Source organism: Ptychodera flava, chromosome 4 (genome assembly GCF_041260155.1).
Source record: "Ptychodera flava strain L36383 chromosome 4, AS_Pfla_20210202, whole genome shotgun sequence".
Lineage (NCBI taxonomy): Eukaryota > Metazoa > Hemichordata > Enteropneusta > Ptychoderidae > Ptychodera > Ptychodera flava.
In genome coordinates this window covers 2,321,445-2,393,533 of record NC_091931.1, presented here as the reverse complement: position 1 = coordinate 2,393,533, position 72,089 = coordinate 2,321,445, and the positions used below count along the sequence as shown (strand labels likewise).

The window sequence follows — 72,089 nt, the reverse complement described above, 5'->3', positions numbered from 1 at the left end:
ATAGCGTCAAGTTTTTGGCTTAAATTAATTTTTATCATTAATACCAAAATTGAGGTTTTTTATCCCAAATATACACCCACTTCATCCTTTGACTAAACTTCTGCTACCATACTAAACTTTAGAGTCGCTGCTGTTTGAAAATATATAGTATGAGGGGGTTTCCTTGTCATCTTTGATGAGAAATATTGCTTTGAAAAAACTGTTTTGGCAACATGCAGCTCCACCTTAAAATAGTTAAACTCTTTAAAACCTTGAACCAAAGTTGAATAAGCCCTACATTCTACTCCTGGATTGTGAGCACCTTGAAATAAAACTGAGGTCGTACAAAAGAATGCTAAGAAATAAGGTCACGCGGGGCAAGCAAATTACTCTGTACAATGGATAACATATCTTACTTTTTAATAATTACAATATTATTCAAGATGAATCTTTTCAAGTTTGCTACAGCAAAGACATTATTGCTGAAATTATGTAGGTCACTATGAAGATGAAACAGAGCTGTTCTGAAAAATCTTGCCGTCGTTACATTTATGTAACTCATCAAAATTCCCTCCCAGCTTTCCAACTTCATATATGAGTGTTGCACATTTAGATGACGAACGGTGTGACATGACCATTTAAAACAAAATTTTAACAACCTGAGCGTATTTGTCTCACAATGTTGTCCGCCTCACATTATTTGCCGCCCGGTTCACATGAGTCACGGTTATTACTCACAAACGGTCAATGATACAGCCGATGATAGTAGTGGTGACTATGTAGCGATGAAGTGATGCTTATTCAATTGCATAATTATGATCGTCAGTCATGAAATTACGCCTACATATTTTCCATCGGATGACACGAGACAAATGAAAGAAGATTTTCAGTCCCATTCATTGTGGCAGCCGTAACATATAATTTGCATGAAGTTAGAAAATTGACGCCCTTCACTGTTCTCTGAAATTTTCAACGCTTCCACCCCTGTATTTTGTGGTCTTCCTGTTCGCTGTTTGTTTCCTCGAAAGAAATACATGTTATATCCACATACGGTATAGCGAAAAAGAATGCACACGACCCTTCTATACGAATTCAAATATTACTTGCTTAAATACTTGTCAAATTCACAAGATATTCAAGAAAATAGTTTTCATAAAAACGTTCGAAGACGAAATGTGTCTATTAAACGTGCCTGTGGAACAACGTTAGTTACGTTCCAGTAGCGATCTTTCACTAAACGAACGTGGAAGACGGACGAGAACGTCGTGTTTCCACGCATGCCATTGGTCCGCTTTCGTCACATTTGCATGTCTCGTCGCAAATTCTGCAACCCGGTTGGACAGTAGCCTAATTAATTAGTAGCCGAAGAGAATTCGTCCGTTCCTTTCGTCGTCTCTCGTCTCATTATAATATTCAGACGCTGCTCTGTGTTGCCGCCACGGTAGCGCTTGATTCATGCCTTCCAATCAGAGAATAGCTTCGCGTATGACAGATGGATGGCAGGACTGTGAGTGAGTGTCCATATAAATGCACACCTGTCAATCGTGTTCCTGTAATTCTAGGGATTTGTCACTATGAAAGCATGTGGGTGTTACAAGTATTGTAGGCTGCGCAACCAGTTTAACTCGAGTCGTCCCTTGATACATTCACGGCGCCTTTAGTCTTGGAAAATTACGTTGCATATCTATCACTTGTTTTAAATCAAATTTAAAAAAGAAATAAGATGTATTTCTTCATTACATTGTTCTGGATGCAAACTGGCGAAACTGAGGAGTCTTTGAATCAGATTGTCACCGATCTGTATCCAAGGTTAAACTGTTCTGAGCGTCGAGCGATGACACCAAGAAATCGAATCTTCCTGGTACTGATCTGGTTAAGAGAGTACCTAACTGAAGATGCACTGGCATCATGGTTTCAAGTTAGCATATCAACCGTTTCCAGAGAAATTACCCATTTGGTACCCTTGTTGTGGCACTATTTCAGAGGAATGGTGAGATGGCCTTCAAGGGAGGATATTGAACTCTCCGAGCACACTGGGAATTTTTTCCAAACGCAATATATACCATCGAGGGTACGTTGCACGTAATATATCGTCCAACAACGGAACCAATTGCGGACATTCTCGTGTCATGCGATGAGCACCCAATTAATTTGTGACAACAGGGGGATAATAATATATGTACAGTCTGGATTTTGGGGCCATTGAAATGACAACGGACAATTTCAGTTGCTGCCTGGCATCGGCTCTGAATTGGAATTGGATATTCCGAATGATACATATTTATTAGCTGATCATGGATACATGAACAAGTATCCTCTTCTGACAGTTTCCAGCGAGTCAGCTTGTTGGCGAGAATCGAATGGATCGCATAATATTCAATATTGAATTTATCGGTGTCGCATTAACGTGGAGCACGTGATTGCATATTTCAAGACCTATAAAGGCAACAAAATATCTGTACCGCCAACCTTGTTGGTTCATGCCTGTAGTTGCCGATGTGTATGCCTTTCTCCCCAAGCGCTACACTAACTTAGTGCGAAGACTTCGCTAGGGAAAATCCCGCAACATTGTCAATTGTCTATTTGGTTCTTTTTGCCTGGTCTAATAGCCTGGTTACTAATATATAAGTGAATTAAAACCATCGCTACCATCACCGTATATTGTGCGTGTAATAGGTATTTTTATCTTAGCAAAAATGAATTGTTTACCTCCTGGCCTGTGGAAGTCGTGCTACTCACGATGTGAACCCTATCATCTAAAAATCTCACCGTCAATCCAAGGTTCCAAATATATAACCCTAACATGACAATTTATCCCCTCCTGTCGACCGCATCAGTGAACGGATCCTTTTTGCAACTATTTCTGTCAATTGTCTTGTCCGTGACACAAAGCAGTGCCCGAATATTATAATGAGACGAGAGACGACGAAAGGAACGGACGAGTCCTCGTCGGCTACTAATTAATTAGGCTACTGTCCAACCGGGTTGCAGAATTTGCGACGAGACATGCAAATGAGACGAAAGCGGACCAATGGCATGCTTGGAAACACGACGTTCTCGTCCGTTTTCCACGTTCGTTTACCGAACAAAAATTGGTAGTGAGATCACCAGTGAGATCACCTCCTTCGGATGCAACAAACAGTCCTGTGAGTTGCCGAACAGTGATTCAGGGCGTTGCGTTGATTGGTGTAGTATGATTTACACGGTATATCTTTGAGCATCTTTCATAAGTTTTACCTCCATACTTTGAGTAACACCCCATAGCAACGGCTGCATGGACATAGATTACTTTCCCGGCCACAAGGCTCACAGTCATGCAGCTATCAGTGCTCTATGAGTCTAACTGATGACCAGTTGTGACACCGTTTACGTGACAGTATATGCTGCAAACGGTATGCAAAGCATCAAGTGTGACTGAAGACATTATCGTGAGCAGAAACTGATGCAGCGAAGCGAGTCATAAGCTTACTGTCATAGCCTAGAACATATTCGCGCAGGCAAAATATCACATGAATTTGTTACCGTACTGCCATAAATGTTTATATTTATACACAGACAACCGAATTGCAAGGGACTCTCTAAAAGTACTGCACGGAAACTTTAAAATTAAACGGAACCTACAGGTAAAATATTACCTGCTTTATAGAATTGAACCCAATAACCCGACTTCGCTAGGAGTCGGCAAGCATGCAGGGTCTTGCAAACACTGGAAAGATAAATATCTCGCCCTGCCTATCTTTATAGTCAAAACATATGTCCCTTTCGCTATTCAATCTCGATTTTCCTACTTAATGCGGAGGGACCTTTGCATAAAACCACCGTCTTTGCCAAAAAGAACAAGTAGACTTGCTCCAAGTCCATGGGCATATAAATATTAAAATAGTCTAAGAGTACATTGCAAATCGAATGAATAAACTTAAGCAGAGTAGACTGCGCGTCATTGATAGACTGTTGCGCATATATATATATATATATATATATATATATATATATATATATATATATATATATATATATATAAAAGTTTAGCAGTACTTCTATATGTGTGTATGTGTCTGTGTGTCAGTGTGTATCGTGGGGTGAACGCGATGGCCCACAGCCAGCCAGTCAGCATCTATTGCCGAGAAAAGCCAAGTGTCTGGGGGTAAGTCTAAAAAGCAAGATAAACCATTTCCATAATATTTTAATTCGTTAGTGCAGCCATGCTGCCTCTCATTATAGTAACAAGACATGGGCAGAACCTAGTTTAGGGTTTGGGCAATTCCAGCCCCCCCCCCCCTGCTACGCCTTACTCATACCACAATTTCCACGGTAACCGCTAATTTTTATTCTTGATTTTGAAAGAGAATCATTGAACGTTTACCTGAGACAAGGTTGAGCAAAAGTTTATGCCCTTCAGTTTAAGGGCGCATACTAGTTGAAATGAACAAGCGATGCACACGTACATAGTGCATTTTTTGCTCACATGTTTACACACGTGAGCATATGTCGCAGCGATGTCTGTCTGTCTGTCTGTCTGTCTGTCTGTCTGTCTGTCCGTCTGTGTGTCTGTGTGTCTGTGTGTCTGTCTGTGTGTTGGTCCAATATCTCAAAAACGGCTTATCAGATCAAAATCAAATCTGGTACATATATTCAGTTAGCAAACGGCAACAACTGATTAGTTTTTGGTGGGTGTGGCTTACATACCTTTTGCTCATTTGCATAATTAATGATTTTAGAAAAAAGGATATATATTAAAAACGACTACACACAATTTGATGAGATTTGCTACAAATGTTGATCACATGAAGATATATCAGCAGTGGGAACCATTAAGGGGTGACATAATTTGCATATGCAATGAACTTTCCTAACTAGGGATATATGTCTGATTTGACTTGATCAAAATGTATATTAAAGATACTATGATTTAACATTATTGAAAGTCATTAAGCGTTTTAACTTTAGCCAATTCCTAATTTGCACATTTCATGAACTTTGTTAATTAGGAATATATATTTGAAATGACTGGACCAAAGTTGATGAAATTTGCTACATGTATTGAAGCCACTATGATACAACATTTTTGAAAGTCATTAAGCATTTTCACTTCAGCCAATTCCTAATTTGCATATTTAATGATCTTTCCTAATTAGAGATATATGTCTGTAGTGACTTGACCAAAGTTGACAAAATTTGCTACACATATTGCAGATACCATGATACAACATTATTGACAATCATTAAGCATTTTTACTTAAGCCAATTCCTAATTTACATATTTAATGAACTTTGCTTATTAGGGATATATACCGGGATTTACTTGATCAAAGTTTGAAAAACATGTTATGTACATTGATGATTATACCAGGTACTAGGTCAAAACAATATCGAAAGTCATTTCACATTTTCATGTCAACTAATTTATAATTTGCATAACTAATGAGCTTTCACAGCTCGGCATATATGGCTTGAAGGACTTGGACAACGGTAATTACACTTGTTAGATAAAGTGGTGATACAATAAGAGCAGTCAAATAACTTAATATTTTTATTTCAGCTAATGACATATTTGTATACTTCATGACCTTTTAGAATTAATCGGCGGTGATTATTGTTCATTATGTTGATCATAATAATTTCAATGAAGTTGCAAACATGTGGCAAAGGTTCAAATTTACACATAACTTTAATATATAATGAAACACGTGAGCATTTTCAGTTCATATCTGGTATCTGACAATGTGATTTGTATGAGTAAATGCGAGTGTGTCGTCCAGTAGTATGTTACTGAGATAGTCCAGCCATATCTTCCCAAGTTCAAGGCAATGTCACTTTCAAGTATTGGATTAAAATGTATTCACAAAATTAGCGATGACAACTACTGAAAGAATATTTTTAAAAATTGTACGAAAATATATGTACGATTGAATGGTCTTCAGAACAGCAAACACGGCGTAGAGAGTAACAAAATTCCTTTGTACGGGAAGGAGGGCAGTGGATGGCTATTGACACACACACAGTTGAGTGGGATGACGATAAAAGTGAAATCTAGATATTCTGTCAATCATACTTATCAAAATATGTTGCAAGAGCGCCACCCTACTCCCGGGCGATCTAATAATACAAACACACTCGTCAAAACTGGAGACAATTGATAGATTAGACGCCTGTTATTGTCTTGTGGCCGGCGATTTTAATGCAGACCCGGATAGAGGTCAGAACGAATATGTTTTCCTAGACAGCTTTATCAATGATAATAATCTCGTCCTTGCTGATGTTGAGCGTTTACCTTCTAACACATTTACATACTTAAGTGATTCCTGCATGGCCGTAGCTGGCTGGATCACATAATTTGTACAAAGCCAGTGAATAATATCTTGCAGTCAGTCTGAGTTCATTATGACATCATTGCATCTGACCATTTCCCTGTTCTATTTTCGCTCAAGATTGCCATGTTACCAGACTTAAATAACACGAAACAAACGCGTTGTCAAAAAACATGTTGGAGCAAAGCGTCCAGTACTCAGGTAACAAATTATGAGGTACTTTGTGATAAACTTTTGTCCCGTATCAATATTCCGATAACGGCCTTAGCATGTAAAGATCCATACTGTTGTATTCATAATGACCTCATTGACACTTTCTATAATGATATCACATGTGCACTTTTAGAAGCTGCTGACAAGACAATCCCCAAAAGTTTCGGAGCAACCAAACACATTGTTACAGGGTGGAATGAGCTCGTACAGATTTTATTTTATGGAAGGATAATGGATCCCCAAAATATGGTCCCTTTTTCGACTTGATGCGCAAATCAAGAGCACAATTTAAACGGAAGCTTGCATATCGCAAACGAATGGAGAATGAGCTTCGTGCAAATGCTTTAGCTCAAAGTTTGGACAACAACTCAACAGCCTACTGGAAAGAAATAGCCAAACTTAAAGGTAAACCACCTGCACCGTCATCTGTTGATGGTTGTCATGGTGATGATGAGGTTGTAAAAATGTGGAAGCACCACTACGAGACTATTCTGACAAATACTGGTACAGATTGTACACCTGCCTTCCCCAATATTCAGTTCTCTGAAGACATGATTGTGCATCACAGTGAAATTTCTGAATTAATTAGTGATCTTAAAACAGGTGCCTCCTCTGGTATGGATGGAATTACAGCGGAACACCTGAAGTATGCATCTTCAAAGATTTGCATCTTATCAGCACTTTGCTTCTCCATGTTTATTCATGGTATCGTTCCGAAACATCTCATGACCACTGTCACAGACAAATATAGACACAGACTCGCAACCGGTATTGTTTAAGGCGTGAAGCGGTTACGTAACCCATCCATGTTCGCCCCGCCTCAGGTTGCTCTCGCCTCTCTTTTCCGAAGAGTGCCGACCATGCATCCTTCGGTAATTTTCGGATTTTCGCCAATTGTTAAGCGAAAGTATGTTCGGCAAAGTTTGTGTTGTTGTCGTGTGGTGCTGAGCGGAATTGGCGTGCTGGCGAAAACGGAAGTGTTTTGAGCTTCAGGAAAGTGAGTTTTACCGTTTTAAAAATTCCTGTCATATTTTTATGAATATATAATGAGTGTGTTTGAACCAAATTTACAGTCTTTTATCGATACTGTCTAGTTTTACTCAATGGTTTACGGTCAGTCATACCGTCTTTTACACGTTCGTCAAGGAAGAACATGTTTATGAAACTGCTGGCGTGTTATGTTTTGATTAGCGTGAAGCAGTGTTTCTGCCCTGAGAGTTCACAAAGTAACTATGGTTGCTACGCGACTGGCAGCACGATGCCATCTCGTCGTATTTTTCGCATAATCTCGTGCAATTATCAACCACAAACAAAGTCTCCAAAAAGTTTAACAAGGCAATAGTCTACCGAGACGACCATGAAACAAAAGGCATGCAGCGTTTCTAGTCTGTGTCTATATTTGTCTGTGCCACTGTTTTGGTTCCGATCCCTAAAGACAGGGGAGGTGACATTTGTGATAAGTCAAATTATCGACCCATTGCTGTTGCGACAACTTTATCTAAAATTGTTGAAAGATTTTGGCTTCACCGCTGTACGGATTCTCTCGTAACCACCGACAATCAGTGCGGTTTCAAGCCTAATCATAGTACAGACATGTCAATTTTTATCTTGAAAGAGACTCTCAACTATTACAAAAAAAAAAAATACCCCTGTGTTTGTTACTTTCATGGACGCCTCTAAAGCCTTTGATTACGTTAGACATGACATTTTATTTGAAAAACTATCAACTAGAGGCGTACACCCATATCTGATTAGAATACTGTCATACCTTTATAGATATCAGGACTTTGTTATCAGATGAAATTGATGCCTTTCTGAACCATTCCATTCAATAAACGGGGTTAAACAGGGAGGGATTACATTGCCCATACTTTTCACTGTTTATTTAGATAATCTTAGCAAATCACTTGCTTCTCTACCGTATGGTTGTCTTATTGGTGACTTTAAGATCAATCATCTGATATACGCAGATGACCTTGTTATATTTTCCACCGGTTCTTACGGGCAGCAAATGTTAGTAAACGCTTGTGGTCATTATGGCAACGAATGCTCAATAAGCTTACTCTTTAATGAGAAAAAACTGTATGTATGTTAATACAACCGAATGTAAGGAAGCTGCGACAAGCTCCGATATATTTGAATAATAGAATGTTTAACTATGTTTATGTGTATAAGTACCTTGGACACGTTATAACTTCTGACCTGAAAGATGACGATGACATTCAAACTCAGAGATGCCTGTTTTATGCGAGAGGCAATGCTCTTATTCGAGATTTTAAATTTGCATCGCTTTCAGTTAAAAACCACCTGTTTACTGTTTTCTGTGATGTCCCTTATTGTACGTATCTTTGGTCTTTTTCTGTGAATGTTTTTAAGACAATGAGAAAAGCTTTTTATCAGGTTTATCGTAAATTGACAGGTTTCACATACAATCATGTGCAAAGTAACAGCCTTTTGTTTGTTAACTTATCGCTTTTAACATTTGACGAACTGTTTAGAAAAAAGTCAGTGGGTTTTCTCAGTAGACTGCATATCTCTGATAACACCCTTATTTCAGCAGTTCTGAATTTTTCCATTTTCACATATACTATGGAAAAACTGCTGTAATTGGATTTTTTAACTTCTTTTCTGTCATTTACTTTTTATTTATCTGTTTTTGTATATGGATAATTATATCTGAAATAAACAACAACAACAACAACAACAACAATAATAATAATAATAATAACAAGGCAGTATTGCTGAAGGCAATGAGTACTTGGGCCGTGATAGAGTAATTTTGAGGACAATATATACTACTATTCATATATGGTCTTGAATTTCCTCCTGTCAATTAGGCATTTGATTAACTGGTTATTAAACGAAGCAATGGCATGACAACGGCAAAATATGTCTAGCAACTTTTGTGGAGTTTGAGGCAGGGGTTCTTTATTTATAGTGAAAATTGCTTTAAACTCCTTAAATATTCAAATTACAGCAAATTTCTTTTGTTCTCGATGGTAGATGTCTAATATTTAGATGGGCATATTTAGATTTCTACCCTATAGTTATCCCTATATACCAAAAATCGGACATCTAGCTCTATTTGCTTGCTCAGAATTAGATATGCGCATAATTAATGAGGTACAATATGTGGTGTCATAAGGTGTCCCATCATACCAAATATGAAGGGTGTAGCACTTGTGGTTACTGAGTTGTGGACAAATATATCTATTTGAGGTCAAAGGTCATTGAGGTCACGTGACATTTTGTCAAAATAATTGTATTGCTAAGTTATTCCTATATACCAAAAATCAGACCTCTAGCTCTATTGGCTCGCTCGCTCTAAAACAATCTCATAAACCTGGCCATATGGGCAACTATGTATGGGCAGCTGGATGCTTGACTTCCCGGAGAAGGCGAGCTGTCACGTTCAAGCTCAGGATTATTTGTCGATCAAATTTCAGTAAATTTACCTTACCTAGATGAAATTTTGTCTATAGGCTGAAATTTCGCCGAATTTTGACGAAATTGCATCGATTTTTCAGGTTCATATCCGACATTTTGAGTTTTGAGTGCAGACAGAAATAAGTTTTGAGGCAACATGGCTGCGACCCCATGTTGACCCCGGTATCTGCTAAAGTGCGGATTGCGGGCTGCGGGTTTTTAGAATTATGGCTAGATTTCTAATATATGTAATATGGCATTTAGTATATAAGAAATAAAACCTTTAGAATGTGTCTATTATCAATGATGATGATGGCTGCCTGGCCATTACAAATAATTAGGGATCTGAATCACTTTTCTTTCTTGCCATGGATGTGAGTGAGAAATATACTAATACCAGACTGACAAAAAAAAATCGCGCCTCGGAAATGTCGCCACTTATCGCGGAATGAAAATTGTTACATTTCTAGTATCAGGCCATAGGAAGTAAATTCTTTGTAATGCATCCATTCACAATTCGGTTCCAGGGCAACTCATACAGAAAATTAAACAATGCCTAGTTAAATGCAATGCATAAGGAAAGATTTGACTTAAAAAAGCGTAGAAGTGATGTGTATTGTAAATGCCGTGTATTTTTCATGAAATCTTTAAAAAGAAAAAGACGTACAACAAAGGACTTAGTTTACTTTGCCGTTTCGGTTCAAGCGAGGTCGCGACCTCAGAGAACGACATTCTGCTAACATTTTAGTTTGTGTTCTGCAGCTCCGACTCTCAATAATTTATCTCCTAATATCATGAACGTATGACTTGCACCTGCAGTATGATAGTCCCTCCATGCCGGTATGCCCCCTTCAAGCATTTGATCCAGCGTGACTTTGAAAAGTTTCCTGGGACTATAATCGTGTTCACCACAATAAAATTATTTGAAACGGCGTTGAAAACGATTTTGAAAATTGTGCTTTTATCGGCGGTTGAACTAATCTGAAGTGTGAGAAGGGCGAAAATGATATCAAAAAACACACATTTTTTCATGCCCGCAGCCCGCAACCCGCAAAATAGCGCATCCGGTTGACCCCTAGCCCTGCGTACGATGCTATGTGCTACAGCTAACACACAGCATCTTACGCAGGGCTAGCGAGAGAGTTGCCGACATCGACGGTTATTTACGAGAAGTCAATAAAAGACTGTCATTTTTGGAAGCGATCGAGTAGCTGAGGTAGGCTGGGATACGACTTGGCCCAAGAACGCTGAATTTCGGCAGTAATTTGGCTTTTTACGTGAAGTCCCAAAATGGATTTGAAGTCACCGACCCTACGTACGGGTCTTTGCAGGGTTGTGGTGAGCGGGGGCGATTAGCTGTAGCGGAACACACAGCATCGTACGCAGGGCTAGTTGACCCCAAGTGAAAATGTGTTCGCGATCAAATCTTCCTATATTTTTTTCAGAATTTTCGACAAAATCATTGCTTCTTAAATCTTTTGTAAAATATAAAATACTAAAATAAAAATGCGATGTGCCATGTCTCCAGATTTCTAAAACATCGTTCGTTGACCGTTCGACGGAATACTCATTTCGCAAACTTGTGACGCAGTTGAAATTCAATACTGACCGACAAATAATCTTAATGAGACGAGATCATTCTAGACCCGGTTCTAGACATCCTCCAAATTATCCAACCATTCGCGTTAGAGTTCAGCTCGCTTAGAGTGTCATAACATTCTTCGGCCTTCGTTTAGATCGACCCTAATCTCTCCCATTTAGGAAATAAATACACAGCTACCTCGACAAAACTTCGTGCACCATCCAGGACCAAACGCACTACAAATCTGTCTTGACGTCATCATCTCCTTACATGGTAATCGGCATACCGTATTTTTTAGCAAAGGAGACACAGAATACGTCGGAGTATTCAGTTTCAAAACGTATTACATTGTGTGATGTTGTCAAAAAAAAGGTAATGTTACTGCAGTGGTATAAATTACAAAACACAAAAGTTCAAATCAGTTTATTTTGGACTGGCTTTACCCAACATTTCATATTGTTTCTTATGCCAGATTTGACCACGTGCTTACTGGCGACCCCTTTACATGCAAATTTTCTGTCAAATGGTGTGTTCTCCTGGAAAAACAAACGTACGATTTCTATATGAAGGAGGCGAAATTTGCCCTCAAAACTCGAAACCACCCCTTTATGGGGTGTACCTAGCTATTTTGAACGAGCTTCTCGAATCTGCAGCTCTATTTCGAAATGATGGTCTGGTTTTCTCAGCTCAAGGATAAGTGTTCTCCATCGCTGTGGGCATTACTATTCTCAACTGGGGGTACAGTTTCCAGTCGTAATGTTTTTCATTGTGTCCGGGATATAAAACCTTTCCTTTTCAAACTTTCACTTTGATTAACACTAGTCCACATCTTGTCAGTGATTAAACACGTTTCAAGTTTAAATGTTAAATTCTGGTCTCGAGCCCTCCTGTTCGACCAAACTGAAATTACCCCTCCCACTTTGGCTCGTCCAGTGGGTGTAGCAAGGGTCGTGCCATCGCTTAGGAAACGGAGGGTGCATTAATTGTTGCATTTCGATGCACATTTTGATAATATTCAGAAGATTTTGTGGCAAAAACTCAGATAGAGAAGCATTAATATTCACATCTCACTTATTCAAGACTGGCTGAGAGCAGCACTTCCATTCAGTTAACATCATTACGCCATTTATTATGCCAAGAAAGATGAAGCCAAGACATTTTGCCCTCCCTGGTCTCAGCCAGAAATGGTTATACCTTACAGAGTTTTTTCCCACGGAATGAAAACAAATGTACTTGGGCTGAGGCCCAAGTACAATAATAATAATAACCATACATAAGGTTACTAGTTTCTACACTGTGACTGTCCGACATCGTCTGATCCTTCAACTTTTTACGCTCTGCAACCTTGCAACCATGGTAATTTATTGCTGAACCGTTGTGGAGCGTCATAACTGATGTCAATATGCAGACTTGTATTTTCCTCTCTCACTAGTCACTGTCATTTTAATCCCATCCCTTTACAAAGTTCAAACAAAGACACAACCTTCTCCCGCGTTGAAATTAAACATCCCGCATTTAATTAAACAATTTGATATAGGAATCAAGGTTCACAGTGTTGCGAGACACTACCTATTTGTAAAGAAAATATCAGAGTCTGACATTTAGAACGATCAAGGTTTGTGCACAGAGTGGGTTGAGAGGGACTGTGATTTGTACGTCATGGGCACAATCATGGATTTGTGTGGACATTCTAAGTGCATGTATTTGTATGGAGAGATCCTTTATTAAAATCAAATATTTCTGTATCGGCTTATCAAAGACTATAGCCAGGAGGAATACATCCCAACACTTTTGATGAATGAGGCGAGTAGAGAAGCAATTGAAATTATTTATATAAACACTCTCAATAGTTCAGGAAAAATTGTTCTTTTCGAACTTTTTGACTATAATTGTAGAAAAGCGTGTCAATGGTCCGTCTTACTTTGTCCTATGCATTTTGTTGACAACGATATTCTTCTTACAAAGTTGACCAATGTACAGATTAGTAGTAAGGTTGAAATCATATATGCGCGTGTACGATAACAGATCTTAAACTACATTGAGTAAACTCCCAGATGTACCAATAGATATCATTCAAGTCCACTTTATGGCTTATATGTAACCCGTTGCTTTTTCCAGTTTTCATTAATACTTTATTTTATCCGCTAATACATGTTTACAAATTTATTTTAAGCTGACTGTTCCCGTCTTTGAATATTTGCCTATGATGTTTGTATATCTTGTCAATGCTAAAACTCTTCGATCACTGTCCAAATCTAAATACCATAGCAGCACTGATGTGTAGGTAAGAGAATTTATCCATGAATTGTAAAGTAGTGTGGATCAAGTACAACAAAATACTGAAGTCATACATCCTTAGTTTTTTTATTAAATTTGAATAATTTATAAGTTCTAGAAATCCATCTAAATCACGGATACACGCCACTTATTGTCTTTAAAATGCAGGGTGTATTGATAGTTGAATGAAATGAGAGAGAGAGAGAGAGTGATGTTTGTCCATTCCCATCAGAACCATCCTTAATTCGATGTAGATTTCCATAATCGCTTATGGATAAATCGTTTCCCATTCCACGAGAAAAGTGTAATGAACGGTATATCAGCGTAACGGAAACCATGGTGATAAGAGGTCAAAAGATGATCTCCGCCGTCTTGCATGGCTACATACACAAATCACTCTTCAAAACTTTAAAAACACCGTAGGAAATGCTCGGAACATTCTTTGTAATATACGCAGACACAGTCAAGATTTCCGTTCAAGTGCGAAAATTATAACAAATGATATATTGCTGAACTATGGATGGATTAGCTCACATGGCGTTAGCTCAGTTTAAAAGCGAACTCAGGCGTGTCTTGTTCTTCGAACAAGCACACTTTCGTCACTGATTATTAACTTATTAACAGTTTCCTTTCAGTAGTTTTTAAAATCTTAAAATTAGAAAAAATCTAGATGACTTTATATGCAGTTTCACAAGCTTTTACGAAGAGAAACCTGGATATACGCCTAACGCCAACATGCAATGAATCACTGGCATGTCATACTTTCATTTCATGTATTTTAAGTCAGATACACCAACGAAAATGTTGGATATTTTATTATTATATTATGTTACAATTTAATGTAATCAGAAGGTGTAATTTCTGGAGGGAAAATAGAGGGCTTGATTATCCTTGATTCGCACATCGATCTACCATCAATCATTCTGTGAATAAGAAGGAAAAAAGTGACAGAATCAATCGACGAATCATTGATGAACGCTGACAAGATATCTTACAAATGTGATCTATTGCTTGTTGTAAAATGACAGAATCAGTTCAAGTAATCCAATAGCAAGCTGTAAAATTTAATCTGGAAATGAACAATATGAGAATAAAATATTCTCTTCTCGAGGGAACCGTCCTTATTGCAGATTATGAATTAAATTCAGGTAAATTTCTGATATCAGCTTTTTCATTTTCCGTACTCCCATGATGCAAAGTAAACGTAGAGGGAACCAGTGTCCCTCTGTCAAAACCATTGTCGGAAGCCCAAGAGCGTTCGTTTGCAATCGTTGAACATGGGCCATCCATGTCATAGACATGTCGAGAAAAAAAACATTGTTTTCAACCCACAGTTTCAATTCTGTGAGGTTAAGAATTCAGGAAAGAGAATCTTGTCCACATACAAAGCATTTCACAAAGCAAAGCACAATTTACAATATGGAGTACCCGTATTGCCCGGCAATACGCACCTCTACTTACTGTAGATTGATTTGAAAAGTATACAAATGTTTGTGAAATTAACCTTCGTCAAACTAGGAGCCAGAAAAAGTGTGTCTTTACTGATAAAACTCAGCCAAACTTAATGTTCGGCAAGTAATCACGTTAAGTATAGTTATACAAGTAATTAATGTTCGCAGGTGTGTTTGCAGCGTATGGACTCTTTACGGAGAAAAGCCAATACACATGGGGACAACTCAATTTCCATGTATCGTGTCATTACAATTAGTCGATGAATTTTTCTACGGGAAAAAAGTACAATAAGAATGTCTTTGGAGACATTTGTAAAAGGAACTCATAAAATACGATAAACAGAATCCCGATATATAATTGTATGACATATTACTCTATGTTCGTTTCTTGTCATACTTGTCTAATAATACATACAATTTGAAGTTTGTTGTAATTCATTCAAATATATATAAGGCATACCTTGCTTTGGCCACAGAGAAACATAGACCGAGTCGCAACGCTTGCATGCCTTTTGTTCCATGGTCGTCTCGGTAGACTATTGGCTTTTCATATTAAAATGAGCTTCAAAGGTGTTAAACTTTTTGGAGGCTTTGTTGGTGGTTGATAATTACACGAGATTATGCGAAAATTACGACGAGATGGCATCGTACTGCCAGTCGCGTAGCAACCATAGTTACTTTGTGAGCTCTCAGGCCAGAAACACTGCTTCACGCCAATCAAAACATTACACGCTAGCAGTTTCATAAACATGTCCTTCCTTGACGCACGTGTAAAAGACGGTATGACTGACCGTAAACCATTGAGTAAAACCAGACAGTATCGATAAAAGACTTTCAAATTTTGTTCAAACATACTCATTATATATTCATAAAAATGTGAGAGGAATTTTTAAAACGGTAAAACTCACTTTCCTGGAGCTCAAAACACTTCCGTTTTCGCCAGCACGTCAATTCCGCTCAGCACCACACGACAACAACAACACAAACTTTGCCGAACATACTTTCGCTTAACAATTGGCGAAAATCCGAAAATTACCGAAGGATGCATGGGCGGCACTCTTCGGAAAAGAGAGGCGAGAGTAACCTTAGGCGAGGCGAACATGGATGGGTTACGTAACCGCTTCAAGCCTTAAACAATACGCGTTGCGACTCTGTCCACGTTTCTCTGTGCTTTGGCACACAACACCACTGTTTTCGTGTTTCAACAAAGGTAAACAGCGATTCACAAATAAACAAACAAAGTGGATAGTTGAATATTTTGGATAAGGACAGCCAGTGTTATTCACAAACAAATTGGAGATGAGAATATTTTGGGTAAGGACGCACATGTTTGTCATTCACAAACAAATTGGAGATGAGAATATTTTGGGTAAGGAATGCCATGTTTTCACCTTTCCTAATTTCCATATGCATCCTCATTAGTCAGTATAGCTATCTTCGTATCTTATAACAATATAAGTCAAAGTTCACTGAAAGTAATTTTTGGCCAAATAATTTCAGACCCTTCTTGATGAATCGTGACGTCATAAAGTTTCAGCTCAACACGGTAAAAATTACCCCTGTAGTCCTCTTATCCCTTCAACCACTGTTTGTGAACGCAGAAGTTGCCATTGACTTAAAAGATATGTAAAATTCACACAATCTGGCAAGAAAGCGTTACAGAACTGCAGATTATTCATATAATATCATATAATATATTATATAGTTTTTGTTGCAGTAGCATTGGCTTCTTTAAAGCGAGTAACGTAGATTTCCATTAAAACAGTGGAAACTTTCTAACATCTTTCAACGGAAGATACGAATAGGACGATGGATTGATGTCTGTTTATCTGTCAACCACGCGATTTTTATAAAGTAACGTTTGAGGCATCTAGCCGTTTCGATCATGGTTCGAATATTCTAACATTTATTACATAACTTTCAGCTTGAAATGATCAGCATGCACAGGTTTTACGCAAATCTTACTCTCGTGTCTAGTCCGGGATTGATTGTGTATTTCTTATTTACTAGTTATTCTGCAAAACTTATTTACTAGTTATTCTGCAAAACCATTCACTAATTCAGGATGGTAATACATCAGACACCTAACCTTCATTGCAGGTTGAATGTTTATCCTAATAGGAGACCTGCACCTGGGCCAGAAAAGGAACTCGACTACGTGTGTTGGCTGACTCGTTGTAATAAATCGGATGAAAATCACAGATGAGCTTCTAGTTTTATCATTGTCTTTGTTCAAAGACTGTCTATGATTTGTATTTAAGTAATAAAATCAGAAGTGAGCTCTTTACAATCGACAATCTGTCTCTCCTATTTCAATATCGCTGTGAGTATCGCTATAAGATAAAATAAACGTCGAACCCAAAGTCTCTTTCATTAGTTTTTCTATCTATGGGAGATGAGTCTTATGAATTCACCAACAAGTATACCGCAAGAACTAAATAGTAACAGAAATGAATCAAAGTATATCACTATATTCATGGTTTGAAAGTACAAACGTAAAAAAGAATTATTCATATTTATAACAATATGACAGCTAGAAGATCTCTGGTAAGATTTAGCGAAATGATGTCACTGTGTGTATCAATGTCCATATCTTTATAAATATAACTAGAAACATGTTTGTAATATGACAGGTTCCCCAGTGTTATGTAGCGTGGAAATATGTATAGTAGAAGCTAATAAGAAAAATCATACAACTACACCTGATTGTCTCCACACTGCAAATTCTTGGGGCTTGAAAAATGACCCATGTAGGATATATATATATATATATATATATATATATATATATATATATATATATATATATATATATATATATATATATATATATATATATATATATACGTATGTGTAAATTTTACGAAGTAATATCTATTTCATGCATTTTCGCATTAGTCAGACAGACAATCAGAATTATTATCTGAATACGTTTTAAGTTTCAAATCAAAAGATGAGCCATTCAACCCATTCTATACAGAACAAGTAGCATTTCAGACACCTCTAACATTTTGTTTTAGTTGATGATTGAACCTGCCCAAGTTTATAAACCCGGGCAAATTATATCTGCCTCAGCCTACCAATTACTGTTATACACGGGTCTGAGGCCAGAGGGTGGATGTACATATGCCACACGTTAACGCCAACGATCTCCTGGTGCGATGGCTGCAAAGCCATGTATTCATTCAATGGTGTGTTTATTACTGGTACGTGTACTCTGCCACCGTACATTGTCGGATTTTTACAGCAAAAAATGGCAACGTTATCTCTGACTCCAAGTCTACAAACGTGACTGAGGTTTATCGTCGGAAACTGGAACTGAAAGACGTTTGGTAACTGACGAACGCCACTATGATCGAAGACTAACTGCCGACTACACGGTTGACTGATATCCGAAACGATATCGCCGATGAAGCTGACAATTTTACGCGGGATCATCTAGATGCCAATATTGCTTAATTCCACTGCACAAGATGTCTGATGATCGCGATGCATACAGCCGAAGGTCAAGGAAAAGAAAAAAGTAAATACCTTTATTTGTCTGACATAATAATGGTTCCAGCTAATGTTTTCATGGCACTTGGTAATCCGTACGAGGCTCATAAGACTGAGTAATTTCAAAGATGGAACTTCTCAGTTCAAAGCATTGACTGAACGTCTTGATCGAGGCGTGTGATGAAGACACCGATAACAGTCGGTTACTCTTCGACATAGAACTCCACCTAAAAGAACTCAGTGTTGGCGATACAAGAATGTTTTACTCGAAGTGAAAAGTGTAGGATATCAGTATATGTATACGTATCGTTGTCGACTTCTGACTGTGACATATGGAAAGAGTAAAGACCACCACAAGGAAACGATAGTGGATAAGATGTCGAAAAAAGTCCTGTCAGTTTCTTCATGTCTCGTCATATTGACAGTTGGCTAAATTCAGAAACTGCAAGAAATCACCAAAACTTTAAATGAAACTACAGGCAATATCGTTATGTAGGTGTTATAAAAGTTGACCTTTTCAGTTGCGACACTTGAACACGCCCCCGCCCTAACCAGCTTCTGAGAAAACAATTTTGTTTAATCGCAATTTACAATGGCTTTTTTTGCCAAAATAATTAGCTCTCTAATTTTTCACATATGTTAATTTGCGCATGGATGGTATCATGGGAACATATTGATCACTCATGCATCTGATGCAACATGTAAGGTTTCAAACCACTACGTGTATTACAATATTAATTTCACGCACTGCAAGTTGCCGGATGAAATTAAACGAAGATGAGCCGAAAAGACGTTTTATCCCCCACGTTAATAACGTGGGCAGTTAATGAGTTAACATTCAAATAGTTGCCACACGTGATTATTTGATCTTTGCATGTACATAAAACCGGGCAAGTTCTGTAATTACTGGCATTGGAGCAATGTGGACGCCGATTGCAATCATCGATACATGCCTACTTATTGATCTGTGAATTATTCCTAGGCGCTTAGAACTTGGCAAGAATCGTCTACAAATCCCTGCATCTATTTCTTATTACTTTCCTTTTACATCGTTGCGGTCTTTTATTAGAAAGTCAACAAAATACGTTGTAACTTTGTAGGCTTCCTTGCCAGCGTCTAGACCTATATAGGCTTACTGAGAAACTACTACTCGGAACTTTCCTGTTCCTTGCTGGTGGCGAGCTATGTCTCCTAGAATGAAGTTGGACTCTTTCATATTGTTGTTGTTAACGACTTCTTCTCTCAAATCATGCATTGCAGAAGATGGCTGGCACAAGGTAAGTTGAGCTCAACGTCATATTTATTTTGAAACACAAAACAAAATTAATGAAAACAAAATAAAAAAGGCATGGGAATTCTTAGCCTTTTCACCCATGCAGCCTTGAAATGAATTGTGATATTTTTTGATAGAGTGAAACATTAAAGTTCAAATTTCTACGTTTTGAATTCTTTTTAACGTTGTTTTAATAGGCTATCAGTAACGTCTAGAATGTATGTTTTATTTACGTCACATACATGGATTGTGAAAAAGTATCGACAAAATACCGAAAAAATGAAGTTTGCTGACAGAATCAGGAAATTGAAATTATAGAGTGCCAGCAATGTTGAGCATTTATTGGTACGCAGCTATGGCGCCGGCTATCTTTGAACTTCAACGAAAACATCTCTTTTATTAAAATTTGTCGACGAAATACTCTCAAAACATGTAGACATTTTCGAACCTGTCGTCCGTAAAAATTGCATTGTCCTCAAAATGGATATGATTTCTTCATGATAGCTGACATTAAAAACTGATCAAGCTACTTTAATACTGATGCAAATTTCCATCCTCCCCTTAATTTGATACACCAGCTTTAACAATGTTGATAGTCAGACGAGCATCAAATGGGCAGTCATAGTCAGTTATAGTGCAACAACTTGCGAATGTACTCTAAACATGTGAACATCCTCTATGACAAGCACAAAATCAAATTTCTTCCCTGCACAATTCACATGAATATTTATTAACAATACGACCTGAGTTAAGGAAGCTTCAAAACTAAACTTATCTTTCTCACACAGTCCGAATATGCACGATATGGTCAGAAATAGTGCACGGTATCGTCAGAAATATTTCATGGTATCGTCAGAAATATTGCACGGTATGGTCAGAAATATTGCATGGTATCGTCAGAAATATTGCATGGTATCGTCAGAAATTGTGTTCAGTGTGAAATAAAGAGCGAAAGTAGAATCAAAGCGTTTAATTTTATTCGTTTAATTCAATTTAATTGAAAACTAAACGAAAAAATCGTCATGGTGCCCTTGAGTTGTAGTGTCTGCACATTGTCAAAACAAAAACAATGTTTGCTGGCCTATCACGTAATTGAATTTGTTAAGTCCCCGATATAGTCTGTGAGCGATCTGAACGATTTTGATGGTAATTCACAGGTTCATTCGATGGATGATTCGAGGTATGTGAGAACTAGCAGACCTGTCTTTCTTGGCCTTCCCGTGATTAAACGCCGCGATGTAAATCCAGTCCTTTACGGACGACCAGAAGGTGAAACACAACTTTGGGAACTTCCATTTTTCGGTGGCGATGAAGACAATCAGCAGAGTAGATGTTTCTGCAAACAACTAGACACCGCTAGGGACAGCTACGTATCCGAACAGGGAGAAAATGAAAGAGACGCTGGGACGAGAACTCAAGGTCAGCTTTACTACGCCAGCCATTCTAATCAAACAAGTCCGAGCCTAAAGTCGCAACCAATGAGGCGCATTTTCCTGGGTATGCCAATCTTTAGTCGTCGAAGGAGAGACGTTGTTGACCAAGAGGAACAAAATGAGCGTCGTGAAGCAAATGAAAATATTGTGCTCGTTGGAGAATCTGAGGCACAAGATTTTCAAGAAACGGAATCCAACGACCAATCATTACAAGCAGAGCGAAATGATAATGGTGAGTATGAAACAGGTCAGATGTTCAGAATACTCGACGAAACCACTGAAGATAATCAAGCACAAGTTGTGAACAGATCTCCGGATCCTGGCAAAGGGGTTTTTATCGGTTTACCGTCACTTACCGGCAGACGTGTCAGGGGAAATAATGGCAGGCGAGTCCAGGGAAATAGCGGCAGACGAGTCCATGGAAACAGTCAATCTTCAACCTCTGGAAAAGACGTTTTCATGGGTCTGCCAACATTTGGCACGAAAAAGTCAGACGGCAAAGCTCGTTCTCCAAGTCCCGGCAAAGGGGTTTTTATAGGTCTACCATCATATAGTGGCAAAAGGTCAGACGACGAAATTCGTTCCCCAAGTCCCGGCAAAGGGGTTTTCATGGGTCTACCTTCATTTAGCGGGAAAAAGTCAGACGACGAAATTCGTTCCCCAAGTCCCGGCAAAGGGGTTTTCATGGGTCTACCTTCATTTAGCGGGAAAAAGTCAGATGACGAAATTCGTTCCCCAAGTCCCGGCAAAGGGGTTTTCATGGGTCTACCGTCATTTAGCGGGAAAAAGTCAGACGACGAAATTCGTTCCCCAAGTCCCGGCAAAGGGGTTTTCATGGGTCTACCTTCATTTAGCGGGAAAAAGTCAGACGACGAAATTCGTTCCCCAAGTCCCGGTAAAGGGGTTTTCATGGGTCTACCTTCATTTAGCGGGAAAAAGTCAGACGACGAAATTCGTTCCCCAAGTCCCGGTAAAGGGGTTTTCATGGGTCTACCGTCATTTAGCGGGAAAAAGTCAGACGACGAAATTCGTTCCCCGAGTTCGGGCAAAGGGGTTTTCATGGGTCTACCTTCATTTGGCGGGAAAAAGTCAGACGACGAAATTCGTTCTCCAAGTCCGGGCAAAGGAGTTTTCATGGGTCTACCTTCATTTAGCGGGAAAAAGTCAGACAACGAAATTCGTTCTTCGAATCCTGGAAACGGAATCTTTATGGGCCTTCCAACTTATAGCGGTTAACGAATAGAGCCAGTTCGTTCACTCAGTCCTGGGCGAGATGTGCACATAGGTTTGCCAGTATTCAGTGGACAACAAGATCGCTAAAATGTTCGGACTAAGGCAACTAGTAAACATTAAAATTTTGACCATTTGGACCTTTCAAGGTCTGCAAGAGTGTTTAGCAACTTTAACATAAAGTTTTAAATCATTTTGTTTCTTAATGACATGTTTACATGATGTCAGATTTTTTACTTTTGACCAGCGATGACGACCTGTCTACCTTTATCTATTGTTGCTTTAAACATTTGTTATCATTATCATATTACATCGATTTCAATATTCTACGATAAGGTGAATACATGAACAGAAAACATATATTTTGTACGTTCTTCATGACAACATGAACGCTGTTTGACAGTGTGACTTTGAATCTTAGCTGCTACAAAAGACTGATTGAGGTGGGATATTCGTGTGATTTCCATACCGCATTATGTCAGTGTAATTATCATAACATATAAAAAGTTATCACACTCACCAGTCTTTATCGGTTTCAATAATTTTTTTGTATGTGTTTGACACAAAGCGAAAGATCTTTTGTGGGTAAATTTTCCTAGGCGTATTTGCTATTTGGATCCAGTTGTAAAGTAGCTGTGGGTCCATAGCTGTGGTGTTTTCAGACGGGATTTCTGCCTTTTACGGCTTTTACGACTCTGGACCCACAGTTAGTTCTGAAGTTGCTTTGTTTCTGTGAGGTGTCAAGTTGTATGGGTTGTAAAATTATTTTCTGAAATATGATGAAAGACAGAATTTGGCATGCATAACAACAATAAAGACACTAGGAAGTGTAGTGCTTTCAATGTTGACTGAAATGTTATAATTCTCATAAATTATACAGTCTTGTACGTTCTTTACAGAAAGAAAACAAGCCCAGTAACTCGCATCACTTCATTTACAATTTTCTAAAATCGAGCCGATATGATTGAATCTTTACAATCCTAAGAGTGTTAATATATTATTTGTGGATAGAATTGTCGATTGACAGTTTCACTGTGTTACTACTTATCATCACTTACTATCGTTCTATCTCTCTGTATGATTCTATACATCGATTCATCCAATAAAGGACACTGTCTTTCTTAGAGAATCGATCATTATTGACTACAACGACAACCTTGTGTCTTTCATCAATCAACAGTATAATCAGCTGACAAAATTTTAGAGTTATAAATTAATAAATTATGATGTTGAACGATAACCTTTCCTGCTTTGCATTACAAATTCTCTACTATCGACCTCGATATCTTCAATTTGAATCAACGTCTCGTTGCCAGGGATTATTCCATTTTACTTTTAATTGATGCATAATGTACGCAATCATATATTGATAAATAAACAATGGAATATGATGAGACCTGCAAACATTGTCTGATCGGCTTATGATGTCCAACGATACTTTATCAATATACACTGTGGTTGAGACAATATTCTGAATATTATCAAATTGATGGCACTAAATATCCAAGTAAATGATTGTTAGGGTAGATATTGTGGATATAGGTCAAAGTTAAGCACACAAATCACAAACTCTTTACACTTGTATTCATTTGAAAACACCTGATTTGTAATATCTAACTCTGACTATCTGTATTTGTGTCCCAATGACACAGTCATTCAATGAAATGAAGTCTGACAGCCTATCAAGTCGACGGAGCCCGGCACAGCAAATTGATCATAAGATTTTGAATTCGGATGCCTGTCTTTTTTCTCCGATAGCAAGATATATTCTGGCCGTCGGTGTAAGCGCATCGTCTTGGAAGCTTCTACGCAATTGCTAAGCCCAAACTTTTTGTTCTTCTTCTTTTTTTTTTTTTTTTTATCTTTTATTTAAAATTGTCAGGAAGTTTCACATCGGTCATGTTATACAACAACTCCTATACTTGCAAGAAATACAAATAAATTAAATAAAATCTATTATTTTTTCAAAAGCTTCTACGAATTCATCTCTTCGTGAAACTTTCTCCACTTTACATCTCATAACACACTCGTGTCGGAACAGTACATATAAGGGTACACTCTTGTCACCGAGCCAAAATTTATGAATTGACCATTTTCCAAGCAAAATCAACACTTTGATGACTTCGCCATCATCAAACTTTTTGCCAACAAATTTTTTTGTGTTACAATTAAAAATAATGTCAGTATTGGATAAAGTTACATTTCTATTCAAATAATTACAAATAGTCCCTGTAATTCTCCTCCAGAGATTTTTAGCAATCTGACAATCCAGGTATTTGTGTTCTAAAGATTCTGGTACCTGACAAAGGTGACAGTTCATGGAATCAATTTTCTTCCAATAAAACAAATATTTATTACATGGTAATAACCGGTGCAGCAATTTCCACTGAAATTCTCTCAATTTTGTTTCTTTTGTGCACGAGTAAATATTTTCCCAGATTGCCTGATTGTAGACTTTGGTTTTTAAATGGTTTGCACCAAGTGAAGTATACCATTTATCAAGCTTATTAGCGTTATCAGCATCTAAACGTTGATTTTGTATTAAGAGGGTACAGTAAATGATCTTACAAGTAAGTTTTTCCAGTGGAATAAATTGCCCTTCTGTCCAAAGCCCGTATTGTGAATTATCGCCAATCGGCGACTTGTAAAAAACTTTTTGTTCTTCTTTAATCATTTCCGTAAACTCATCGGCTACATAATACTAGCTCTGCGTGGCAGTGCAGTTTGTTACCGGCTATAGGCCTCTCACGACAGCCCTGCCACATACATAGTAACCCCAGTTTCAAATACAGGCACCGCTGTAGTTGACAGCGCTTTTAGTCTAGTAAAGCGCTGTCAACTACGGCGGTGCCTTAGGTTTCAAACTTTAAATGATGACAAGCTATCAGATATACCCATCCGAGTCGCGCTGCTCATCAGCGTCCATGCTAACAACAGTTTAACATCAGATCTGTAGTTATTATTATTAGGGGTGGCCCAGAGGAAATTGACGGTGGTCCATCATGTAAAATGTGACACCCCCCCCCCGATGTTCCTCTCTAAATTGTGACCCTCCCCCTCCCAAACTTAAAAGTTTGAAATGTGTGTATAACTTTAATAGAACTGCTGACTTTGTTATATAACAACAAGTAAAGGTAACTTTTAGTCATGCTTTTAGTTTTCTTGTTTTGTGTATCAAATATTCTTCCTGTCTAATTCCCTATAGCATGTTAGTATACCAAGTATTGTGCTTGTCAACAAAGGCCATATATAAGGGACTGTGCAGAAATTACGGGGGGGGGGGTATAGCCGTGTTTATTTTGGGATGGATCGCAATTTTTCGTGCATTCACATTTGAAGGGTCATGAAATTTCACGCCTGCCTTTTGGGGAGGGTCACTATTTTCTGGGCAACTTTTAGAAACCAAGATATAGTGCTTCGTCCATACATATCAAATCATAATACATGTGAGTCTTTTGGGCAAACTATTAACAATTTTCCCCACAAAACTTGGCTATATCTGTACTTTAATATAATTTATGTAGGCTAAACGTACTTTTTTCAAGTTTTTATTGAGATCATCAAAGTAGTTTACAATCTCAATTGTGGCAGAGTACATTTATTACAATTACAAAAACTACAATTTAATGATATCACATAAATGTCTGTCAAGAAGTTTCAGAGACTACATGCACATGAAAAAAATAATCGAATAAATAAGATTTTCCAACTATATGTAATAAATTCACTGTATTGTGGTTCTAGGAATAAGAGTTTAGAATACCACCCCATTTCTTATTATTTACTAAAAGTCAATTTCTTTTTGACCGCTATCCATATGTAAATGTACTTTGCTTGAAGTGGGAGGTAAAAATTGCACCTGAGTATAAGAAATTTTATTTTTGGATTTCATCAAATGTTGATTCACTATACATGGTAGTCTATGAGAAAACTATGAACATTCTCCCCAATATAAAATTAGCAATGTCTGTGGATTTATACACGTTGGCAAATTGACATTGATGTACTTTACTTGGTTAGAATAGGGTGGTTACAAGTGCATATGTGTACAAGAAATTTTATTTTGAAATTTCACCAAAAGTGTAGATATACTATACATGGGACTCTATGTACTTGTATATCACCGAAAATGCTGATTCACTTTACATGGCAGTATTGTTGTGAAGTTTCTTTACACAACTCGTTCAGACTATGCATCTATCATAAACTTAGCACGGTAAAATGTGACTCTCCCCCAAGGTTAAGTTTGTAAAATGTGAAACACCCCCCCCCCCCAATTTTTCCAGCCCACCCCGTCATAATAACTGAAGGCGCCATATTATGTTGGAACTTCAACAGATCTTGTATAGTGTATCTGCTGTCTTATTAGGGACGTTAATGAAGCGTACAGTTATCTGTAACCACACAGGTGCACAATATAAAAGTATAGCATCACGACGCCTGAATAAGTAATCATATACTGGCCTTAATTTTGCGAAATTCATTGACATCATGAAGTCGATTGAAGACATCTAGAAAGTATTGCATCATTCGCTGGATAGTATGAATGTGGCAACGATATGTAAGCTTACATTTCACTAGGATATTACACCCTATCATTGAACTTCTACTTGACATTCGATCAAACAAAGATCACTTCTCACATCAAGTAAGTATGTAATTTATGAAAGGAAAACGAGATAGATAACACAATAATTATATACGATATCACAATTAAAGTTTAACTTAGCCTAACAAAAACATAGAAAAAAATGAGTTCACAGACCTGGTAATAGTGTTCTCTTGGCTTGAACCGCGTTGATTAAGAACATCGCGATCCTCTCTCTCTCTCTCTCTCTCTCTCTCTCTCTCTCTCTCTCTCTCTCACGAGCCGAACACACCGGAGATTGCCACGAATTACTTAAGCCGATATCTCTTGCCGTTTCCAGATATGATGTCACAGTACATGTCTGGGCAGTAAACAATTCAATTCAAACTTGTGGTGCCGACAAATGCAAATTTATTCTAAAGATGGATATATTCGTGTACTTACAATCGGCAAAACGTAACTGAGAACTGCCGCAGAAGACAAATGACGTGGCAACGTGCAGGCTTTCATAAGACAAAATAAAGAATTCATTATCACACCTGGTGACGCAAAAAGATTTCAAAACTATGTCCATCTGCCGGGTCATGCAAAGGACACATTCACAGCGTCAGTTGCTGTGGATACATAACTGCGGAAATGTTTTCTGACGAGTTTTCTGTCTAAACGTGATGATTTTGACTTCGACGACATTTCACCCCATCGCCACAATTGGGGTGTGAATAAAAGGAAACCCATCAGAAAATCTCAATCCGCGCTATCACATGCCGCTATGGACCCATAGCTACATCGTCAGCAAACAAAAAATACACACACTGCCACAACAAAGTCAAACTATTTCATATTATCCTTTGTTTCACAGAACAATAATTACACCAGTAAAGAGAGGTGATTAATCGCACTTTTTTCTCTGAAGTCATGCCACTTTTGAAGCCTGAATACACGTTTTCTGCCTTTACAAGTCTATAGAGGCTAGTCTGGCATTAAAAACAAACTAGACATCAAGTACTCACTTCATCAGAATCCATCGACAAATGGGAACAAGGTTGCTTAAGGTAGAACGCACCTCGGGGACAGAAAGTCGGGCCTTCACATTTTTAATATCAATTTTCTTCTGACCTACCACTTGTTGGGGCTCATTTTGAAGCTCTCGGTGAAAGAAAAGTTTTCACCGGCTTAGTTTTTCGAAAAACGAAAATTTTATTTTTTTCCATATAGAGTTAACACAGGGATGGCGGCCATTTTGGATTTCAAATATCGAGAAATCGCAAGTTATTTGTCTCTCTAGTACCTAAGTTTGCACGGTGACCCCTGATTTTTATTCTTGCTTTGGTAAGAGAATGGTTGGATGTTTCACTGAGGAAAGTTTGAGAAAAAGTTTAAGTCTTTCACTTTCGAGGTGCATATTACCTTAAGGTAGTATGCGCCTTGAAAGTGAATGACTTAAACTTTTGTTCAAACTTTCCTGAATGAAACTTTCAACAATTCTTTTACCAATTCAACAATAAAAATCGGGGATCACCGAGCAAAGTTTGGAACTAGCGAAACAAATTACCCAACATAATTTTTTGCGATATTTGAAATTCAAAATGGCCACCATTCCTGGCTTAACTCTATGGGATTTTCGAAAAACTAAGACGGTGAAAGATTTTTTCTCCAACAGCTTTAAAATGAGCCAACACAAGTGGTTGATCAGAAATAATAATTCAATTGTAGTAATCTGAGAGTCCGACTACGTGTCCGCGAGGCGCGTTCTGCCTTAAATTATGGTAATCACATATGATGGGCTCAGGAAAGAGTAAGAAGAAGACGGAGAAATATTTTGAATCATTTGAAAATTATACAAAGAATATGCCTGGTGAAGATGACCAAACCCCACTCAAACCTTTCTGTTGATGTTATTATCATCTACGTAGCGGTAGTAGCTAGTGTTGATAATGAAATAGAATTTTATTCAAGACTTTAGTATATACAGACGTTGATGCCAAGCCAAAATAATGTTGGTCATTGAAACAAACACTGTATTTGTAAACAACTAAACGAAGAAAACTGCTCCTCATTAACATTTCTTACAGCCATAGCACAGATGGTTGTCTGACAGATATTTCTTACAGCCATAGCACAGATGGTTGTCTGACAGATATTTCTTACAGCTATAGCACAGATGGTTGTCTGACAGATATTTCTTACCATCTCCTAAGGGGATTGTCAAATATTTTTACTTTGACTGAAGTTCAAGTAGAATTTGCCAGCCATAATAACTGAACTCCTGCAAGGCGTGTTGTTTTTTGGTATGAGACATAAACTCTTCCACGTTAAGAACATCCAACAGAGAGGGTTGTACTTTGTGTAGTAGACTTACAGATTACTTATTATTTGGTATATTACTTCTTGATTCACAAATCGTCCTCAACGCATGGCTGTACTTCCACTTCCTGTTTTCTAAAATCACACTAAAGGTTCACATGATTATAATATCGCTGGGCTCGAAACAATTTAATTTGCCCTCGCAACGATTTTGACCTCACCACAGATGGTGTATGTCCCACATCAACTTCTTTAAACCAAATAATCATAACTAGAGTTGGATGGTAAATGACGTGTGTTTTCTCGGAGGTAGTGACTATACTTCAGTGGTACCGTTCATTGAGCACGAGATAAACCTTCTGCTTCTCTGATGTAGAACCAAGTACAAGTAAAATAAACAATACCCTGGGTGTACTTTTTGTATTTTTTTCTGGTCTTTGTTAGCCCGAGAAGAGTTCTGTTGTCGGATGCTGTGACTTTCTGGATGTAGAGACTAAAGGAATTGTCCAATAGAGTAACCACACTTTACTAGTAACTGAGTCCACCCGATAAAAAAACTTTGATCATTGTGATCAAAAGTTTCGGACTGAAACTCAAATATTGATCTTCATGTATGTAGATTTGATGTTTACAGAACATATTATCATATACCTACATTCACGAGCCAACCATCTTAGCTGTTATAGGACTGCCCATGTGTCCAAGAAAGCCAATCAAAGACTTTTCTCCTAGTTACAAAATATCAGAATTAAGAGAGAGGTTCTTTAGATTGGTATGTGCATCATGGACATACCTGGACCATTACATTGAGGGATGATGTGTATATGGACATACCTGAAACATCACACTGAGGGGGTAATAACCAGGTAAACCTATTGCTGCTAAATTAATTTATAAATAAAATACCACATCCATGGTATGGTATTCAATAAGACACCTGGTTGGGGAAGGAATGGACCCAATGGTATGTATACAACCAGGGCACCTGGTGGGGGAGGGGGTGACATCCATGGTATGTATTCAATCAGAAAAACTGGAGGGGAGGGGGCAATATCCATGGTATGTAGTCAATCAGGACAACTGGTGGGAGAGAAGGTGACCCCCGTGATATGTATTCGATCAGGACATCTGGAAGGGGAGCGGGCAATATCCATGGAGTGGTATTCAATCAGGACAACAGGTGGGGGAGGGGGTAACATCCATGGTATGTATTAAATCAGGACACATGGTTGGGGAGGGGGCAATACATATTTCCCTATCTATGGGTGTTCCTATACATATGCTTAGACAAAGATGAATAACAGGGACATTTTATTTCAAACAAAATCAATCAAAAGTCAGAAATTAATTCATCAAACTTGTATTCTGCATATGTAGCTGTGTGTACAATTTTATCTTAAGATGGCATTAAAATGTCAACTTTTAGTTGCCATAGCAATGAAGAGATAATGACTTTTGGAACAGACATTCACTTAAATTCATCAAAAGTATGCTTGCATAGTATTATTAGAGAAAATCACTATGTCTTTGTTTTGCACACATGTTAAGGCTGATGTGAAAATGTTAGTTTTTGCCAAAATTAGCATGATCATCCAGAATGTAAAATAACAAATAGATCATCTGAACAAGGATGTGTATTTTATGCAAGAAACAATACAATATCTTGTTATTAGTTTAATGGAAGACTGACTATGAGAAAGGTAAAACCTTGATCTGCAAACAAATCACTGAAATCACACCATTTGAATTTAATCCCCTGATTACCTTGAATGCCAGCAAGTTATAGTGCCATATTGAATTACTGTACAACCTGCCTGCCAGAAAATTCACACATGTATGTTTTCACATTACTTTTGGTATCTGAGGTAATGCTGACAATGGTTGTCATGGGCTTAAAGGGACAAAGTCGGCCATTTTTCATGAATTTTGTTTGATGTGAGATACTACTTAAATTGTTTGACATGTTGAAAGATACTGAATGAATGGGTGACCATGCACATATTCGACCGCAGTTTTATACACAGTAAACGAAACCATCGCAAAAACGAATTAATGGTCCATTAATTCATTTTCGCGATGGTTTCATTGATCTTGTTTAAAACCGGGGTCGAATATATGCATGGTCACTCATTCATTCAGTGTCTTTCGACATGTCAAACTTAATCACATCAAACAAAATTCATGAAAAATGGCCGACTTTGATCCTTAAGTCTCCATGAGAGGAATATTAAATATGATTTGATTTACTGTATAGACTTGCAAAATGCAATGATTCCATGATTTTATTGAAATTTGTGTGTCATTATTCAGATTGAAAACTGTACTACTATTTCAGAACAGAGACTCAAACTCAGGTAATTTCTGGAAACGTTGATATTCAAGCTATCAACTGTCTCCAGAAAATTCATGTGAAAAAATTCATTAAAAAGTGGCACAGCATTATCCCCTTATGTCGTAAATCATTAACTGATCTATTTGTGTCAATGACCTGAAAGTTTGTTAAAACATTACTTGCAATGAATCTCACTGAATACAGGGTATATAAGCACAAAATGTGAAGGCATAGGACCCTCTCTTACTTTATGACCCTGTCATGTCAAAGCCAATGTCAAGATTACTGTGTTATGCTGCTTGTTTCAGAATCCGTTTGCTAATAAATTGAAAGAAATAAATATTCCCCCATGGGATAATGAGGCATTGTAATACAGTATAGCATGATGCAGCATATCTAGTATTGGTCCTTGGGGATAAAGTTATATTGTGGAACTGCATAGCATGCATGATGCAATGTATCTAACATATCTCTATTGGCATAATGTGACAATGTAATACAGCATGGCCACACTATATCATAATGCAATATATCCCCTTGGGGTAATGAGACATTGTCCACAGTGCAATGCAATACATGTATCCCTATTAAGGGATGATGTTACATTGTAGAACTACCCCACTCCTCTAGAATCTGGCATCAGACTATTTTTACACAGAACATTTGATGAAGATAGAGTGTGTATTTGTCAAATGAATAACTCTGATAGATAGCCATTGTAGTAGAATTACTGCCTGTGTTGATTGTTATTGGTCTGCAAGACACTTTGAAGCTACTACCGCCGGTACAGACTTGTTAACCTGCGTATCACTTTGAATCTACTACCGCCGGTACAGACTTGTTAACCTGCTTATCACTTTCAGTTTTATTAGTACTACAATGGGTAGATGGTAATCTGGACTTCTAAAGCACTTTGATAGTAGATCAGGTAAGCAACTGATGAAAATAAGCAATAAACTTGAAACAGAAATGATAAGAAAAGACATACAAATTATACAGTATAACATTATCATTACCACACTTGTTTCAAACTTGATCCATGCTGTCTGAATTTCTTTGTACATTCTGTAAAATTACATTTAATCATTGTTTATCTGAAATCACAAACCATGTATAAATTTGCAAAACCATGATACTTCCACTTGAGAGAATATGTGAGTTGTATTGTAATCACACAATTAATTACACATGCTGTGTAATGGTTCTGTTGCATAGTCAATAAATTTAGCAAAACATATTATTGTAAAAGCTCTGTAAATTGCACCACTTTGTAAGTCATCATATAAGTACAGCATATTAAACACAGTAGTAAATGCTGCTCCTTCTGATATCATCATATGAATTCTTCTTAAAATTCAACTTATTGTCTTTCCCTTAGCTTCCATTCTGCTCATCTTTGTTTCTTTGGTGACAAACTATCTGTCAACTGTCGTTTCTTCAGCTGCGCTGCATCATTTCTTCAGCCCAGTTGAATTATTTTTTCCAAAGTTTTCGTTTTAACAATCATTATCATATCTGAGAGTCACATCCTGAAATTAAATACAGATTGTAAGAAAACCACCCTCCTACAAGACCTGATAACTTTGTTGAAAGTATTTGTTTCAATGATAAAAATTCAAAGAAGAGCAGAGAATGGTAACCATGGATACTTCCTAAGAATCTCAGACAACAAACTGACAAAATGGTAAAAGAGAAGATAATTAGTCATCTTGCTTTATATTTCAAATTTCACTACTGATTCAGACACTCATGTTTAATGATAAAGATCTTCAACATGACTAATAAAATACAAGTTAGTTTATAAGCCCAGTAACTAATGAACTACAATCTGTAAGACACAAGATTAAATACTGTTCTCAATTTTCAATTTCTCACATATCTGCACAATAATAAATGTATCTGGATCAACAACAGCTACTTTTGTAGTAGAATATCATGAATATCTACAAGTCTGCAAAATATGTAAATGTATAAGCATTCTGTGCAAAACTAAACTTTCTGTTACCTGACTAATTTATGGCCAGGTTTTCTGATAAATCACTTTCTTCTTTCTTGGCTTCTATTTTGGTAGTTGCTTCCTGTATTTCCTTGCTAATTAGTGGATCCTGTACAGTGACTGGTGGTTCCGATGTGACTGGTGGTTCTGATGTGACTGGTGGTTCTGATGTGACCAGTGGTTCCGATGTGATCGGTGGTTCCAATGTGACTGGTGGTTCCGATGTGATCGGTGGTTCCGATGTGACTGGTGGTTCTGATGTGACCAGTGGTTCCAATGTGATCGGTGGTTCCAATGTGACTGGTGGTTCTGATTTGATTGGTGGTACTTCCAATTTGATTGACGACTCCTGTGGTATGACTGGTTGTTCCTGAGATGTAATAGGTGATTCCTGTGATGTAACTGGTGGTTCCTGTAATTTATTTGGTGGTTGTTCTGATGTTAATGGTGGCTGTTCTGTCTCCGTTTCTCTATAGTTAATTTCTTCATGAGTTACACCCTCAGTGTTATTTCTGTTCTGTTCACTGTCCACCACACTCATGACACTATCACTCACTTCAGCAGTATTTTCAATTGTCTTTTCATTATTTGAATCATCCGAGTTTTTTAAGAAATCAGAGTTGTTTGTATCCCAAACAATTTGGATATTTTCTTCTAGTTCTTCACTCATGGTTAACTGGTTATTAGCAGCCTGGTTTCTCTTGCCAGGTTTCTGTTCTGTAAATCTGGATTCCTGATATGTTACTTTCTGAACAGCTGGAATGATAGCTTGTCCCCTTAGCTTAAAATCTGACTGAATTGGAGTCAGTTTACCACCTTCTGTTTCTGTCTGTGGTGTTTCTTCCTGGCGAGGAGTTTCTTCCAAGCTGAAAGGATCTGGTGAACTTCGACCTGAATCAAATTGACTATTGATAGATATTTCTCTACCAGATGATATGCTTGCTGCAGCAGATTGACACTCTTTAGGTGACTGTGGGGGCGCTTCTGGAACAAGGCTACACAAATAAAAAAAAATTTAACATTTTATAGTCATCAAACCCATGATGTTTCTGATGTACTCAACCAAGTTCAACTTTTAGGGAGTAGTACACTGTCAATATTTCACAAACAAAATTTTCTTCAATGTCTACCCTTTTTTACAAAAGACTATATTTACTGTAAATTTGATTTGCAGAATACACTGCATCCACTGATGAAAACAGCAAATATGAAAGGTACGACTTCTCTGATGTACATAAAAACTGTTACTGTCGCAAAAAGATGACTGAGATCCAGAACCGTAAAACCACAAACCTTTAACTTGTAATGAGTTACAAAATAAAATAAAGTGTAAAATGAAATTTCACACTTCCTTCACATAATTTTGTTTGTTTCTCTGAAAAATCAGAAGGATAATATACTGAAACAAGCATTTACAATAAAACCAATGAAACCCTTAGCAAAATCATTTTTGGAAAACTTGTTGGCAAAGCTGGAAATTTTGATCTTGTACAATACAGTATTGGTTATTTTGTGAAATTCTGTCAATCCTTAATTAACATACATACAATGCTATCATATGTTTCAAAAAAGTGGATCTTTTAACTTACCCAGTATCACTTTGTCCTTTCACTGTAACAGATATAAGAAATCCAATTAACAATTGACCTTTCAGTGTAACATGCCATCGGCAAGAAAAATGAGCAACTGATCACCAGTAGATTTGTAAAATTATTGGTTTCATTGTATACAGTACATTGAGCACTGACAGTATGAATAAAACACTCAATATTGAGAAAATTCCCCACATTATGTTTGATTTACAGAAACGAAATCAAGAAACCTACATGCCAATATAGGTCTACTGTTTTTTCTAAATAAGTTACATATGCAATGATTTGCTGGTTTATTGAACAATCAACATCTGGCATGCCTGGAAGCTACAATTGAATATGAACGGCACAAGAGAAAAGGATGCTTTGTCCAAAAATGAAAAAATACCACCAATGATACGGTGTTGTTCACATTTGATCGGAATTGGTACATACTAGTATTGGTACCAAGATCAACGATGAATGTTGTTTCTATCTGTTCAGTGCAGCAAATTCTACGTTGATATTATGACAATGATTTCTACACAGTACAACCAGAAAATCAAGAATGACAACAGCAAATAGGGTCTGCAGCTTAGGTACTGCGGGTCAACTTTAGAAACATGCATATCAACTTCTATGGCAATGGGACTAGCAGATCCTACATACATTAGCAAATGTCAATAAAAAAATTAGCCAGAGAAGGCTTGACAAGAAGAAAAGGTGGGAGAGTGGGGAAAAAATGATGTACAAAGGATCAGGTAAAAAAATTAATGCTACCTCATCATTCTTCTACACTCCCCCCCCCCTCCCCCCCCCACTCCCCCCCCCCTCGATATCAAATTTTCCATCCCTCGGTATTGACTGTGTTTATATAAAGAGCTACAATGGCTAGATGGCAGGTATGTAAAGTAGGTGAGTTATTTACAACCTTGGGGATTTTTTAAATGCTATCAGTGCTGTCATTCAAATGTAAACAGCACTTAAGTTAGTTACAGTTGGTGAAATGCCTTCCACTGTGGGGGTGATTATGACATCTGGAATTATCCTGGATCCAAATTTCTTATCAGTTCTTGTGTGTCTTACATGGAAAAGTTGCAAAAATTGGTCCGTAATGAAAAAATTAACCTTAGCTTTGTTTTCTGGATCAAATTTCACTACAAATTGATACCAAATATGACAAAATTATGTTCACAGCCTTAACCACTGTCTCACAACATATCCTGGGTTGGTATAGGTCATTTAAGGTTACAGACTGAGAAAATTACCCAAATTATACAAACTTGGGGGTTCCCAACACTTTGAGCAGAAGATTTATCTAACTAATAACATCCTTCTGGACTTTTATACCAAATTACAAAGCCATCAAACAAGTAGTTTTGAGAACAAATTTTTCTTGACCAAAAATGACAAAATTGTCTTAAAATACGTTTTCTTGACCGCAAACGACAAAATTGTCTTTAAAATACAAATTTGCATATTTCAGGACAATTTTCACATATCAAACTATTGTCATCCCCGGGCATCTGTACACAAATATAAAAGCTGTCTGTCCAGCAGTTATAAAGAAAAAATGTCCAGCAGTTATAAAGAAAAAATATTTTTACATTTTTTGACCAAAATGACACACATTGCCCCCAATTCTGTCATAATTCCAAAAAAATTAGAAGAGAAACACCATTGCAAATATCCAACCAAAATTTGAGAGCAATTGGGCCAGCGGTTTCAGAGAAGAATAATTTTTATTTAAAATGAGAAAAATAACCAAAAATTCAGCAAAAATACAAATTTCAAGATATCTTCATGATTTACATATAATTGTACAAGGTCACACACTTATTTTCAAAGCAATCAAAACTGGGGTTCTTGAGTTATTAATTTTTGACCATTTTCATATTTTTAAGCTCATTTGCATAATGTTGGCGATGCAAACTTCATTTGAACAAAATCCCATCTATAGCCCAGGATGCATCCACACACCAATACCAAGCTAAAAAGTGCAGCGGTTTGCGAGTTTTTGATATTGACTGACATACTATACGTACATACATACATACATACATACATACATACACACACACATACATACATACATACATACAGACGCCACTGACTTCAGCCTATACGATAACCTCACATTGGTATACCAAATGTGAGCAAAAAACTTGATGAAGAAGTTGTCATATACAATTTCAATACAAGCATTGTCAGAGTAGAAAATTTTATGTGGAAAATTGAATAAAAAATATTCCAAAATATTTGAAAATGCAAGTATATGCTAATTTAACAAGTGACCTAGCAGCTATATATTATGCAAGTGTATGCTAATTTTAACAAGCGACCTAGCAGCCAATATTGTATAGCTCCGCTGTGATCTTTAAGATAATTAAGATAAAAGGTGTGGCTGGTTTGTCAATTAAGGGAATACAAATGAACATGGGTCATATTTAAATATCAGCAGCAAATTTCTAAATATGCTGTAGATCATTATTTTTTGGAAAGAGTCCAACTGGTGATAATCTGCACATATCAGTGCTGGCTGTGACTGCTGGCAGCTTACAGCGTTGGTGGTGCACTTCATCTGAGGTACTAACACTTAACCATAGCTCAACAATCCAGACAAATGTTTGTCTGACCAAAACCAGGAAAAATTGCCCCTAAAATACAAGTATGCAAGTTTTATCATAATTTCAACAAATCTAAGACATGTCACCCAAGGAACCTGCACGAAAAACCGATCAGACATGGCGATTTTAAGAAGATGATTTTTGGAATTTTTTTATTGAGTTGGTAAAAATACCCCTAAAAATACAGTATTGCAGGTTTCATCATGATTTGTACAAAACTTATAATTATCCATAGGAACCTTAAAATCAATTTCAAAGCAACCTTTTACACATTTGAATTTCTGACATCAGTCTATACATGTACACAAAATAATCATAGCAGCCATATTGGATCATTACATGAGGTAAAACAATGTATACACATATCACAATGTGTTTGCCTTCTTCAAAGTGTGGACTGTTGAGTATCATAGCTTTTAATACATTGCATCACAATAATTTTGACATCAAACATTTGTCATGTCCATATGCAATCACATACATGTATATTCCTATCATAAAGCTTCACATTATTGCATGAAAATAACAATGGACAAGGTATAAAATCTGTCAGAATCTTTTGTCATATCATCAAAGCTAACTACTGTGTACATGTAAGTATAATTACACTTTGGCCTTCCACAAGTTTTAAAGGAATTCCGCTGCTGCAATTACTTTATTAGACTGAAAGTTGATGGAATTGTTTATTTGACAAATTATCAGTAATTTTAGTAACTTCATGTTGTTGAAAGATTTATATTGCTGGAACACAGTGACAACAATATCTGAGAATTTGTGAAAAACTCATGGACTCCTCCATTTGAGATTTGGGTAAGACTGCAGAGCCCATACTGAATAATTGTACAAATCAACATATCCTAAAATCCTAGGGGGTTCAGTAGTTCAAAAGCTGTGGAAGACCTCCTAAGAAAACTAACTGTTTTCACAATGAATTTTTAGCCCAATGTTCTTTTGGTGTGGCAAGCTTTGCTTCTGATCTGTGTGATACTAATATGTTGTCAGATCGTTCATATTGAATCAAAAAAGATTAACAAATGAACAATACTCACCTTTAATTCTGGCAGGCCCAGTAAATGAAACAAATTCTAATGAAGGTGGCAGTCTTGGCAACTCCTATCGATAAATATGACAAGACTTCATGGAAAACTGACTTTGAACAAATGCATAAAAAAAATCTCCTGAACTTTATTCTGACAACAGAAATATTCTGGATAGAGTTGATGCTTCACCTTTGAAGTGTAGTTATCCCATCTCATTTGACAGTATTAATTTGAACAACCAAAGTCTATTTTTCAGAATGACTTTAATGCTTGTGTCCCATACTAAACCAAAAACTACAAATATGATTGATTTCATTGCATACATGCTGCATGCTAAGGTGTGAACACAGCTCAGGAGAAATCATATTATATTTTTACTCACTACTGTACCATCAATATTTAATTACAGATATATGGATACACCATGTTCCAAACCAAGTCATTAACATTAAAATATATTATTCTCATGAGTATACCACACAGTTGACATTTTAAAATGCTACAGTAACTTCATATTGATAGATATACCGTACAGCTTATGTGTAAGTCCTTGTATCAGTTCGTATCCATATAGCAATGCATCAGCCTCAACAACACATCTACAGAATGCTTTAATACTAAACATGGCAAAGGACAAGAGTCCCTAGATATGGCATACTAAACATGGCTAAGAACAAGCTTAGAATCGAATCGATATTGAATGCTAAGACATGGCAAAGGACAAGAATTGTTTGATATTGCATATCAAATCGTTCATTGTCCTTATATGTGAAGTAAAAATTTGGTAAAGTCAAAGGGGATTTTTTCCTGACATCTAAAACATGACCTGGTATGTGTTTTTAACATAGATGACAGTGACTTTGTTTTTGCCCTTCAAACATGTGAAGTTTTTTGTCACATTACTGCTGCTGATCAATGATGTAATGCAATCAATGATTTGATATGATGTAATGCTATAGCGATTCACAACCTAGTTGATGTAACCAGTAGGCCAGGCCCACACATTGCATACTAATTTGTATGTGACACAAAAAAGAACCAGACAATCCATGTGGATGCAGACATGATGAACTGTGGATGCACAAAGTATGAGAACTTTAAGGCAGACACAGAAATCTTGTTTCTCTATCAGCAATAAACTCACATTATGAAAGGAAGTTGTTCCTCCAATTCTGTGACCCATTCTTGTCCTGCAATGCAAGCGTACCAAACATAGTGTCAATAACACTGTGCTCCCATTTTCATCAAAATAAACCAATATTGATGTCTCTCTATTACAAGCAAACTAAGTCATAATTATACCGGTATGTACTTTTAACAAAACCTGGGTTATGCTAAGTGGTAAGCTTTTAACAAAACTAAACAGCCTGGTTTCTAACTAGTAAATGCATTTGGAAAAACAAAACAATGTCACTGGAAATTGAACTTTAATGATCAATTTGAAAAACTTTAAGTGGCAATTTATCACTGTTACTAAATGTAAATAGGTTATATACATGGACAATGTGTTCATTTTCAGCCAGACTCCTTATACCAGATATTCACTATTCTCAAAATTTTGATATCACTCGTTTCAATTGCAGCAGATGTACAGTTGAACCTCGTTAGTACAAACTCACTTATAATTAAAACCCACTTACAACAAAAAGGTTACAAAGGTCCCATTCTTATCTCTATACCTTTCAATATAAATCATATCTCTTATAGCGAACTAATTAACAACGAAAACCTGTTTACAATGAACTGATTTGTCACTAAAACAATAGGTATTTCACACATTCAAAAACAGCTGGCTCTCATCACAAAGTCAAAGGAATTGCTGATAGGTGTGACCACGGTCCCTCCACGGGACTGTGGTGTGACTAGCAGCCAGAAAGCCAAAACAAATTGATGATCTGATATTATCTGTTGTTTCCCAGTGATCAGGGCTTGATATTATTAATCCCGCTCCATCACACTTTCTGACACACAATTAACAGTTTTTAAAATCTTCCTTTTATCAAGCAACTGTTACCGCACCCTGAGCTTGTTGGCAGAAAGAGTGAAAATGGACATGGCAGGTCGTTAAATGACCATTGTTTACCGTCATGTTTACAGTGTACCATGATGTCGGCAGTTTTTGACAGTGTTCTTTGTTTACATTCAATTTATTGCAATGTCTCAACCTCAAATAAAAAGTGGGAAATAAGTACATCTGTGATTTGCATAAAAAGAGTTAAATTTCAATAGTAACTCCAGTTTGAAAGTTTGATGTCAAGTCTAGTACTCTCGATCCCTACAATTTTGAAGAAATCCGATGTACTCAAGATGTATTAAACGAGACCATTTCTCTGCCATTGATGATGTTGAATAAACTCCCTTAAAATGGTTTTAAAACATTCATTCTCTTGTGTATGACTGCACTACACATCACAGGAAGTGCACTATACATCACAGGAAGTGCACTATACATCACTGGAAGTGCACTACACATCACAGGAAGTGCACTATACATCACAGGAAGTGCACTATACATCACAGGAAGTGCACAATACATCACAGGAAGTGCACTATACATCACAGGAAGTGCACTATACATCACAGGAAGTGCACTATACATCACAGGAAGTGCACTATACATCACAGGAAGTGCACTATACATCACTGGAAGAGCACTATACATCACAGGAAGTGCACTATACATCACAGGAAGTGCACTATACATCACAGGAAGTGCACTATACATCACAGGAAGTGCACTATACATCACAGGAAGTGCACTATACATCACTGGAAGTGCACTATACATCACAGGAAGTGCACTATACATCACAGGAAGTGCACTATAGGAAGTGCACTATACATCACAGGAAGTGCACTATACATCACAGGAAGTGCACAATACATCACAGGAAGTGCACTATACATCACAGGAAGTGCACTATACATCACTGGAAGTGCACTATACATCACAGGAAGTGCACTATACATCACAGGAAGTGCACTATACATCACAGGAAGTGCACTATACATCACAGGAAGTGCACTATACATCACAGGAAGTGCACTATACATCACTGGAAGTGCACATAGACATCACTGGAAGTGCACTATACATCACAGGATGACTGCACTACACATCACAGGAAGTGCAGATAGGAAGCTCAAAAGTGCCCCAACTGACATCACTTTTAAAAACTCCGCATACAATGAAGTAATTATTGTAGTCTGCAGCTTTTTGTACTAATGAGGTTCAACTATATATAACAACAACTTTAAGAACATAACATTGACAAATCTCTTTGGTGGCTAAATGACATAAATATCTCACTTTGATCTCCTACTTTGCTCTGATCCAAGATGATGAACAACTACCATTTTCGAAACAGCTTCACTACGAACTTGTGTGGTGTTATGACTGGCTGCCTGGCTTATTCTCTCATTAACTTCATCTTGCTGTGGAGATTTAAAATTTAGAACTCATAAATACAGAGAAACAGGTGAAAGATTTGCAATTTGCTGGTCAACACATACTATTTACAGCAGATCTGAGATTCTGAGAAAGAATGGGTATATGTGTTTATCCAACAGTCCGCTATACATGTAGTTATCAGTACCGTCCAGATCTTACATATTTGCAATATCAACAAAAAATGTGTGCACTACTGTACTTCTCCAAGAATAATTACCTGATTACTGTATGTATAAAAGCCCCTCACTACTTTTGAAAATGCAGTGGCTCTGTGTACAGGCCCCCACCCTAGTTCAAATTGGCAATTCAACAATTGATTATGGCCTGGTTAGATCAACAGGATATTGGCTGATTGACCAACTATGGATTGGGAAGACATCTTCACTGCATGGGCTGTATTTCAGGGCCATGTCACCAAAGCAATGCATTAATGGCAAATGTACTACTATGTACCAAAGCATACAGAGTTACAATGGAAATAATATTTTGTGTACAAATTTAAGGTTTGGAAAGTGTAATGAATCCTTTCAGTTGGTAAAATTACTTGTCAGACCAAAGTGACTGATGAAAAGTTGTTAGAACAGTATAGCATTGAGTTCCTACAACAGAACCATGAGGAAAAGAGCAAATTTTTCCAGTATTTCATCTTTGAAGAGTTTTGACAGGTGAGTATTTAGAATTTCACTGCTTTTTCATTTTGACTGAACACTGACAGTTTGATCTCGGAATGTTTGGTCACTTTTACATGCAGCAAACGATCTGTTCACGCTATATCAATCGATGACTATCAGCAGAAATGTTCAAAGTTTTCTCCTTATTTCAAGAATTAATTCAAGCTAAAATTTCACAGAATTGTCATTTCTGTATCCAGAAATAGTGCAATGTGTTTGATTTGAAACAGCAATATAAAATACTGTATCATTTAGATTGGAAAGTAACATAGAGTTTTGCGGTCTTAGGGCAATGGTTGTCTATTAGTATCAATGTAATCATGTTACAATATGCCACTATATGAGAGATAGTCAACCAAACCTTGTCAGTATAGTTTTTGTCTTCTGCAATTTCTTTTGGATGTACACAGTGGAGTTCATTAGTTTTGCATAAATTAGCATAAAACATATGGTTGCTTGAGTATAAGCTTCTCCTTTTGTATGACAGCTGTTTCATACTGCTAAACTTTCAGCTTATACTTGGATGAATATGGTAGATGTACCATTTGTAAATTCCATTGATAAAAACAACACACTGATATACTTGAAGTGCTTGTTTGATATCAATATGATATTGAAAAAAGTGAAATCTGAAAGATGGTAAAAGTTACAAAGTCAGAGTACAGGCACAAGGTTCATTATCCTCAAAGTTACAATTAAAGGGAGTGTTGGGATTATTAAGGGGTTTCAAATATGTAACTAAGCTACAAAAAAGGAATATTGTAGCATAAATACCTTATCAATGTTCCACCTTTGTTTCACAGGAGTTGTCATTGGTCTTGTACTGCCAGACACTGAACCAGCTGTACGCAAACTCTTACGTCCAGATTCAGGTCGTCTGAAAAATTACAATTATTATTAATATTCCAACAAAATAATGTTCAATCAGAAAGTGGTAGACACAACTCAGACAATTGAGGCAAACTTTTATCATTATCAACATGTCTTCCATGATAGTGCAGAATGTATTCTAAGAAAGATGTCACTTGAGAGAGAATTCTCTATTAAGGTAGTTGACACCTTGAAATTGAAAAACTTAAACTTTTTGCTCAAATTTTCCTCAATGAAATTTTCAACTATTTTCTTTCAAAATCAAGAATAAAAATCAAGGGTCACTGTGCAAATTTTGGTACTAGAGAAACAAATTACCCAATATTTATCAATATTTGACATTCAAAATGGCCGCATCCCTGTGTTATTTTTATGGAGATAAATAAAATTCCTGATTTCACCAAATGTACTTTATACGCTTTAAAATGAGTCCAAACAAATAGTAGGCTAAAAGAATATTGTAAAAGTTTTAGAGTCTGAATATCTGCCACTGACACACATTCCACTTTAAGCACTGAGATATTCGATAATTATCTTTTTAAAAGGACTTTTAATTCACAATTTTTAAGGATATTTTACAGATTTTAGAAGAAAAGATTTCTTGTACTGTTTGTGATATGCCCTCTTTACAGATTACACCAGGGAATACATTTGCAGAATTTTATATACTCTACTAGTATGAAATTTTGTTGAAAGAGATGAAATCATGATTAGTTGATGAAAATCAAAGTAAGACTTTCATGCCCCAGCCTGCTCACTTCCTCTTGCGATTATTTAATGCAAAGTCAAAAATATTATGCATAGCTCTACACCGAAATTAGAAAATCAAAGTATTAAAGACATCACTAGCTTATGCTCATCAAACTTTTGGCATAGCTAAACCTAAGTGTGTTCAATGAATGTCTGATGAAATTAAGTTAAATAGTTTGTTCAATAAGTAAATAAGCTTATGGTAAGTAATCCCACCAAACCGTCCAAATATTATCACAACACAATTACATATTAACATCCAATTCAGATATTGCATATGAACAAAATTATCAGTTATGTAAATTTCTCTTAATCTGCAACTACATCAAGATTCCACTCTGTTCTAGACAATCACTATATCATTTTACATGTAGAAACTCACCATGTTTGAGTAATAGTTTTACACACAGGGAAAAAAACTATTGAAATGAAAATGTGGAATGTACTGCTTGCTATGATTATTGACCAGACAGGGTTAAAATTTACAAGTTATCTCTGTTACAAAGCTCTAAAATTTGCATGCCCCTGTTTGAACACTTGGATTTAAGACTGTATCCTTTGAACTTTATCAAGAGAAGTAACTTTACTTAACATATATGACCAGAACATACAATTTCAAATAATTTAAACTGTGCACAGTGTAGGTTTTGACTCTTACCTTAACACCTTGACATGAGTATAGTTGCCGAAACCATCATCTGACCATCTGCAAAAATAGATAGCAAAAATATAAACATTTTTACTGGCCATGAGGGTTAACATACATTTACTGCCTAAAGGCCTGAGAGTTTCTCTCAAAACACAGTCTTAGGTCAAGAGACATTGTCAGACCCTTGGGCAACAGAAATATGCTGTTACCAAAATATGGTAAGTCAATAAGTATCTGTTTTGTAACATATCCAATCTTCTCACTCGAAAATCACACGTCTCCATTGCAGACAACACTGCCATCTTGTTTATGCATTGTAAAATGTATGCATGCGTAAAAGGCGTTTTTACAGAGCTTCTTCATGTAAAATGTAGTTTACTGTTCCTACAAAATTCCTAATCATTTAAATTAAATTGGGTCAAATTTTGATCAAATTTAATCTCCCTTTTCCAAATCTTTCATCTGCAAAACAAAGTAATGTCATTCTTTTTTACTTGCTCTTCACCACTTTTCACCAATACCTGAAATTCCACTCCATACTTTAATGTTTTTAACATCAATCATATTGAATTTTCCTCCATACATATCATGCAAAAAGTTGACAATCATTCATGGCAATAGAATTGTCATATTAGATTCACTAACCATAATGGTAGAAGTAACTAACCTGTATCTAGTTGTATCTGGCTGTACACTGCCACTACATTTCATGTAGTGTCTAACATTTGCCTCTCTTCCACTGGGTGGATCTTTCCTCATATGCATGGTATAGTCTGTATTCTCAGGAAGCAAGACAACAGGTTCACCTTTAAGATTCCTGGAACTTCCACCTGAGCTTGTTGAGCTGTAAAAGATACCATGTCACAGGTTTAAGATATGTATCTTCATTTTTCTTGACAGAATTGCGATACACTGTTATCAGTTTGGGCCTTTGTGTAAACAATGACATCAAATAATACACAAATATGCTCTAAGTATAAGGTTTTCCAAAATTGTACATGAACATGAAGGACATCTTCCTCAGTTGTTAACAACAATATCTGTGTTTGAAGGGATTCTGAAAGGACAAGTTCTTGTTCCATGTCCTCAATGTTCACATTTGAGTATATACATATTTAGCAGCAGAAGACACGTCTGAACAATGGAACTGTAGAGATGAACAGAGAGACAGTGTAGCATTGAATCTGTGGGCTTCTAGATTTGTACTTTGGGTGTCTTTACCTACAGTAGTCATCTCATATATCTGTAAACAGTGTCATTTATTTACTCGTTTGAAATGTTGCATTTATGGCAGTGTAGAGGTATTGTGGGACTTCGTTAAAAATATTTACCAAATTATTGTGTAGTTTACCTCAGTGAACTTTGACCCTGTGCTACTTCTATTTGCAATGCATGCATTATTTTCACTCAATGACCTTAAACCAATTGCAATAATCCTACTACGTCTATTATACATACACTTTTATACCAATACTTTTATTGCTAAAAGCAATGTACATTACAAGATTACTTTTGATCTTATCCATTATAAATTGCAGGCTACACACTATGGAATGACAAGAAACAGGTGATACTAAATCTGCAAGTTTCTAAATTCCATATTTTTCATAAATACACTGTATCTGGTAACCAATGCTATGAAACTAGAAGTTCATGAAATCTATAATCAAAAAAGTCAATAAAAACAATCTGTGCAAGTGACAGTTATCCAAAATTACTGACTTACAAAAAGTTTTTCTTGCAAATCATAGCAAATTCTGCACTTAAGACTGGCTTGCTTTTGAATTAATATTCAGCACAAAACAGAAACATGAAAATTTAGCAGCTTGTTTGATCAAATATTTACTTCTACACTACCAATACAATTCATCTCTGAGTACGTATTCTATTGAACTTACAAAAACCTCAGATAAAGCACTTACTATGTGTTAGCACTATGGGCTCTCTTACGAAAAAATGGCCTTATGGTTTGCATGCAAAAGAATATGATATATACATGTATGGTGAGTAATTGTAAAGTATGTTGCTTGAAACACAACTAATTGTAAGCATGGCTATAAGGAAATATGTTATGTTGATTTGATGAATTCATTAACACACAGCAATACAAGGAACATTAGAGGGTCATACATACACATGTGTATATTTAGTTAAAGGACGGCAACCATAATTTGTATCACAGGCAACAGAAAAGTGAACTGAATTAGAAGATGGATTCAGTTTTGAACAACACTGGCAAAGATATCTGTAAGTAAAGTACAACATTCAACTAATAGAAATTTGTGAACACACACAAAGAATAAATTGATTAACAGAGAGACATTGAAATGACACAACATGCAAGCATAATTACTCATACTTACTCAACAACATCATAAGTACCATAAAACAATTGAAAGTTTCTTAGCAATTACATATAAATTTGATCTTATAGTTACAAATTGTTTTTTGTGTAGATTGCAGGTATGTTCAGAAGCAGTGTTAGACTGGCAGATCTTAGACTACATACTAACTTGTAGCTGAAGACATTCAACCAACATATACATGAAGACCACGGTCAGTTGACATACAGTGGCTTGTTTACAGAGAAGCACTGTGCCAGTACTGTATCTACGTTATTACTGTCATTCTTGGATCGGCTGAGCCGAGAGCTCAGCACTATAAGTAGTAGAATGGATCAGCTGAGCCGAGAGCATACAGCACCACAAGTAGTAGAATGGAGCAAAGGGATCCAGGAAGACTAATTATTGGGCATGCACTACTAATATATTTGCTAATCGTGCATGCAGTTGTTTACATATGAGTACAATTTTCATCAACTACAGAGATATATATGAGAAGGTATAATGTGAAACCATCTTTCAGACAGGTACTCTAACATGAAAAGCTCAGCGAGCAAAAATGTTTTTTTCTCTTGCAATAAATACAGAAAGGTATTTATACCATAAATTCCCACATTTTTTGCTGCAGAGACAATTATGTCTCATTTTTCGCAAAAGTTCATTATTACGCTTGCATTTACAGAGAATTAGAAATGATCAATGATTCCTTTTAACTTAGAATGGAAAGTGAGCATTTCCCTATGCTATGGAAGCCGTTAGAATGACTACGTTACTCACCACATGTAGTAGTAGCATTCCCCTGTGCTATGGAAGCCATAGAATGACTGTGTACTTACCAAATGTAGTAGTAGCATTCACCTGTGTAAGCCATAGAATGACTATGTACTTACCACATGCAGCAGTAGCATTTCCCTGTGCTATTTATTGGAAGTCATAGAATGACTATGTGCTTATCACATGTACTTGTAGCATTCCTCTGTGCTAGGGAAGCCATAGAATGACTATGTACTTATCACATATACTTGTAGCAATGCCCCCTGTGCTAGGGAAGCCATAGAATGACTACATATACTTACCACTGTACTAGGGAAGCCATAAAATATCTACCTCTTACCACTGCACTAGGGAATTTAGCCATAAAATGAATGCATACTTACCACTGTACTAGGGAAGCCATAAAATGACTATGTAGTTACCACTGTACCAGGCAATAAACTATGGCTCAAACTGAGGGTCAATTACTTTTAGCCAATAGTGACACAGTAATTTAGGGTATGTCCATCTACTCCGATGCTAATTGATTAGTATTTGGGAAGTCACTGATCATTTCTGATTCTCTGTATGTGCGAATGTGGTATTGCTCCTGGCATCAAAACATCACCAGAGGAAGCTACAACCTGGCATTACTCTATCTTTTTACCCTGTATGACATTTGTACATCACTATGCATGGGTTTTTTTTATTAGAATTTCAGTAATTTGTGTCTTTATTCTTTTACTCTGTGGACCCTGAAAGTCCATAACCTCTCCTTCTATATGTACAGTGACTCTGTAGTAACTTTGGTAAATGAGCGCACTCACTGTCCTACACATCCCTTCCCTCTGATTCTACCCCTGGCATCCCTGTTCAATACTATGCCAGACAGCTTCTGGGCAGCTTAAGTACCTGGTCACTGCTGTGGCCAAATGTGACCAAGACTGTAACAATTACAATTATTGGACCAGGTCCATTCTTTGTATACATGAATTCTAATCAACTATTCTTATATGTGAATTCTTATCACCTATTATTAACAAAGAGATGCCATGGACTATAAACCAAACTTTGATTAAACTTTAAATTTAGTTTCCATTTACACATGAATTTACCTTTATTAGGACATTTACATCAATGGCTGTACATGCAGAGACGTAGCCTCACCCGCTACAGATAACTGCACTTCAACAGCTATCAAATCACAGATTGATTCACACAGTTTGATTCAAAATGAAAATTCCACTATGTAAGGGCACATAAGGGTACGTACATGTAGCAGTCATGAAAGCAGTGATTTGTTCCATAGTTATACACTGAGACCTAAAAAATTAGATTGTGTGGATACCTGTATGGTCTTGGTGTTTATAAGACCGGATATGTTAGTGGTATGCGAATAAGTTTTGTTTGAGAATCGTATAGGCCAATTTTAAGAAGCAGTAAACCTCATTGTTGCTAGTTGTCACTCAAGCTTTATTATGAAATTCAAATGAGCTGGGAAATCTTTTATATCCCCAACCAAGTATTATTCATTTCCAATAGATGGAAAATACATAAACGGAAACATTTCTTTACTATACCAAACTTACTGGGGGTTTTTAGCAATGAATGCACACTTCTTTTCTGTTTCTCTTGAGATCCATTTGATGATTTCTGTAATTCTGTAAGTCCATAGCTTGTCAGAGGATAGGATTATGCTATACAGTTTACCCTATTGTGTGTGATCTTGTTTTGGGACTGCCATACAATTGTTGAAACACTTTATGAGTCATTAGGAAGAACTTGTTGATGCACTAATAAAACATCTTCCATGCAGCATTCCATCAATGTGTTATGATGAAATCTAGTGTAGCAACCGTGAAAAGAAGTGTGTGTTGTATTACCTTGCCGATGATGGTCTATCACTGTTTGGTGGAACAGGAGTGCTCATAATTCTCTCTGGTGCTGTACTGGGTCTCTTGGTTACTGCAATAGCTGGCTGATGATATCCAAATTTAGGATGAGGAGATAACTACAGGGTAATCACATGCCAAGAAAATGCTAAGTTTAATATATATCGACAGACACTGCACTGCGCTTGATATCTGATGAGTTTTCACATGATACTGAAATAGATCACATTAATATTTACATCTCAATGATTATTAGTATTCTATATTAGCAGACATGATGTCAATGTCCTGCAAGGAATGTTAATATTTTGAGATAAACTAATTTTCACAAACTCAGTCAACATGATGTGGCAGCTAGAGACACCGCAATACTATGTACATTTACAAGAGTTGTATTCTATTGACTGATTACACAGGAAGGATAGACAGAGGAATGGCCGGATCCATAGCTAGGCAGATATGTGGGAGGGTGGATAAGGTGGGCAGATATGTGGGTGGATGGATGGATCTGTAGCTGGACAGATATGTGGGTGGATGGATGGATCCATAGCTGGGCAGATACATGTATTGGGGGTGGGTGGATGGATCCATAGCTGGGCAGATATGTGGGTGGATGGATGGGTCCACAGCTGAGAAGATATGTTGGCAAATGGATTAGAGAAACATTTATATAGTCACCTAAGGATCTTAAGAAGCCATGTCGCTCTGTGTTTATGGAATGATTTACCGGCTGAGATTACAATGAGCAATACTGTTGATTGTTTTACGAAAAGTGTAAAAAATGCACCTTTTCCACAAAGCTTTTAATTAATTGTATTTATAAGATTTTCCGAATTTTCCTGTAGATGTTATTAGTGTCAAAAGAGTTTTTTTTACATTTGTGAACCATTTAGAGCATTTTATGGATTTACAGTATAGGAAAATAAATATTATTACTATTATTATTATTTTTATTATTATTATTATTATTATTATTATTATTATGTGCTTATGGATGGAGTCCTCTTGAGGAGGTAGCTCTTGACATTACAATGTGTTACATGTAGATGTATTCACAGGGTGATTTACAGAGTGATCAGGCACATAACAATTTAAAGATAGTTGAAAGGAAAGGGGTTACAATCCTTATAGCCATGTTGACTCCCTGTTTCTCTTTAACTCAGCAAGGTTTGACACATTACATGTAGTTCACAAAGAATTTGCATGTTTCCTATATCAGAAGTGTTCCGACATTTTGAATATTAAGTTAAATGATACATTGGTATTGAATTCATCATAAACTGTATCTTATAATGGGCTACAATATACCACAACACAGAGTCAGCACTTTTTGAAATACACAAACATCATGAGAAATAAAAAGAAGAGTGTATTGGCAAACCAGTGGATACCGCATACCTTGTCACTCAATCAACAGAAAGGATCAGTTAATAGTTCAGATAGCAGTATTTCAATATCTGTATTCACCATTACACCAACACAGCGTATTTAACTCAAAAATCACTTTTTTGCAAATATTCATTCAATTTTAATTAATTTGTTAACCCAAGATTAAAATATTGGTTGGGTTCACCTTAATCAATATCAATGCCATAAATCATTGTAAGATTTACCTTTTCTCTATCATGTTCCATGTCTTCTTTTACAGTTTCTGTGAGATTAACTAGAGTATCAAATTTGACACAAGGATTCCTCATGTAGTCCTCCATTGCAGTCCTTTGAAAAAAAATTGAGATATAAAGTAAATTATATAAAATGTAGCAACGTGCAAAGACATTTGTCAAAGAATTTGAAGGTGGTGTCTAGTAAACATCGACATAAAGGTCATCAGTCTATATCTGCAAACATCAAGCTGAAGATGTCTGTATCTCACAAATATCAACCTGAAGATAGTGTCTCTATCTAATAGGTATCAACCTGAAGATATAGTGTCTATATCTGGCAAGTATCAACATGATGTCTGATCCACCGGGTATCAACCTGAAAACTCTCAAGTACCAGATTGGTAGAACAATGAGAGGAAATAACAAGGACTGATGACTGACAATTGAAGACTGACTTCAATAGAAATGACTCTAAATGCAAGTATTAAAGCACACATACAAAATGCTATGGCATACATTGTAACATGAGTACTGTTTGTAGTGCAATTGTGGCACAAGAAATAATAATAATAATGATGGGTTCTTATAAAGCGCACATATCCACAAGTACATGAGCTCAAGGCGCTTTACAATATTATTACCCCTGATTACTGGACCTAATATGATACCACTCAACTCCCAGGGGAGCAAACAACAGCTCACATGTGCAGCCAATAAGCACAGCAGAGCTAAACGCACACATTACAACCACTGTCCTACCAGGTACCCATCACTCCTGGGTGGGGAGAAGCAATGAGGAATAAAGTGCCTTGCCCAAGGACACAACACCATGGCCATGCGGGGGCTTGAACTCACCATCCTGTGAACATGCGTCCACTACTCTAGCCACTGGCCCATGATGTCTCCTCAAGAAAGGAATCACAACCCAACATGCACTAAATGGATTGTCTGAACTCACACCATTGATGAGGTGAGTTGAAGAACAGACATCAAAGGATAATTTTGGGAAAGTTTCAATGAAACAGCAAGCACGTATAGAATTATGGTACAAAAGGTGAAAACATTGGCACGAAAATAATTGTTTTCTAATAATATGCCTTTTTGCAGTCTAGCATTGAGCAAACCAGCTGTATTCATTTTCCTCTCTTACTGGAGGGTCTTGCACAATGTTGTGTCATGATGTACATGGGAATCTCTCAATGAACTGTTAAGACTCTATAGGACTGTTCTAATGGGCTCATTGTTTTAAATAAAACACATCAAACCCATTGCATTAAAATGTGGGTGAAACCAAAATTATTCCCTATCTGTTTTTGCAAGTTTTTGATATGTGCAATTTTACAATACACAAGCAATACATGTGATATATCGTTGCACTTATCCATGAAATATCACTTCTAAGATTATGATTGTTAAGGTATGATGACATTAATTCACCTATAGCAATAGTAAAACACTTCTGAAAGCCAAGCTGTGCCAATCTTACCTCTTTAAGAATGATTTTAGAGACAGATGACAACTAACCTTATTCTAACGTCTTGTACTAATTCATTTGGTACATATACTGTCATTTGTTGACCAGCTGAGGATGGGTTGGGTTGCATTTTCACTGGAGCAATTTGTGTCCTCTGTTTTGGATCCATACAATATTTTTCTGTTTCTTTATAGAAGTTTTCGAGTGATTTGTAAGTTATTTTATCACAATCTTCATCTGTTGCTGTTGAAAAGTAAAATCAATTACAAATAACATATTATTAAAGCTTTCAAATGATTTGTATTGGTAATTATCACCTTGACTAAAAGGAAAATCAATAGTATAACAATTACAAAATCACATTTATTTAAGCACTAATTGAACGTCTTTCGTGAGTAACTTACTTCTAGAACTATTTTCTTCAACAAATTCAGCATAACTTGTAATAACATCTTCAGAATACAGCTCTGGTCTTTCTGCATCTTCATGAGAACTATACCTGATACCATGCGGTGTACCACTTCTTCCGTAGAATAGTAATCGTCCTATGAAATCTTGACCATAGTTTTGTCTCTGTTTGAACTCTTCCCAAGATTTTAAGTTTGTTGATTTCTTGTCTAATCCATCATTTGGATCACCTCTCCTGGATACAATGTCATCATCTGAGTGATAAGCAACAAAACAATTTTGTTTCTTCCATGTCTGTGAACTTCATCAAAGATTATTTATATCAGTTGTCAATGTCAATGAAAGAATCAGCACAATCAATTCCTACCACTCTAACATTATGATTATTATGATTATTATGATTATTATTATTATTATTATTATTATTATTATTATTATTATTGGGCCTCAGCCAAGCTAAGTTTATAATAAGTTTTTGCAAGGGAAAATTCCTTTGTAAGGTGTAACCCTTTTATTTTGAGAGCAGAGCAGGTTGCAGAAGTGCTGATCTTTGCCCCTAAGTCCCAGAAATGGCTTTGTAAATTTTGATCACGGAGCACTTACTGTTATAATTATGGAGTGTTTTGAACCAGATTTGCGGGACAAACATGTTTAAAGTTGGTTAAAATAACCTTAACTTTTACTTCTTTCAATCATGCATTTTTGAATGGTTGTAGCCATTCAATAACATCATTTTGTCCACACTTTCTTGTCGATGCTTGTTAAATTTTGTCAATCAGAAGGAACACAATCATATAGTACATCAATTAGGTAATTTAAACCAGCCCTCTCAACATTTACAAGTTTGTGTTTTATTTTTCAATAAAGTTAACTGCCTCAATTGTTAAACGTAATCTGTAAACTGGCAGCACTGGCTGACAAAACCTGTGATCTGCACATTGCGAGCACTGGCTGATAAAACATGTGATCTGCACATTGAAAGTACTGGCTGATAAAACCTGTGATCTGCAAATTGAGAGCACTGGCTGATAAAACCTGTGATCTGCACATTGAGAGCACTGGCTGATACAACCTGTGATCTGCAAATTGAGAGCACTGGCTGATAAAACCTGTGATCTGTACATTGAGAGCACTGGCTGATAAAACCTGTGATCTGTACATTGAGAGCACTGGCTGATAAAACCTGTGATCTGCACATTGAGAGCACAAAACCTGTGATCTGCACATTGAGAGCACTGGCTGATAAAACCTATGATCTGCACATTGAGAGCACTGGCTGATAAAATCTGTGATCTGCACATTGAGAGCACGTACTGGCTGATAAAATCTGTGATCTGTATATTGAGAGCACTGGCTGATAAAATCTGTGATCTGCACATTGAGAGCACTGGCTGATAAAATCTGTGATCTGTACATTGAGAGCACTGGCTGATAAAATTTGTGATCTGTACATTGAGAGCACTGGCTGATGAAACCTGCATCTGCACCTTGAAAGCACTGACTGATAAAATCTGTGATCTGTACATTGAGAGCACTGGCTGATAAAACCTGTGATCTGCAAATTGAGAGCACTGGCTGATAAAACCTATGATCTGCACATTGAGAGCACTGGCTGATAAAATCTGTGATCTGTACATTGAGAGCACTGGCTGATAAAACTTGTGATCTGCACATTGAGAGCACTGGCTGATAAAACCTGTGATCTGCACACTGAGAGCACTGGCTGATAAAACCTGTGATCTGCACATTGAGAGCACTGGCTGATAAAACCTGTGATCTGCACATTGAGAGCACTGGCTGATAAAACCTGTGATCTGCACATTGAGAGCACTGGCTGATAAAACCTGTGATCTGCACATTGAGAGCACTGGCTGATAAAACCTGTGATCTGCAAATTGAGAGCACTGGCTGATAAAACCTGTGATCTGCACATTGAGAGCACTGGCTGATAAAACCTGTGATCTGCACACTGAGAGCACTGGCTGATAAAATCTGTGATCTGCACATTGAGAGCACTGGCTGATAAAACCTGTGATCTGCACATTGAGAGCACTGGCTGATAAAACCTGTGATCTGCACATTGAGAGCACTGGCTGATAAAACCTGTGATCTGCACATTGAGAGCACTGGCTGATAAAACCTGTGATCTGCACATTGAGAGCACTGGCTGATAAAAACATGAAGAAAATTGACAGAGTGTAAAAATATAGGAGGATGAAATGACAAGATGAAAAGGATGAATGAAAAAATGAGGCATACCTGTTGGAATATTGACATGTACCATCTTTACAGGTGAAGATGATCTAGTATCTGGTGCTGAGCCACTTGTGCTGTAGTCTTCATCCAATGAAATTTGAGCTGTAGGGTTAATGACTTCAGTCACAGTCATACCTTTGGGTATAACTTGGTGTTTCTTAGGACTTGACAGACCTCTCTCCACAGCAGATGGCAACTTGATTGAAATAGACGACACTGTAGAAGATGCTGTACCAGGTCGCATTCGTTCATCATCCGTTGAAAACACCTGCAATTTATACAAAATAAACGTTTAAAAAATTTCTTTCTGGTCATTGGCCATACATTTATTGTGTCAAAGACTACAAACTAATCTCATAGCGTCTTAACAAATTTCAACCTTGCTATTACATACATCTGTATTCTTCAAATGTATTATATTATACCAGTATGTTGACAGTTAGAAAAATGATCTGACTGGCCAAGACATGAAAATAATCTGAAGACTCTCAGTTAGGTAATAAGCAACTTAGTGGCCAATGCATTGCCACTACTAGTTTTTGCTTTAATCTGTGAAATTTCTCTAAGCGAGACCATGAATTTTCATTATGCACTGAGAAAATGTTAAAATTTCTATTTTCCAATGCCACATGCTAGGTGATTAGCTGGTACTAATTGTGCCTGTAACATTGATTAGGGTATCCCTAGGAAGGTATGTATTGAATTTAAAAGCTGTATGACCAATGGTATCAGAGGAAAACCTTCTGACCAAAAATGACAAAACATCCCCAAACTTTGCATATGTAAATTTCATCAGAATCTACCGGTATATAAAACAGAATAGGTCATCCAAGAGAACCTGCAAACAATTTTTTTTTATTATTGGACAATTTAAAAGAACATATTGAGCAAATTATTAAAAAATTCTCAAAAATCTGAATATGCAATTCATGTTAGTTGAAATAGCAATTAATGATGGTATTCACCCTTTCTAAGAAGCTACATGAAATTTTTAAGCTGTCACACAGGAAGTATGGCAGAGACAATGTTTTTGACAAAAAATGACAAAATTAGCCCAAAAAATACGTATAAGCAAATTTCATCAATTGATCAAATCTAACTTTGGCTACCCTGAATGACTTGTAGAATACATATGAAAGTTTTCCGAGCAGTGATTTCAAAGAAAAGGGGTAAAGTTGACAGTGAATGCTAGATGACAATAGATAATCAATCTATCTGAATGATCAGTGTGGTTGACAACAGAGCTAAAAATTCCCCATTTAGAAGATTTCTCACCACAATTTCACTATGCATGTACATTTTACAGTTTATGCAAGAGCAATACACCTCCTCAGTGATAGCTATGACACTTGATTTGCCTACTTCACTCAATATATGCACTTGTTATCACTAGCAGTATGCCAGTCACTGGTGGTGGTTTAGTGTAATAAATATTTTATTTGTTTTCTAATACTGGTAAAAGAAACTGTAATACTTTTCTTTGTCAATACAGTTCAATATCATGACATAGACATTTATTGGTCAAATTTTTCATTTTAACTTTTGTTGTTTTTGTTAGATCTTCAGGACAAGGATCACTGAAAACTCACTGATATCCAGCAGTCTGCTTTGGTCATTTTCTGTAACGAAAATTTGATTTGTTAGACCAGTGAAATGGCAAATTCACTGATCCTCACTATATTTGAGTGCTCATATACATCAGGGTACTAGACTCTCTCTCTAGCTATCATGTTTATTGCAATTGAAGAACAAAAAATTTAATTCATAAATTATTTATGACTTCTAGACCAGACCTCACCTTTGCCTGTGTAGGAATACTCTCTCACAAAGAACAAGACACAAAGACAAATGAAAGGAACAATTGTTCACACAAGTTAATGATACTTTACCTCTGTTTCACCACTGTATGGTGACTTTGTACTCATTCTCATGACACCAACAGCACTAGCCGGTCTTTTCTCTTTCTTCATGACATTTTTCATGACAAACTGTCCAGAGAAACTAGTTTCTTGAAAATTTTCACCCTTCATTTTGCCAAAGCTTCGCTGCATCAAAAAGATTACAAATTTATTTCCAATAGTTAATAAAGTCCTCAAGACTTCATTCTCAAACCAAAGTATTTTGATCATCATAGGATTGTCCATGTGTAGATTTACAGGGGTGTTCAACCCCTCTGTTTTTGTAGCAATCTATTTATATGTTAATATCCATACAAACATTTTCACTAGCAAAGCATATGCAAATTTTCATTTAACATGTAAATTTGCTGTCCATCTGTTTTTCAAAGCTGCGGAGTAAACTGCGCTATTGCTGGAAAACTTATGGGAATAAGTCTTTTCAACAAACAACAAGGAGGAAATGATTCACAGCTTGTAGATAATACAGAAGTCTTCTAAGAATTACAGTCACACATCAATGTATGATGAGACAGACTCATAATAATTGGATCAATGACAAATCTGGTATTTCATGGACTTTCAAGTTAGCTTTGGTTCTACAGTGTTTTAATATTTGCAAATACTCTATGCTGTTCACATTTGGAATTAAGATAACAGCAGTCTCTTAAAATTAGTATTCCTATTGTCATCAATTGTTTGTTGATTCGATTGATTACATTGATTGTCAATACTGTATGCTGTGATGTACACATAAGGTTTTATCAAGGTACATGTATATGATACATTGTGAAGATGGAAAGAAGCGCCCTCTAACTATGAATCTCAAAGTCTACACTGACAATATGAATTGCTGAGATTTGCTGGTCACTTTCATTCATTTCTAGAATTTTTGATGCCATTTCATGCTACAATAAAAGACAAACTACCAGTTTTATTATAGCACTTCATAACAAGACCCTGGCTGTCACTTTTTGTGTAACAAAGCAGTTTTATTTCTCTCTGTTCACCTATAATTTTTATGTTGTTTTAACAGGTTTCTGATCAATGTGAAAAATGCCACAGGCCAACAATCAGTCATAACTGAAATAACAATTGACTGTATGCCATTAAACCTAAACTTTGCCCATTTACCTGTCTCCCATACAAACTTGGTGGTGCAGTTTTTGGTCGTTTTAAAGCTGTTCCTTTCGTTTGCTTTAATGAAGAGTCATTCACAGGTTCTTTTCTTTCCTCCACTTCCTTTGGACTCATATCAACAGGATTTTTCTCATCTGTAACTGCTCTGTTAACTTTCTTGAGCAGATTTTGATCTGCATTCTCTTTATCCTGTTGCCTAGGTGTTGATCTCCATGGTGATGAATAGTGTGCTATGGCATCTGGAGCAAATCTTAGCACAGCCTCTTGTGAGCCTGTCTTACGCTTCCCATGACCAAACCGCTTCATTTGATGTGAAAACAAACCAAAGTTTGGAATGATCAGTAACACAGAAAGACAAAAAACAATCTACCACTTTTATTCTGATTTCAGTTTCATGAAGAATACCCATCAGGTTTTATCTTACCAGAATCACTGTTTTTTTCATTTAACCTCAATCCACTTGAGAAACACATTGGTCCTCTATACATTTAATTGCATACACTGCAGTAAAAAATCCCTCTACACATTACAAGACAGGCTATACCCAAGCCCGCTTTACATTTGGAAAGGCAGATATCATTCCATGATTAAAGTGGTGTATGAATCAAACTCAGTACAAACCAACTCTGACCCTGAAACAGACTATTAGCCCACTCTCAACTCTGCCTACATTTCAATGACCCCGAAACCAACCTAGTGCAGACTTTGTTCTGAACAAAGGCTCTGTTAAATAATGTTTACCAGTAATTATAAGCAACCTACAGCTGATATAGCTTTATTGTGTTATGTAGAGAATAACTATTTGCGACACGTGTTGATGAAGAAGGTGGAAATCTTTGATAGCTCATTTCAGGATGGCCTGACCAAATATGGCAAAACTAGCTGCAAAAATACACAATTGAAGATTTCATCATAATTTGAACCGATCACATTAAGATCATCCCTAAGAACATGCCAACCACAGCTATGAGATGAGTAGTTTTTTTGAGAAACAAACTTGTGACCAAAAGGGACAAAAATTGCCCAAAAATACAAACTTGCAGATTTCATCACAATCAATATATCATATTCAGATAACCCGTAGGAGCCTGTAAACCAAAAAATCAAAGCTATGAGTCGAGTAGTTTTAGAGAAACAAATTTTTGACCAAAATTGGTAAAAAATTACCCCAAAAATATAAATTTCCGGATTTCATCATTATTTCAATACATCATATATGGGATAACCCCTAGGAACCTGTGTACCAAAAATCAACGTATCAGAGCAGTTTTTGAGAAATATTTTGACCAAAAATGACAAAAATTCCTTAAAAATACAATCAATTTGCATATTTCTGCACAATTTGAACAAATCAGAAACAGATCATCCTTAGGGACCTATATCTCAAATATCAAAGCTGTCTGACCAGCAGTTTTGAAGAAGATTTTTAAGATTTTTTGACCTAAAATGGCAAATTGCCTTAAAAATACAAATTTGCATATTTCATCACAGTTTGAACAAATCTACATAAGGTCATCCTTAGGGACCTGTATACCAAATATTAAAGCTGGCAGACCAGCCGTTGAGGAGAAGAAGATTTTTGCCCAAAAATAGCAAAATTAGTTTCAAAAATACAAATTTTCATATTTCATCACAATTTTAACAAATCTGATGAAGGTCATCCCTGGGGACCTGTACTCCAAATATTAAAGGAATGGGACGGACCGTTTTGTAGAAGAAGTTTGGTATGTAAAAAGTTGATGGATGCCAAATGCTGGTCAACGGACGACTGACGTCAGATGTCAGACGAGAGACACTCCATCCATTAGTTAAGCTTCACGTCATGGACAGCAAAGCTAAATAACTGCACTCTACTCAACTTTAAATTCAAATTATCTTTGTCAGACTAGTTTTTGCATCAGATAATTTAAAGCCGAGTTGGTCAGGACTGGGCATGTGCATACAAGAAGACTTTAAGCCGTATCTGTCTATCGATCACAATTAAACCCTTATCCTAGCTATAAATCACCCATCACCAAATTAAAAACAGATTGAAGCTATAATACACAAATATTTGGGTTAGTGAATGTGATTACTCCAATTTCAACAACAACATTTGGTAACAGCATAAAGTTTTGATCGTACAGTAAAATGCATGTCAAAAGAAATTGACAACTGCACTACACCTGTATTGGTCATATCCCAGAATGGCAGCCATTCTTCAGCTAAATCAAACTTTAAATAATCCTTTAAAAGTGGAAGATCTTTTTTCATGATTAACCCTCAAAACCACCTTATATGGAAGTGAAAATATCTTATTCACCTATTTTTAATGATTCAAAAGAAAGCCAATCATTTGGCATAGGCATCCTCTTGAAATCAACAAACTGTCTGAAAACAAAATCACTTTCTCACTCTCACACTTTATTTACCAGCTAATTTGTGTAATTTCTTTGATTAATATCATCAAGGAAACAGACTCAGTTAAAACTTTCAAGCAAATCCGGAGAAAAACTGAGCTTTCATAATATGTATACTTGTATTACCTTAACAAAGTGCTTAAATGCTATTGGCTTCTACACAATGTAACTAGGTACAATGTATCAGCATTAAGAGAATTGTACACTTACAGGAATACAGTTGAGTACACTTCGATTGGCAAGATACCAGCGGTAAACCTTTTTTAAATCTTCTTTCTGTCTCATTGTGTTTTTCATTCTGAAAGACAATAATTAACAAAAGAAGCAAGAGTTTATTAGAATTTATCAATACTCAATCATTATTTCAACGTCAATCTATGGCTAATCATAGCTGTCACTTCCACTACAGTCTGCAGCCTCACAGCCCTCACAAAGACTTAGAAGTATTTCAAATATTAAGTAATCTAGGAACTTATCACAAAGTCCATAGTTCTACCTGTCCTTCTAACAGAAATCTGATCATAAGCTATTCAGTCCACACATTTACACAAGCTACATGTACAAGCCATATTATAAACATTGACAACAGCAAAACTTGTAGTTTTGTGCTTTTCTAACAAACAATCTTTTCATGTCAGCACATGAACTTATTTCAATAATTTACAGCAAAGCATGTGTATATGGAAATTTGGAATCACCCTAGTACACCTTATTGATTTTTATCAATATTTAAATATTCAAACTTGTGATGGTTGATGGAAAGGATCCCATGACTCACACCTTGTGTATAAACTTGAAGGGAACTCACATTTTGCTGAAGCTTGAACTTCATCCTGAAATGGGATTTTTCTGACCTCATTTGCTTCATTGTAATTAAATTTCTCTATTACCTTTTCAGAAAATTTCAACCATGACTTTTTATCCTGATTTGAAGTATTGATACTTACGTGGTGACTTCTGTCAACATTCTTGCCAAAATTCTGAAGAATTGACAATCTTGTGCTTGTTGTTCAAGTTGTTGTTTGTCTTTGCCAACTAATGATGACAGACTGGAATCATGGTTGTACTTATGTATAACATCAAACATATGCTTATATTCTGACAGCCTCATCAGCTGTAAATAAAGATAGCTGTATATAATACTGTACTAATTACAAATGAAGGAATTATATTGAGCTTATCGATTATACTCACACACACACACACACACACACACACACACACACACATATATATATATATATATATATACACACACATATCATATATATATATATATATATATATATATATATATATATATATAATATATATCTGTATAATTTATTTATAATAAATTGATTGATAGAAAGTATACCAATGTACTCCTTAGAAATTATTGTACACCCCAACCATACATGTATAAATTTATGAAAGTGAAGACCCAAGGAAAAAGTAAAATTAGTTTGAAGATTGTGAGGTTTATGAATATTATTACACACACATTATATATATATATATATATATATATATATATATATATATATATATATATATATATATATATATATATATATATTATATATATATATAATATCGAAGTATACAGATGTCCTCGTGGGAAATTTCAGTGCTCGATGCTTAGCAGAGCGTTATAAATAAATCAGCAGATTATTTCAAGTACAAAGTGATGAAATCTATTACTTAAGCTTTCATGCATCCTGCAATCCTCAGATAGAAGTGAAAGGATTAATAGCTTGACATATATGTAAGAGTGTTAAAGCTATTAATCCTTTCACTTCTAGCCGAGGATTGTAGGATGCATGAAACTTAAGTAGATTTCATTACTTTGTACTTGAAGTAGTCTGTTTATTTACTTATTTATTTTCATATATATATATATATATATATATATATATATATATATATATATATATATATATATATATAAAATCTTGAAAGTCAACAATTTTTAACCCTGATGAAGTAGGATTATATAAGCCCACAAAACCTCGGACAAAATTTAGTTAGTAATGAAGAACACTTTGTCCTACAGTTGGTGCTGCTTGACCCATCGTGTCAAATGGCATATCTATGTTTGCTTTGTGATGTTTAACTAGGATTTATCAATGTTCATAGCCTCTAACATTTTAGACTTGGCTTTGGGTTGACCCATTTCGACGTGTCAAATAGATAACAATCACAAACGATACAATACACGCATTGTTTGCAGTTTGCAGGCTTCTGTCTATATACCGTTGGTGTTGACAAAACGAGTTTCAAACTTTTTTACTATCGAGTGTGACTGTTTCAATATTGTACAATGATATCACACAGAGAATCGATAACAACAACAGTCCGAGTATTTATATTAGGCCTATGCATTGGAATACATACCCTTGATCTTTTCAGCACGTTCAGCGATCGATCGAGCTCGCTTTTAGTTGACGTTATTCCGAGCATCTTGTTTGATTTTTCGGTCGACGCAATAACTTCAAACAAGATCAACTGGACGCGAACTATCCCAGTCGTTCACACTTTACGTAACGAACGAAACATCGCCCACGATCACATACGATTACGACGTGGTGGCATGTCCTGTTCGCTCCTTCTGGCCTCTGCGTCGCAGCACAGGAACTTTGAGATTTTAACTATAGTCAGCGAGCCTAGATCTCAGTGACTTTTGTAACACTATTTGAACAGTTAAATCATCGTACTGCAAAGGTAATATCGGGTGATTTAACAAACAAAAAACCGAAATACTCGAACTATCCGGTTATACATGAGTTCGAAGACCGCTCCTCATTCATGGTAATGGTGTCTCAGACTTAATCTCGACAACAACGTCCTGGCCGGGCTGGGCCGCGCAGGTGAAGATTGACCCATTACATTCGCAAGTGACCACATTTGTGAAATAGAATTACGAAGCTGTATTTGTGACTTTATAGTTAGTGATTGACGTAATTATTTATTTTTAACATATATGACTTAGATACAAATAATAGTAGGGTTGTTTGGATCGCAAACCGTGCAAGACATGATCCTGTCACACGCACGGACACCCCTTCAATCATAATTGATTTGGCCATGTAAATCAGCTGTTGCCTATAACAACAGGAGAAAGCTTACGCACAGCTGCAGCTTGCTGGACGCGACAGTAACGTACGTGTGTCCTGTCTGATGACGTCGTCGTTTCCCCCGACTCAGCTGCATTGTGCGTCGTGGGTTGCAGTTATAGCACAGTCACCTGTGGTTTATTCTGCTCTGCGTCTATGCGCCCCATAGACGTGTGTTCATATGCCTGAGAAGAGGCATATGTACACACGTCTATGCGCCTAGCCCTGCGTACAGGTCTATATGTGTTCCCGGCGTTATACGGCCTCCACAGGCCGTATAACGCCGGGAACACACAGACCTGTACGCACGGCTACCCAGGCCCTAGCTGCAGTACAGTAGCTCGAGGTTTTGCCTGGGTATTTGGCCGGGGTATTTGGGTCGGACGGCAAAACTCCAGGCCCACGCTACGTGTTGGCTGTGTTGCGCCGGCCCGCACTACACAGCTAACACGTCAGAAAAAGCCGGTGCACGGCTGACGGGCTACAATTATTGCAGCTATAGTCACAGTTTTGGGGTGTTTGGCCTAAAACTCCTTCCAAACGTCGAGCTATAGTACAGCAGCTATGGTTACAGTTGCTTGTGGTTTGATACACGGCGATGGCAACCTTATTCTCTTCCCAACATTCTAGCTTCCTGAACAGGTGCTGTACATGCCTTTAGTTCAATGTCAACTTGTGCTGCTGTACATTTCTTTCCCAATGCACTGTTGTTATGCCATGTAAAGAAAAACAACAAAAAGAAGAGGAATATTGACTTTTGAGTCCATCTGCCGATGAGGAAAAAAATATTCCTCTGAGAGAGGCATGAAATAAAGTTGCCAGAATTTTCATAGTCGGAAAAAATAATTCTGAGTGAAGTAGGGAGAGAAAAATAATGCTTCTCAGTCAATCTTCCAGCCCCCCTCTCCCCGGATATCCAATGGTCCGACCGTAACCGGTCATAAGAGGATGCTCTGGTCCAAGCTTTCACATGTAAGATTCACTGATTATAGTCCGGGGTCAATTGTCATTCCGTGTGTTTTGAGTGAAGATTTTTGCCAACCTAGCTCATCGATTTACTTAATGGCCAAGATTTCCAAAAACATTGTTGGCATTTTTTCTGACAACTCTGAAGGTCATTTCAAGGTCATTTCTTAAAATCAACAAAATCAGCTATTCTTAGCTATAAAAGGATTTTTATGCCCAGTTTGCAACAAAATTATTTTTGGAAACATGCATTTTGTTATGGATTATTCCTTATAATCATTAAAATTCAGGTTTGTTGAAAAAAACGGCAATTGCATTAAGAATATATAGAACTACTTTGCCAAAGGTCAATTAAGAAGGTCAGTATGAAATTTCCTTCGAATTTTTCCATATTTTAAATATCACATTGATTATCTTGTCTACAATTTCAGATTCATAAAACTTATACAATAGTCTCAGGAAATCAGATGTCTAAGGGACTGGTCAGATTCTTTGGCCTTGGGGGACGGTGGATTCAGGGGTCACCCTGTTTTGACTTTGGTGATAAAGGGGGGGGGTTACCATGTTATTAAAATGCCAAATAGGGGGGTCGAAACGTGCTCACACTTGCCTAAAATGCATCTTGCCAGCAACAAATTTCATGATTGAGTTGCATTTTCGGAGTGCACTTCGGGCGCGTACTTTATATAAGACATATTTTTGAGAGCTCCCCCCCAACAAGCGCGAAACTTGCATATATCAGATATATATATCAGAGATATCTTTGTGTTTAATGATTTTTGGCGCGCCCTTTGGGCGCGTTACTTTAAATTTCAAACATATTTTTCAGCACGCCCTTCATCCGTATGACTTTCATATATCACATATATCAGAGATATGTGGATGTTTATATTTTACGGCGCGCCCTTAGGGTGCAGTATTTTAATGTATCAGATATGTGTCAGAATTATCTTGATGTCTGTAAATTGAAAGTAAGTTTTGCAAAGTGTACATGCACTAAAATTTCACAAATTTTACATTTTGTCTTATAACAGTTTTGAAGATCCGGTTATGCATAAAAAGAGTGGAATACATTCACAGCTTATTCAAAATACTGTATTCAAACTTTAGAATTGACACTTTTAATGTCCTATCTTACAACTGACATGACAACCACCTTTTATTTTACCTTTGTCGTTCACAGGGGGTCACCCTGTTTTGAAAAGTTGGAAAAGGGAGGTCAGCCACTTTTTGACACCGGCAAAAAATAATCCACCCCCTGGCCGAAGAAACTGACCGGTCCCTGACATTTCCTGTCAAAGGTCAATGACTTTTAATGCCATAACTCTAATCTGAAGAAAGTTTAGCTATAAATACGGCTAGTTTTCAATCGGGTTCGAACCCACAACATACGGCATCAGTCGCATTGGAGAGGCCACAGAGAACCACTCGGCTAAATCTCCACTCCCAAGAAAGAGTGGTTCAATAGCCGGCTAAGTTAACGGTGTTACATGTTTCTGACTGAGACCGCTCCACACGTTGTAGAGTTCGTAAAGCACTCACACATGCATGCTCACTATCACACATCGCACATACAAACTTTATATCAAAGCGAAGAAACGAATTCATCGCTTTAACTGAGCGAACGATAACTATAGCTATAAAAGTATACCATCACACAATTCCATGTTCCTTACATATTGCCAATATGAGTCATGTACTTCTCCAAGGTTAAAAACCGCTCCTTCAGCGAGTCCAACAAGGAAAAAATTCGATATCTGCAGCAAGCATGGTGGTATTGTCATTACCGACATTTGTAGATCCAGTCACACACAAAGTCTGCATTTGTGTTTAAATTTTCAACGATTTTGGTCCAACATCTTTTGTGATATTTAATGTCAATGGCTCTAGCATCCTTTGGATCTATTGCATCACTGAGTCCGACTTTTAACAAGTTTGATTTTTCCTTGGTTTACTGCCCTTGTGGTTTCCCCAGTATTGAGTGAAGAAACCTCATGGAGAGGACCCAAAGAAAACTTATATTGTTGACAGAATAAACATGCTTTTGTCGTATGTACTAGCTGATGGTCTAGTGAAAGCAACTTTTGTTCAGATGAAACAACACATTCCATAGTAGATGAGGTTTAAAGTTGCTTTGCCTAATATTACAGAGCTATCACCTTGCTCTAATGCTTTTTCATAGCGCAGTGTTGCTCTCTGGAGTAGACCTCTGTGGCAAGTATTTGCTTAGCATTCCCTATGCCAGCTAGCACCACAAGCTCGAAGGGAAAAAGAATCATCATCCCTGAATCTTGAATTTATTTCTGGAAAGACACTAGCTGATGGTCTAGTGAAAGCAACTTTATGTTCAGATGAAACAACACATTCCATAGTAGATGAGGTTTAAAGTTGCTTTGCCTAATATTACAGAGCTATCACCTTGCTCTAATGCTTTTTCATAGCGCAATGTTGCTCTCTGGAGTAGACCTCTGTGGCAAGTATTTGCTTAGCATTCCCTATGCCAGCTAGCACCACAAGCTCGAAGGGAAAAAGAATCATCATCCCTGAATCTTGAATTTATTTCTGGAAAGACACTAGCTGATGGTCTAGTGAAAGCAACTTTATGTTCAGATGAAACAACACATTCCATAGTAGATGAGGTTTAAAGTTGCTTTGCCTAATATTACAGAGCTATCACCTTGCTCTAATGCTTTTTCATAGCGCAATGTTGCTCTCTGGAGTAGACCTCTGTGGCAAGTATTTGCTTAGCATTCCCTATGCAAGCTAGCACCACAAGCTCGAAGGGAAAAAGAATCATCATCCCTAAATCTTGAATTTATTTCTGGAAAGACACCATCACCAAATACACCTCTGGTGCACAAACTCCGCACTGTGTCATATGCAGTGGGATTTGACACAAGCTCACCACTTGCTTCCTGACGTATCAGGCATAACGTTCTGAAACAGACTTTACCGGTAAGTCTGTTTCATAGCGTCCTCTTTTCAGAGGAATGATATGTTTTTCCATACTGAAAATTTTGACGAAGTTATTTGCATGCAATGTCAGTTATGTGAACTATTTATATGTGAAACGCAACCACTAAATGTTAACTATTCCGTGACATTACAATATCTAGTAAATAGCCTATGGATAACGGTTTCTGAGAAACTAACACTGTCTTTGACTTCTCTTGTCATCTTTAACCCTAAATAACCTATGGACTAAACCTGTGTCTCAATAAAGAATCAACCTATTGTTAATGTATCATTTTTCGTACTCTATATCAATATTCTACCAATGGGTGTCTTGGTTAGTACAACATTGTGTGTACTGGAGTTGATTTTCAAAAAACACAGATAATAGCCTATATTTCTCAGTCAAGAGGCTTAGTTTTGATTAACAGCTTCTACATATAGCCTGTGTTTAGCAACAAGACTCTAATCCCTGCTACTGTTACTAAGGAAACATCCAAATCGTTTTACACGACTTGGAGAGAAATGCGAGGAAAAGGGATGACTTACTCTTACTACTAGCAAAGAGTACACTGCCAGCTGCACGGTAATCCAGTCTACACTAGTTAAATTCTGCGCAGAGGTCTGGATTTTACAACCTTGCAGAGCTGGTAATACTTACGCTGAAATGCACAGAAATTGATAAAATAACGTCTATGATGTAGTTGTCAAGCGCAGTGCATGTCAGAAACCAATCCGTGTCATTGTTTAACACAGTGCATGGGAAATGATTGACAACTGCAACACACACAAATCCTTGTAATTGAATATAAATCAAATAAAACGGTAAAAAAAAGATCCAATAATGCCTCAAACAAGGTTTTTTAAATCTATCATGAGCTGTTCAGTTCCCCTACACCAGTGAAGGTAGTTGGTCAATCATTATAGCCAATTTGTATGCACTACAATGCTTAATCAATGGAATTTGCCGAGTAACGAATGACCTTGAATTTGACCTTGACAAAGTGGAAAGAAAAAATGCCAACAATGTTTTTTGGACTCTCCAGATATTAAGGAACAGAATGATGTATGTTGACAAGAGTCTTCACGAAATGCACACGGAAGCCAAAATCACGACAAGTGACCCCGGACTATTATTTTCTCAAACAAATCTCGGGAAAAAACAACTAACATACATCAGAGTAACGACAGATTTTATATGGAAAATTGAGAAACTCAACGTTCCGACCAATGTGACATTGGTAACACAAGACGTTGCGTCAATGTACTGTAAGGCTTAATACACCACCACGAAACGGAGCATTATTGCATTATTTAATAAAGCACGAAACGTCATCAAGTTATTACATGATCAAAAACACATCAACAAAATAAATTCTAGCTATGTTAGAAATTAAAAATCAAAACGTTTGAATTTAACAATGAATTTTATTTAGTAATGTTTATTCGTTTCAGCTATGTTTCTTTGTCTATGTTTCTCAGCTGTGTTTCGTGTTAGTTCTCTGTGTCTTTTGATGGAAGACTAGGCGAAATTCCGTTGTTCCCAGTCAGTAAATAGATAAATAAATAAACTATGACACTTCTAGCCTGTGTTACGTAAGAAAAAAAACGGTGAAGTCATAAATAAATTTTTATTTAAAAATTACTAAATAACGTAATAAAGTACAAACTGTAAAGTTTACAGGCTACTTATCTCAGTTGGGACGGCACAAAGCTCCAGAGCTGAGTCAGGCAGATGAATGGAGTGAGAATCCTTTGGCTTGCGACTTGAGGTTGGTGCATGCAAAGTTGACACAATATATCCAGCGTGTGAGTGTGGTCTTGAAGCCAACACTGTGACGGTGATTGCGAAAAAGTCATGAAAATACCACTGCTGAAGTGTGCCTGAAAATCTGTACCGTCTCGTTATTTATACTAAAAACACGACTGGAACTAATTTGGGCTAATTCGATGGTGAAGTAATGTCGATTTAATCTACAAATTCAATCTCATCTGATTTTCTTTTTACATTACACACTTGTTTTTATGAGTAATTTGTAAAATTGGAACACTCAGCTATACGGCACCTAACATTTTTGAGAAATTTGAAAAATATGAAAATCCAATAATCCCAAAATAGTTCCAATCGTGTTTAAAATGATTACATAAGATATCAGAACAATCTACAATTTCTATTGATATGCTAATTACTGTTCAAAAAATATACACGAGTTTCCAGAAAGTTCTGAATATGACCAATTGAATGCAGGGTCGTGGAGGAGAATGACCTTCAGAATGTACTGGACTAATTAAACTCAATGAGTAGGGGAAATGACCTACATAACACCTGAATAAAGGTTAAATTTCCTACAATCCAAATAAATCAAGTAAGTTTTAAATCATGGTAAGACTGTAAACAGCTAAAGTTGTACAACCATAGATATTTTCAATCTCATCATGATTTTGCAGTTTACAATCTGCAAACTGCAATCTGAACTGCAGGTGAACAAGCAACAAAGTAGGTATAGTAAACACTGCCTTCTTGTGTCTCTATAATTCTGGCTTGAAAAAGAGGTATTACAGCCTACAACCTGCAGAACTCAGGTAAGTTTGAAATCATGATGAAATCGTAAAGAGCTAAAGTTGTACAACCTTAGCTCTTTACAATATCATGATTTATCGGTTTACAATCCATATCAAAATACTACCCTTTTCAGAATTAGAGCGCGAAGCCACGGCAGTGAACTGCAATAAAACTGCTCACACTAATTAGTTTCAGCTGTAGCCAGCTGGCAAAGTCGACAACATTGTATGTCCCATGCAGACAGTTTGTCTGGGGAAGTTGAAATAAAAAAAGATTTGTACATGGACCAGTGCATGGTAATGTTACATTGTATCTTAATCTTGAACACAGGGTGCCAATCGTAAACTCTCATTTACAACTCGAGCCTCAGACAGAGCTAGTTTTGCCTTTGTACAAGCAGACTTTTTGGTCTTTATCAAGTAGCCTTGTTCAACACCAAAGTGGCCACGGCTACAGCTGAAACTAATTAGTGTAAGCAGTTTTATTGCAGTTCACTGCCGTGGCTTCGCGCTCTATTACTGCAAATGGTAGTAGATGGTGAACTAACAAGTAGGGATAGTAAAATACTGGCTTTTTGTGTCACTGAACTTCTGGTTTGAAAAAAGGTAAAGGGCCTAAAATCTGTATCATCAAGTAAGTTTGAAATCATGATTTAATAGTTTGAACAGCTATATCACGCTACAGTGAAGACTAGAGCGAATGACAGACACACCTATTATTCTATAACATAAACCAAGTGACAAGCAGATTACACAGTTTGATACTCCGCTATCTGTAACTTGTAGCTACATGAAGTTTTTTAGCATTTGTGTGTTCTGTGTATAAGCTTCAATT

At 36.7% G+C, this 72,089-nt stretch overlaps 2 protein-coding genes across 4 annotated transcripts; one reads left to right on the top strand and one right to left on the bottom strand.

Moving 5' to 3' along the window:
- The first annotated feature begins 19,631 nt into the window (after window positions 1-19,631).
- LOC139130657 (uncharacterized) lies at window positions 19,632-24,385 on the top strand. The gene is made up of 2 exons (XM_070696405.1): window positions 19,632-20,008; window positions 21,162-24,385. Exons 1-2 carry the CDS (start codon window positions 19,916-19,918, stop codon window positions 22,671-22,673), a joined length of 1,605 nt encoding a protein of 534 aa, XP_070552506.1. The 5' UTR covers window positions 19,632-19,915; the 3' UTR covers window positions 22,674-24,385.
- A 6,468-nt stretch (window positions 24,386-30,853) lies between these two features.
- LOC139130656 (uncharacterized) lies at window positions 30,854-64,503 on the bottom strand. 3 transcript variants are annotated; one of them, XM_070696401.1, is made up of 21 exons: window positions 64,056-64,474; window positions 62,627-62,793; window positions 61,890-61,977; window positions 59,275-59,580; window positions 58,135-58,290; window positions 56,249-56,513; window positions 53,986-54,243; window positions 53,632-53,824; window positions 52,117-52,219; window positions 50,495-50,622; window positions 47,651-47,761; window positions 46,184-46,360; window positions 45,526-45,573; window positions 44,022-44,124; window positions 42,436-42,560; window positions 40,270-40,315; window positions 39,135-39,198; window positions 35,477-35,498; window positions 33,897-34,882; window positions 32,738-33,420; window positions 30,854-32,691 (listed from the first exon to the last, which is right to left on the bottom strand). In XM_070696401.1, the coding sequence occupies exons 1-19, from the start codon at window positions 64,119-64,121 to the stop codon at window positions 33,901-33,903; spliced, it is 3,408 nt and encodes a 1,135-aa protein (XP_070552502.1). In that variant the 5' UTR covers window positions 64,122-64,474; the 3' UTR covers window positions 30,854-32,691; window positions 32,738-33,420; window positions 33,897-33,900. The 3 variants fall into 3 exon arrangements, with proteins under 3 accessions (XP_070552502.1, XP_070552504.1, XP_070552505.1); XM_070696403.1 differs by lacking the exon at window positions 47,651-47,761 and adding an exon at window positions 47,439-47,477; XM_070696404.1 differs by lacking the exon at window positions 47,651-47,761 and having other exon boundaries at window positions 64,056-64,503.
- Between the last annotated feature and the right edge of the window lie 7,586 nt (window positions 64,504-72,089).

Bases quoted from the DNA above. Each gene is read 5' to 3' on its own strand.
- LOC139130657 (XM_070696405.1), top strand. From the start codon at position 19,916: ATGTCTCCTAGAATGAAGTTGGACTCTTTCATATTGTTGTTGTTAACG. The intron at 20,009-21,161 runs GTAAGTTGAGCT...GGTAATTCACAG, and splicing joins CAGAAGATGGCTGGCACAAG to GTTCATTCGATGGATGATTC.
- LOC139130656 (XM_070696401.1), bottom strand. From the start codon at position 64,121: ATGCTCGGAATAACGTCAACTAAAAGCGAGCTCGATCGATCGCTGAAC. The intron at 61,978-62,626 runs GTAAGTATCAAT...ATTGTCTTTCAG, and splicing joins ATGTTGACAGAAGTCACCAC to AATGAAAAACACAATGAGAC. The intron at 59,581-61,889 runs GTAAGTGTACAA...CATCAAATGAAG, and splicing joins GTGTACTCAACTGTATTCCT to CGGTTTGGTCATGGGAAGCG.